The 72,089-nt window shown below is 47.5% G+C and overlaps 2 protein-coding genes across 4 annotated transcripts; both read right to left on the bottom strand.

Annotated features, from left to right (window-relative positions):
- Positions 1–20,883: 20,883 nt before the first annotated feature.
- Positions 20,884–22,781, bottom strand: LOC123138407 (protein PHR1-LIKE 3). Of its 3 annotated transcripts, none has more exons than XM_044558386.1 (8): positions 22,641–22,781; positions 22,012–22,181; positions 21,811–21,896; positions 21,627–21,712; positions 21,435–21,495; positions 21,317–21,349; positions 21,191–21,226; positions 20,884–21,081 (listed from the first exon to the last, which is right to left on the bottom strand). In XM_044558386.1, the coding sequence occupies exons 2-8, from the start codon at positions 22,178–22,180 to the stop codon at positions 21,043–21,045; spliced, it is 510 nt and encodes a 169-aa protein (XP_044414321.1). In that variant the 5' UTR covers position 22,181; positions 22,641–22,781; the 3' UTR covers positions 20,884–21,042. The 3 variants fall into 3 exon arrangements, with proteins under 3 accessions (XP_044414321.1, XP_044414320.1, XP_044414319.1); XM_044558385.1 differs by having other exon boundaries at positions 22,596–22,652; XM_044558384.1 differs by having other exon boundaries at positions 22,012–22,773.
- A 544-nt stretch (positions 22,782–23,325) lies between these two features.
- Positions 23,326–27,851, bottom strand: LOC123138406 (chlorophyll(ide) b reductase NOL, chloroplastic). Its single transcript, XM_044558383.1, has 13 exons — positions 27,447–27,851; positions 27,139–27,207; positions 26,746–26,807; positions 26,529–26,615; positions 26,146–26,213; positions 25,994–26,042; positions 25,821–25,906; positions 25,421–25,478; positions 24,824–24,874; positions 24,533–24,583; positions 24,391–24,432; positions 23,674–23,784; positions 23,326–23,569 (listed from the first exon to the last, which is right to left on the bottom strand). The coding sequence occupies exons 1-13, from the start codon at positions 27,697–27,699 to the stop codon at positions 23,522–23,524; spliced, it is 1,035 nt and encodes a 344-aa protein (XP_044414318.1). The 5' UTR covers positions 27,700–27,851; the 3' UTR covers positions 23,326–23,521.
- Positions 27,852–72,089: the final 44,238 nt, after the last annotated feature.

Below are 72,089 nucleotides of genomic sequence, written 5' to 3' on the forward strand. Positions count from 1 at the left end.
AGCCGGGCTATTTATTCTCTGACTACTCTTCTCTTCTCTTCTGACAGGCGGCGCAAGGGCTGCCTGACCGTCTTTGCGTCAGGTTGGACGTGTAGCTTGTGCTCGGTGAAATCTGTCGGGACACCTGGCATGTCTTTGGGAGACCAGGCAAAGACGTCCCGATTCTCACGAAGGAAATCGACAAGCTCGCCTTCCTATTTGTTGTCAAGGCCTGTGCCTATGACAGCATGCCTCTCTGGGTGCTCCGGGTCCAGGGGTATCTTCTTCGTCTCCTTGGCCGGCTGGAAAGAATCTTGAGCTTCACATTCTTTGGGGTCAGGAGACAGGGCCGGCTGCTTGCCAGCCAAGGCCACAACTCGATTCAGCATCTTCTTCTCTTCGGCGATCACGAGGGACTCGGCCAGCCGACTGCTGGCTGCCGCACACTCAGAAGACTTCTTATAGTCTCCGGCTATGGTGATAATGCCCTTGGAACTCGGCATCTTCATCTTGAGGTAGACATAGTGGGGCCCAGCCATAAACTTGGCCAACGCTGGTCGGCCAAGCAATGCGTGGTACGGGCTCTCTAAATCCACTACCTTGAACCATATTGCCTCTCAACGGAAATGATCCTTGCCCCCAAAGAGGACATCCATCTTGATCTTGCCGATTGGTGAGCAGGGCAGGCCGGGTACGATGCCGTGGAACACAGTCCGGCTTGGCATGAGTTGCTTCGGCTTGATGTTGAGCTTCTCCATTGTATCTTGGTACAGTATGTTGATACTGCTCCCGCCATCTATCAGCATGCGGAGAAACGGGCGGCACGCCTTTCTGTCGCCAGGATGGCATCCAAAACCAAGGCATAGGAGCCAGCAGACGGCATCACCTCTGGGTGGTCGTCCCGGCTCCAGCTGATGGGCTTCTCCGACCAGTGCATAAACTCAGGGTTACTGGAGGCGACCGCGTTGACTTCTTGCTGCTATCGGCGCCGGCTGCGTCGATCTTCTGTCTGGCTGGTGAACACGACGTAGGCGGCCTGCTCGTCGGGGAACTCGTCTTGGATAGCTCCGACCGCAGGCCGAGCGGTCGGCTGCTGCGGGGCAGGAGGCGGCTGGCCTGCAGGCGGAGGCGGCAACAGCCCCTCGCCCTTGGAGATTCGGGTGAGCCAATGGCACTTCTGAGTTGTGTGGTTGGACGGCTTCGCGCCGCTGTGGAACTTGCAGGGGGCGTCGAGAGTTTGCTTGTAGGAGAAAGTCGGCTGCCAAGCCGGCCTGCCGCCCTTCTGTTTCTTGGGAGCCGACCGTCCCTCGGGCTTCTCTTCTTCAATCGTAGCCACCTGCCGGCTAGTGGAAGGCGGCATAGGGGCCTTGCGCTTGTGGTCGCTTTGATACGGGCGCCGGCTTGATTCTCCAACCGGCGTCTTGGGAGCCGGCGCCAGCACTTTTCCGGAGGCGTCTACCCAGAGCTCAGTCTTCATTGAAGAGTCGGCCGTGGCATACTTGTCCGCGATGATCTATAGCTCGTCAAGGGTTGCCGGCTCGTCGCAGAGTTGTCGGTGCTTGAGGAGAGTGCCCTCGCGGCACCCGACGGTGAAGTACTCTATGGCCTGAACCTCGTGCACCCCTTCGCAGGAGTTGCGGAGCTCGGCCCAACGCGTGAGGTAGTCACGGGTTGATTCATTGGGCCCTTGTATGCACAAGGAGAGCTGTCGGGGCTTGGGAGCCTGTTTGTAGGTGCTGGTGAAGTTGTGTATGAAGGCTTCGGTGAAGTCCAGCCAGCTGTTGACGCTGTAAGGCTTGAGGATGTTGAGCCAGGTGCGCGCCGTGCCTTGGAGCATCAGGGGGGACATATTTCACGGCAACGCATCGGTTGCTGTTTTCTATGCGAATCGCGGTGGAGTAGTCGATCAACCAGTCTTCTGGCTTCAGGGAGCCGTTGTACTTGGGCGTGTCTCTTGGGAGCGAGAACCCTTTGGGAAAGGGCTCGTCGCGGATGCGGGGGCCGAAACAAGGCGGGCCGACATCATCTTCTTCTTCCAGGGCCAGGGATCGCGTAAGGCGGTCGATCCGATGGCGGGCGTCATTCTTGCCGACTCCTTCGCGGTGACCAAGTCGGATGCTCGACAGGCGGTGGGGTGGGATATCTTTCCCCGCGAGGTGGAGGAGGAGGCGGGTCGCCTCGTCGTTCCAGACCTCGGGGACGGCCTTCTGTGTCGCGCTCGATGGTGATTCGAGTCCGGCTGCGGCTAGCAGCCGGCTCCTTCTCTTGTCTTGTACAGGCGCCACCCGCAGTCGGCGTACGCGACATCACGTCGTGCTCTCGATGAGGGGGGCTTCCAGCTCGGACGTCGGCTTCGTGCCGCTCTGCGGCCACGTCGATCAGCTGTTGGATGCGTCTGGTCATGTAGGGGAGCTCGTCGGCCCCCGGTCTGTTTAGCTCGTCTATGATCGACTGGGCGGCGCGTAGATTCTCGAGGGGCGTGGCGTAGATTAGGCGGTTCGCTCCCAGCATGCTGGCGATGGCCGCGCCACGTTTCTTGACAACGCTGACTCGGCTTGGCCCTTCTGGAGGCGGCGTGCCGAAGGCGGCGCGGTCGACTTCGCGCTGGTGGGCCTCCGTGAGGCGTCTCATGGTGGCTATCTTCTGGCCCTCCGCAAGGAGGGCAAGGTGGCGTGCCTCTAGCATCTCAGTGTCAGCGTCCACCGGGATGGGGGCGGACAGATCGTGCAACGCAGCCTGCAGGGCGTCGCGGGCGTTCTCGTCGGAGGCGACGCCGTGGCTGATGACTAGCACTTCGGTGATGGTGCTGCCGCCACTGTCAGCTCGAGGGAGAGGGTCATCAAAGATGATCACGTTGTTGGGGAAGGCGTCGAGCGACGCCGTGTCGGAGTCGACAAGCATCGGGAGCCAACCGACTCCAAGTCCGTGGTAGGCTCGCCGGAGACATGGAGTTGGTCGAGGAGGCTGACGAGGCGGCTCTCGGGGCAGCCTGTGCCCGCGTCGGATGCGGGCTCATCGAAGATGCGAGTCTCGCCAAGAAGATCGGCGAGGCAGCTCGCTATGCAGGTGTCGTCGACGCTTTGCAGCGCGTCGGGGCAAGCGCCATCAGGCGTGCCGGGCTGGCTACGCTCGCTGCGGAGGAAGAGGGTTCCCGTCCAAAGCAGGTCTCCGGACGACGGTGCACCTGGCCCCATGGTGGGTGCCAAATGTTGGGTGGTAGGTGCGACATATGCCAACGGATGGCTTATCATTGTGGGAGCCAGTAAGACATTGCCGGTGCCTAGAAATGGGATAAGGCGAAGACATGCACGCCGACGGATCTTACCCAGGTTGGGGGCTCTCCGTGGAGATAATACCCCTACTCCTGCTTTGCAGGGTCTCCGCATGATCACTAGATCGATAAGATGCTACAAGAGGCTCCTTGAGCTGTTCGGTGGGAGGAGGAAGAAGGGCAAGGCTAGCTCTCTTCTCTCCCTATGGTGGTGTCTAAAACTCTCTAAGATCAACCCTTTGCATGGGTGTCCCAGGGGGTTTATATAGGCCTACCCCCCAGGGGTACAATGGTAATTCGGCTAGGCGTGGGTCCTGGCCGTCAGTGTCTACGACCGCCGGCTTCTCCGCCGGCTTCTGGGGCCCGCCGAATGGTGGGTCCCGCCGGCTGCCGGCCCATTGGTTGACAGGCCGGCCCCACCGCCTAGGGGGGTCTTGTCGGGGGCTGGTTACTGTTGCCTCGCCTCTGGTGACGAGGGCTTTGTTGGGGTAAGCATGGCTACAGTGCCGCCGTCTTACGGGCTCTCATTGTAGCCTTACCTCGTCTTGTCTGCTTAATGGTGCGCGCGCCCCAAGGAGGGGAGCAAGCCGGCTATAGGAAGCCGGCCCGGCCTCAGGCCGGCTGGGGGAGGTCACGCCGCCTTCGGATGTCTCTCTAACCGAAGGGCCCCGCCGCCTACGGGCCGTACTGGCGACCCGTCGTGGCTGGCGTCATGATCCGCATGGCAACAGTGCCTCGCTGGACGGGAGATGGCCGCCCCGTACGGCGTACTGTAGCCATGCATGTTCCAGGATTCGGGGGTGGCAGGGTCCACTGTAGCCACGCCCTGTCCCGTCACCGTTGGGGGGGGGGGACTTTTAGGGTGCGGCCCACGGCCGCCTGCCAGGGGCCGGCTTCTTGGAGTCGGTCCTTCATGGGCCGGCTTCTTGGAGTCGGTCCTTCATGGGCCGGCTTCTTGGAGTCGGTCCTTCATGGGCCGGCTTCTTGGAGTCGGCCCTATCGTGGCGTCCTCCAAAGGTTGTTTATGGCCAGGCCGCCTTCCGCCAGCCGGCCTATGTGATAGCCGGCCGGAAGAAGGCGACCCCGTGTCTTGGGTGCATCAAGGCTTGGTCGGCCCATTGTTTTTTTCTGAGGGCCAAAGGGAGCCGGCTAGGCTACCCGTGGTCATTTACTCCGACAAATACCTATGCATTATTTGGCACAACCCAAACATTTTAGTTTCAATGTTTGAAAACTTTTTACCGTTTGACTTGATTTTGAATTTGAATTGATTTCGAACTAACGCGAGATTAGTAACAGTAACGGAGGTGACGTGCCATCATTAGCAGAGGTTACTGTGGCTTGATCATCCGGGCATCACAATTCTCCTCCACTACAAGAAATCTCGTCCCGAGATTTAAGATGTAGAGAAGGGGAAAGGTCTAGTTACGAAATTCTAACGGATCTTCTCGGTCTTGGATGCTCTTCCCAAAGTAGTTGATCCTTTTGGTTGATGTCTTTATTTCTCTCCTCCAGGTCATCATGATGAAGTTGACATCCTTTCTTCGGGATCTCCGTCGTACTTACGAAAAATAAGGGGGTATACCAGAAGAATGGAACTCTGCACGATTGCTTATCTGGTAGATAATCATTAGGGAAGGTGGTGAAAAGTAACTCTCGAATTGAAACTTAAGAAATTATCAAGAGCAAATCAAGAAGGTGCAAAGTAGAAGTTTCAAACGCATAGGAAATTGTTTGTTTCCTGATACGAAATGAGAAAGGGGTTCAGAGCAATGGGAATAAGTGTTGCATCTGATACCAGAATTGATGATATCTCGGAAGGTGGTTCATGAATTACATACAAGGCCACACGCGAGGAATAGCTTTGGAAATCGGGGGTGTACAGGAGAGTCAGGTTTCGATCATGTGTAACTGTGGGTTATGGGCCCACCATGTGGTTTAAAGTAGAAAGGGGGCTGACATCTCGCACGGTCACGATAACAAGGCATGTCAGAGAGTAGCATGTCAGTTATGTCGGCAACAACAGTGATACCAAGGGCGAGGGATGAAGAGAACCATTTTCCTGTTCTTTGAAACGAGGCAGACCAATAGGGAAAGTTCTCGTCCATCGGTGGTTACCGAAACATCATCAACAATAGTAACACGGTCTTACTGACAAAGTTGTACACCGAGGTGTTCACATAAGCAGTGAATTTTTACAGCTTAGATCATATAGATCACAAGAAAGGTTAAACCAAACAATGGAAAGGAAAAGGTGATCATGAGATTAAACAGAACAATGGAAAGGAAAATGTGTTTAAACACATATTTCAGGGGTATATCCTTCCCAAGGACAAGCATAGCACGATATCCATGATAGGATAGAAAGTAGAAAATCATTTAGGTAATGGGAGAGGAATTTCATGAAATTACCCATACAACGGTGTTCGGATAATTGATGAAGAGAATTTAGCATTGCGCTTCAAATGCTCTTGTTGATGAGCGGGGTATCATAGTCGTGCTTCGAGGTAGCAATGATATGGTGCTTCAATCAAGGCCCAGACTTTGGATACACAAAGGATCCATCAGCGCCGACTTATATAATAAGTCTTACAATTTCCTCATGGAAGACTGGATAACCTCGCAGAAAAGGAAACTATAACAATAGGTCCTCTGATAAGGCATGCTAGGCATGACATCATCTTACTGGGTCATATAAAGGCCAATGTTATATCTCATGGAAATATGTTCCGACTGTCATATCTGACCAAGATTCAGATTTGATTGGTGTCGGGATAACTCAGACTCAGGATTCTTGAGAAGAAAGGTGCAACACAGATTATCGAGATGAGATTGTAAGATTCTCGGGAATTGTACTATGGAAGCGAGCTCCGAAACAAGAGTTCATCATTAAATCAAGCACAGAATGAGGAGGTGGCTGACGGACTCAGCGACAATTCATCAAGATTTCCAACAAGATGGATTTCCACAATTATGTGAACAAGGAGATAACAATTGTCAGATCAAATGATATAATGATGTATGTTCGAGGAAAACATACACAGTTAAACATTGGTTGAAAGGTGCACCCGAAATATGGGCTTAAGTAGCATGATCAATGTTAGAATGGTGGTTCGATAACCAATGGTCTAAGAATGAAATATCGACCATTAACTTCAAAGCAATAGGGTTGCTAGAAGTTTAGGAGTCGCACATCATAGTTCGATTGTCGGTTTTCCAGTTAGAAATAACACGGGGACCAAGGAATGAACGGAGATGGCGAGACGTACTACTATATCAAGAATTCTTAGGAGGTGGAGCAATTCTCACAACATCCTTGATATAAAAGATGATAATAATCCAAGGTGGAACATAACATAAGCTGGATAGCAAGGAGCTCCATAACATGATCAAGTTTGTGTCGGAGGGAAGGCAATGATGTCGGTGATGATAATACAAATCATCGAGGGGCAAGGATGGTATTTCTCATCAAGAATTTGATTGATATCCTAGAAGAGCTCAGAATGTTGATATGATCACGACACATTTGTCGAGAGATTCCATGAAGATGTAATCGATGATCGATCAGCGACGGCATCAAGGAAATGGATGTTGAAGCAGAAGGTTAATGGAATGATAGATACAACACAAACTCGAAATCGAGCTTGTTGTTCAAGGCGAAACGCTAAGATGAGGAAGCTCAGTGTAATCTTAGCTCAACGTCGGAAATTGTGCTCCGGGAAGGACGAGGTAGCACAGTTAAAAATTAGCACAATAATGATATAGTCAATCGGTCTAGGAATGACGCGAGGGAGTATTAAGCTTCTCAACAACAAAGTACTAGAAGTACTGAATCACAGTGTTGATTTGATTCACAAATAGGTGTTCTCGGTTGACGACAACCCAGAACCCAGGAAAATTGGAATCAGAACAGTTGATGAAGAACCCATAAGAAGTTATGCAGTTCCATGATATTCTCGAGATACCAGAGTGTAATACTCGACGATGGAGCAGAGTAGATGGTGGACACATGAAATGATCTGCAGGAGACAAGTACTTAAACTTGCATGAGAAAAGGTATTTAAGGGAGAACATGGTCGTAACCACGCTTGCAAAGGCCAGATCCCAGATATAAGATGAACTTATACCCAGGGAGTAATTAATTTAAGAGAAGCTTCCATGATAAGATCTACATCGTGTCCAGGGGCATGAACACAAAGTTCAAGGTCGACTCCCACTTCTCCAAAGCATAACCTTACATTCACTTCTCGTTTCGATAATGGCATTAGTATTGAAAGTTTTACCGGGTGAAATACCAGATGAGTATGACCCGTGAAATATTTTGGGCTCACATAGATTAGGAAAAGGCATAGGTTCAACCCATCATGGTCTCTTAGGAACATATACCACAAACTTCAGGAGTAAATAACACAAGTTCGAAAGTAGATCATGGGTGACAAAACAAGAGGATACAATTTACCGAAGGCATTATGTATCAGGGAAAACACTTCTCGAGGTTTTGCATATGAAGGACACTGTCGGATGATATTTCAACAAAGGATCCGACGGTCCATAGCGAAGCTGATGTGAGTATTGGCACACAACCAGAGGAAGAAACCATGCGAAGGCATTGGATTATAGAAGCAACTAGCTAATTCAAAGCTCAATGCAAAGGGATTATGATTTCAAATTCAAGGGATCCAAAACAAACGCTCTGATTAAGGATGGATAAGTTGCATAGACTTAGGGGTACAATCGACGACAATTTAATTGGTTGAGAACCAACTCATGTTCAAACTGACATTGAGCCGGAAGGATGTATTCTAGGATTCGACAGAGGAATGCAAGCTTTCTCAACATATTGAATCAACAGACTTAAAATGATAAAGCTAAGGGATGCCAATAGGATTATGAGACTTATGGGATTAACCATAAAGCAAGCAAGAATTTCAAGAGCAATAGGCTGCTCAGGATTTTTGGAAGATCGAACGGTATTTCGAAGTCTTTTGCAAAACACTTGATCAGTGGGGTTGGGCGGATACTCGGTAAGTGTGAGGAATCATCCGTAGGGGGTATTCATGTGGCAAGAACTGCAAGGCAGTAGGCACAAGGTATTCTCAAAACAATAGAGAGAATTTCGAGGGTATCTTGTAATAATAAGATCAACGAGGGGATGATTGTATGAATGGCAAGCGTATGCAATTTTCATAGGGGTTGACGGTGGAAGGAAATCGCAAATGTGATGGCACAAAGACTCGAGAGAACATTGTAGAGTAACTTTGGAATCTTCTAGCGCAGCAGGCGATCATCTGAAATGAGGGGCTCTCCGGGAGAAAGTATTTTCGAGAACCTAGAGTCAGCGTTAGTAAAATCATTTAACCCGAATAAAGGAGAGGTCAGAGTCCCAGAGTAAAGGTCGAGGAGTAAAAGATCCTAATACCACCCAATGGCGACGTGGGCCCGTAAGCCACACAGCCAAGTTAGTAAAACAGTTTTCGGCTTCTAGGCTCAACTTCGGCCAAGAGTTGGAAAGGGGATTCATACAGGCAGTCGGCTCTGATACCAAATTGTGACGTCCCCGATTCAATCGTACACTAATCATGCACGCAAACGTGTACGATCAAGATCAGGGACTCACGGGAAGATATCACAACACAACTCTAAAAGTAAAATAAGTCATACAAGCATCATATTACAAGCCAAAGGCCTCGAGGGCTCGAATACAAGTGCTCGACATAAATGAGTCAGCGGAAGCAACAATATCTGAGTACAGACATAAGTTAAACAAGTTGCCATAAGATGGCTAGCACAAACTGGGATACAGATCGAAAGAGGCGTAGGCCTCCTGCCTGGGATCCTCCTAAACTACTCCTGGTCGTCGTCAGCGGCCTGCATGCAGTAGTAGGCACCTCCAGTGTAGTAGGGGTCGTCGTCGACAGTGGCGTCTGGCTCCTGGGCTCCGGCATCTGGTTGCGACAACCAGGTAGAAGGAAAAGGGGGAAAAGAGGGAGAAAAGCAACCATGAGTACTCATCCAAAGTACTCGCAAGCAAGGATCTACACTACATATGCATGGGTATATGTGTAAAAAGGCAATATCGATGGACTGAACTGTAGAATGCCAGAATAAGAGGGGGATAGCTAGTCCTATCAAAGACTACGCTTCTGGCAGCCTCCGTCTTGCAGCATGTAGAAGAGAGTAGATTGAAATCCTCCAAGTAGCATCGCATAGCATAATCCTACCCGACGATCCTCCCCTCGTCGCCCTGTGGAAAATCGATCACCAGGTTATCTGTGGAACTTGTCTGGGTGTGTTTTATTAAGTATCCGGTTCTAGTTGTCATAAGGTCAAGGTACAACTCTGGGTCGTCCTTTTATCGAGGGACACGGCTATTCGAATAGATAAACTTCCCTGCAGGGGTGCACCACATAACCCAACACGCTCGATCCCATTTGGCCGGACACACTTTCCTAGGTCATGCCCGGCCACGGAAGATCAACATGTAGCAGCCCCACCTAGGCACAGCAGAGAGGTCAGCACGCCGGTCTAAATCCTATGCGCGCAGGGGTCTGGGCCCATCGCCCATTGCACACATGCATGTTGCGTGGACAGCCGGAAGCAGACCTAGCCCCCTTAACACAAGAGCAGGCTTACGGTCCAATCCGGCGTGCGCCGCTCAGTCGCTGACGTCACGAAGGCTTCGGTTGATACCACGACGTCGAGTGCCCATATCTTTCCCGCGGAGTTGGTTAGTGCGTATAGGCCAGTGGCTAGACTCAGATTAAATACCAAGATCTCATTAAGCGTGTTATTTTGAAGTAACCGTGGACGCCGACCAGGGCCAGGACCACCTCTCGCCTAGGTGGTCTCAACCTGCCCTGTCACTCTGCCATAAAGTAACAGTCGGGGGCCGTCAGGAACCCAGGCCCACCTCTACCGAGATGGAGCCACCTGTCCTTCCAGCCCCCACATCAGAATCACTTGCGGGTACTCAACGAGCTGACCCGACTTTAGTCACCATCTGTATATTATATGTATGCATAATATATACCCGTGATCACCTCCCAAGTGATCACGGCCCGATAGTATAGCAAGGCAGACTAACGAGAATGTAGGGCCAATGATGATAAACTAGCATCCTATACTAAGCATTTAGGAATGCGCAATGACTGTAGCAACAATGACAGGCTATGCAACAGAATAGGAGTAACCGAACAGTAACATGCTACACTACTCTAATGCAAGCAGTAGAGAGAAGAATAGGCGATATCTATTGATCAAAGGGGGGGCTTGCCTGGTTGCTCTGGCAAGAAGGAGGGGTCGTCAACTCCGTAGTCGAACTAGGCAGCAGCAGCGTCGGTCTCGAGGTCTACCGGGGAAGGAGAGGGGGGAAGAAACAGTAAATACGGAGCAAACAAAGCATCACAAAGCGTAACAAGGCAATACGCGGTGTTCAGTGTGCCCTAACGCGGTAGTAGGTGGTACCGACGAAGGGGAAAACATCCGAGAAAGTATCCCCAGTGTTTCGCGTTTTTGGACAGATGAACCGGAGGTGAAATGATGCAGGTTCACTATGCTAGGGACTCGTGGCTGATGAACGGGCTGCGTATTCGGATTCGCCTCGTCGTTCTGAGCAACTTTCTTGTACAAAGCTTTTCCATCCGAGTTACAGATTATTTTATATTAATTTTTAAAGTTTTAATTCAATTTTGGAATTAACAGATTTTAATTAATTAGAAAAGGTAATTATTGGGTCAGTGTGACATCAGCATGATCTCAGCAGGTCTACAGTTGACTAGGTCAACCCTGGCACGTGGGGCCCGTTCGTCATAGTCTCAGGTTAATTAAACATGGTTAAATAGTTAACTAAATGATTATGTTAATCTAATACAGAATTAATTAAGTTAATTATTTAATTATTTAATTAATATTTTTAAACTCTTTTTTTATTTAAAACATTCTGGGGCATGGGCCCCTCGTGTCATGGGCCCAAGGCCTTAGCGGGCGCATGGGTGGTGGTTAACGGGGCGGCGCCCGAACGAGGGGGCGGACCGGGCTGCAGCGGGGGGGGGGGTACGGGCGCCATAGCGCGCCGTCGGCCACGGCGGGGCTCGTCGGCCGGCCATCTCCAGCGAAGGAAGCCGGCGCGGAGGGTGCAGTTGCGGGCGAACGGGCACAGGGCATGGGCGTCGCCCGAATGTAGGGGCGCGGCGGGGCGCCGATGTGCGGGCGGCCGACGTCGGCGACGGCCAGTGACGACGGCAGGAGGCGGAGCCGTGGGTGCACGAGGCAAGGTCGTGGCCTCGCGGGGGCGCCAGCGCGCGGTAGCAAAGGCCGGTGCAGTGCAGCCTGAGTGCGAGGCACCGCGGCGCGAGGCGGGGAGTAGCGGCAGCAACGGCGCGGGATGCCGGACGATGCCGGTGGGCACGTGCAGCGCGATGGCCAGGAGCGCGGGAGGGTGATGGCCGGTGCGAGGAGCACGGCGAGCGGCGGAGAGGGGAAGAAGAGGCCGAGGGCGTCACCGTGGATAGCAGAGGACGAGGCAACGGGGGTCGAGGAGGGGGTCGGGGACGAGGCGGCGAAGAGGAGGCAGGCCGGTGGGGAGGAGGAAGCAGGCCGGCGATGGCGTCCGGCGAGGTAGCTCCAGCGACGGTGGGTGCGGTCGATCCGGGCGGCGGGGTCGTTCTCCTTGCAACGACGGTTGGCGATGTGACGGCGAAGTGTCGCGGCAACGGGGTCTGGGAGCCGTTTCCCTCGATCCAGATCGGGGGCAGAGGAGGAGTGGGACGAGGGAGAGGGAGTGGGGGTGAGTGGGAGAGTGGGGGTGCGCTAGGGTTTGGGTTCGGTCGCCCAGGGGAGTTAAGGGAGTGGGGTGGGCCGGCTAGGTTAGTGGGCTGGCCGGCTGGGCCGTTTGGCCCAGTTGACCAAGGGGGTCTTCTCCTATTTTACTTTTCTGTTACTTTCCTTTTTATTTATTTCTTTTCTACTCTCACTTATCTCTTAAGCTTATTTAGTTTTAATAATTACTACAATAGATCCTAAATTGGTAGTTCTAATTATAACACAACCACATTAAATTGGGAACTTTAAATAAAATAGTTTTCATTTGTTTTAATATTTTCAAAGCGTTTAAATAATTGTTTTTGCTATTGTTTAAATCATTTTTAGAATATTCTAACATTTTATAAAAGTGTGATTTTCTCCACCATAAATACCTATGCATTATTTGGCACAACCCAAACATTTTAGTTTTAATGTTTGAAAACTTTTTACCATTTGACTTGATTTTGAATTTGAATCAATTTCGAACTAACACGAGATTAGTAACAGTAACGGAGGTGACGTGGCATCATTAGCAGAGGTTACTGTAGCTTGATTATTCGGGCGTCACACTGGACCCTGAATCTGACAGGACCAAGGCCGCCTCGAGTGGGCGGCCACCAGGGCAGGCCACCGTTCGCCTGCCACCTTGGCTCAGGTCATGGCAATCCGGCTCAAACATGGCGACCTCGACCTCGTCAGCAAGCATCTGTTTTCGGCCAATGGCACCCCTCTCACGGCTGAGGATGTCCGAGCAATCCACCGTGTGCTGCACATGACCATGACCCCGATGTGTGTCGCCAACATTAGCAACACCAAAGATGGGCTGGTCATCCATGTCCGTCACAACCTCGACTACGGCGCTATCTCGTCCGAGACAAAGCCCCTTGTCGTCTCTAGTAGTGCAACAGCTGGCGCCAGGATCACCTCCATCGCCTTCCACCTGGACGGGACCGCCATCTCGTCTCTGCAGTCCGGACTGCCTAGCAAGCTGCAAGCTTGCCTCACGATAGCAGATTTTCAGAAACACTTTCTCAAGGCCTCGTGCGGTGGCGACAACTGTGATTACCTGCGGTCTCTCAAGATGTACCTCCATGGCATGATCCACCACCTGTACGTCCAGGCCTTCAAGATGTTGCACGCACCCTCAGGCTCGCTCATAAGCAGCATCCTCATGGCCGGCCACTGCTATGGCCCCTGTGACCCTCTCTCCAACATCATCATTAACTCAGTCTGGCATGAGACCTGTGGCTCCGTTCTCCCGGCTTCTGACCACATGATGTTGAAAGAGTACAATGACGTCATGGACCCCCTATCTCTGCTCCGCCTAGTTGTCCGTTCCCTCGAGGGGCTTGCAAACCTTGCCTTGTTCGCCGACCCCCAATCCTCAATTGCTTGTGCTCTAGAGAAACTCTGCAGTGCAAAATGCAACCTTGTTGACATGTTATCATCTGCAACAAAGAGGTCTGATAAGAACCCCTTCCATGAGGCGGCCATGGCTGCTAGACACCTGCTGCCCCTTCAGCTCGGTGAATTTCACCGGATGCTGTTGCTCGTGCCCAGTGGCCGAAGCAAGCTGGTCTCACATATAACCAATGCGCGAACTAGTGGTGGTGTGTTGTGCGTTGATGACATCAGATTTCTTATGTCGGACTTGTGGTCCAAGTTCAAAGAAACATCCAGGCCTCAAACTAGTGGCACCATGCAAGCTCGTGCTCCTGAACTTAGTGTAGAGGCCTTGAGGCGGGTATCAAGCCAGAGATCACAGTACGAGGATTGGAGGAGCTGGCTGCGTTCAAAGATTGAACAGGTGCTCAAGGATTACACGGACCAACATTTTTGCGTAGGCATTGGACTTCCTCTGTTTTCAATCATTAGCTGCTACTTACGTACGGACATTAGCTTTAACTTGATTTGACCAACAAACACTCTTGCTTCTTAATTTCTTGCTTGCTGTAGGGACCAAGGTATGAACTTGATTTATATTTAGTATGGAGCAAAGCAACCATGGCAGTATGGCACTTACCCCCGCACTTTACGTGCTTCCACATGAACTTCATGGCAACTTCAGATGAGAATGTTTCAAGGACCCTATTTTACGCCGAGTTGTGGTCCGTAACACGCAAGCCAAGGACAACACCATTCTGCTGCCCTCTGCCCTATGCATATGCGGGTAAGTCCTCTACTTTTCTGCCGTGGCTAGCACGGCTGATTAGCAAGTGATAGCGGCATTTGATTATTCTCACGATTCTTGAATGCACTATTCATCATAAATCTGAATTGGCTTATTATCATCTTACTGATCCGGGTTTTATTCTGTTAATAGGACGTTGCTACTATGACATGATTCGCGCAAGGAAGATGGTGTATCCAGATGACGCCAAGTACATCGGTGACAATATCACCCGTAAGGGAACTGGCAGCGTGGATGGCATGCTAGAGATGGACCTCGTGCACTTCAGTTCCGAGTTGGACGTGGAGCTCGCATGGAATTTGAACATGTCAGATTCACAGGATGAGCCGTATGAACCTGTTAGACTATGTATAGCTTCTGTATTTGTGTACGTATATTTGTACCTATTGTAACACACCCATTATATATATGAGATAAGCCACCCCTAGAGGGTTGAGCTGGTTCCCCCAAATCATTGTCTTACATGGTAACAGACCTAATTACGATCCACGCTTCCACAAAACCCTAACCCCGCCGCCGCCCCCTCCATCGCGCCGCCGCCGCCACCAGATCGCGCCGCCGCCGCCATGACGGGTGCCGCCGCCTCCAGCTCCTCCTCTGCCGGGTTTCTCCCGGCCTCGCTCGCCGCCCTCCTCTCGCTCCCGCTTGAGTTGGCCACGATGCGGCCGCCGCAGCTCGGGACCAGGAGCGTTGGCTCGTTTTTCTCCAACAACTCTCCGGCTCCTCCATCGCCGGGGCTTGCGCTGACGGTCCATCCGTCGAGCGCCTCTTCATCCGCCTCGTCGTCCGGTGTCATCGCGCCTCTGGCTTTCGCGCCCGAGGCCACCTCGTCGGCTGTCACGGCGGGCCTCATGCCATCCGCGCCCCAGGCGGGATTCACCCCGTCAGCACCGGTTGCCTTCCTCTACGGGCCATACTCGCCGCCGCCGCCGCCCGCGGGTTCCAATCCCGCGGTCCCGCCCGCGCCGCCTGCCCCTGCCCCCATGGCGTCCGCGCCTCCGGCAGGTGCCTCCACGGGATCGTTGCCTCCACCGTTCCACTTCGGCAACCTCATCACCGTCAAGCTCTCATCCGACAATTATATCTTCTGGCGTGCGCAGGTTCTTTCGCTCCTTGGGAGCCACTACTTGCTTGGCTACGTCGACGACACTTTTCCTTGCCCTCCTACGCTGGTGGACAGCGTGAACGGCCCGGTTTACAACCCGGCACACCGTGTCTGGACGGGGCAGGACCAGGCGAACCTCTCCTCCATCCAGGGTTTGCTCACTCCGGCAGTTGCTGGACTCGTCGTCTTCGCGAAGACCTCCCATGAGGCTTGGACCATCCTGGAGCGCTCCTTTGCGTCCCAGTCGCAAGCCCGGATCAGTGCTCTCCGTCGCGAGCTTGGTGCCTGTGAGAAGCTTAATTCCACGGCAACGAAGTTCTACAACAAGGTCAAGGCTCTTGCTGACACATTGGCATCCATTGGACAACCGCTTAATGATTCTGAGTTCAACTCCTTCATTGTCAACGGCCTCGACAAAGAGTATGATGGCTTAGTTGAGATCGTCAATGAGCGCGGCAACACGACCCCCATGATGGCGCACGAGCTCTACTCTCGGCTTCTTCTTACTGAGCAGCGCGTTGAGGCGCGCCGTGCCAACCGCAGTCGCGGCTCCTCCTCTGCCAACGCGGCCTACCGAGGTGGTCGCCCCTCCGGTGGCGCCCCGTCCTTCGCCTCGGGCAAGGGGCCCGCGCCGCTTCCTCCGGCCTCGTCCACCCCCACTCTGACGCTACCAGGTGATGGGGATCGGCGGGTCTGTCAGCTCTGTGGTCTTGACGGACATTGGGCCTCCAAGTGTCATCGTCGTTTTCAGAAGTGTTTACTTGGTCTCGGCAATGACGGCAAGGATACGCGCAACACTGCGTGTCAGGTGGCTATGGCTGATCGCCGGACACCGCAGAAGCCTCAGGGCCATACTTAGTCCTACTCCGTTGATCCACACTGGTACATGGACTCTGGTGCGACAGAGCATCTGACGAATGAGATGGGGAAGCTTCATCCTCGCGAGCCCTATCATGGTTCCGATAAGATCCACACCGCCAACAGAGCAGGTATGCACATCTCCCATATTGGTCAAGCATCTCTTCTCACTAGTCATGCCACTAGGAGGCTTCAGCTTCGTGATGTTCTTAGAGTACCATCTGTGACGCGTAATCTCCTTTCCGTTCCTAAACTCACTTATGACAATAATGTGTTTTGTGAATTTCACCCGTTTGATCTTTTTATTAAGGATCGGGACACGAGGGCCGTTCTGCTTAGTGGGCGTCTCTACCAGGGCCTTTACCGTCTGGAGCATCCTGGAGTCTCTCGGGTTTTCAGTGGAGTTCGTGTCTCGTCGTCACAGTGGCATGCTCGTCTTGGTCATCCTGCCACACCTATCGTTCGTCATGTTTTGCGTCGTCATGAGCTTCCTAGTGTCTCTAGCAATAATGATGTAGCAGTGTGTGATGCTTGTCAGCAGGGGAAGAGTCATCAACTTCCTTTTTCGGAGTCTAGCCGTGAGGTGAAACATCCTTTAGAACTTGCTTTTTCGGATGTATGGGGCCCTGCCCAAACTTCTGTCAGTGGTCATAACTATTATATTAGTTTTGTGGATGCTTACAGTCGTTTTACTTGGCTCTATCTTATTAAGCGTAAATCTGATGCATTTGATATTGTCGTTCAGTTTCAAAAACATGTTGAACGTCTTCTCAAGCATAAAATTGTTCATGTTCAGTCGGACTGGGGTGGCGAGTATCGCAACCTCAACTCCTTCTTCCAGTCGCTTGGGATCGCTCATCGTTTAGCATGTCCACATACTCATCAGCAGAACGATTCCGTCGAGCGTAAGCATCGTCATATTGTTGAGACTGGTCTCACTCTTTTGGCCCATGCATCGGTTCCTTTTCGGTTTTGGAGTGATGCTTTTACCACTGCTTGTTTTCTTATCAACCGTACTCCCACACGTGTTCTCAACATGAAGACTCCCCTTGAACTTCTCCTTAATGAACAACCCGATTATACTTTCTTTAAAGTTTTTGGGTGTGCTTGCTGGCCGCACCTTCGCCCTTATAATAAACGCAAGCTGGAATTTAGGTCCAAAAAGTGTGTCTTTCTTGGCTATAGTTCCCTTCATAAAGGTTACAAATGTCTTCATGTTCCCACTAATCGTTTTTACATCTCTCGGGATGTGGTGTTTGATGAGCATGTCTTTCCGTTTGCCAATCTACCTCTGTCCACAGATGCTCCTCCGTCCATGCATTCATCCTCTCTTGCCTCTGATGAATTTGATGATGTTGCATACTCTCCTGTGTTATTGCCTAACCATGGTGCAGGAACCGGACGTGGGGCTCGTTTGGAGCTTTTGGAGGACTCCCCATCATCATCGCCGCCGCCCTCTGCTGTGCACGTCGATCACGCAGCGACGTTGCATGGCCTCGATCCGTGTGCCCATGCACGCTCGGTGGATGCATCTGAGGCCTCGGCCTCATCCTTTGATCGGCCTCGGGCGCCTGCGTCTTCCGCGGCTCGGCCCGCTACGCCGGCCTCGCCCGTGTCTCTAGCGGATCAGCCCGCTCCGCCGGCCTCGCCCGCGTCTCCAGCGGATCGGCCCGCTACGCCGGCCTCGCCTGCAGCTCGGCCCACTACGCCGGACTCGCCCATGGCTCGGTCTGCTCCACCGGCCTCGCCTGTGACTCTGCTGGGTAGTCCACTGGCGGGTTCTGGATCCACTGAGCCGGCTGTCACGACGGAGGACCTGGTTCCATCGTCTGCCTCTTCGTCGCCCAGCTCTTCGCCGGCTGCTTCTTCGACCTTGACGGCTCCTGTGTTACGTCCACATACACGCAGTCGCAGTGGCATTTTTCGACCAAAGGAGCGTACAGATGGTACTGTTGCTTGGTTGGCAGCATGTCTGGCTGCTGCTGTTGCGGATCCGTCTTCTGAGCCCCGCTCGTATCAGGCCGCCATGCGTGTTCCTCATTGGCGAGAGGCTATGGAGGAGGAGTATCATGCTCTTCTTCGCAACGAGACATGGACTCTTGTTCCTCCCCCACCACGGGTTAATGTTATTGACTGCAAGTGGGTGTTCAAAGTTAAGAAGCATTCGGATGGATCTATTGAGCATTATAAAGCGCGCCTTGTCGCCAGAGGATTTCGGCAGCGCTATGGTCTTGATTACGAGGACACCTTCAGTCCCGTTGTCAAGCCTACCACCATTCGGCTTCTTCTTTCTCTTGCTGTCACTCACGGTTGGTCTCTTCGTCAACTTGATGTGCAGAATGCCTTTCTTCATGGGTTCTTGGAGGAAGAGGTTTATATGCGACAGCCGCCTGGTTTCTCTGATCCTAATCGTCCTGATCACATCTGCCGTCTCACCAAAGCGCTCTATGGCCTGAAGCAAGCTCCTCGTGCCTGGCATGCTCGTCTTGCCTCAGCTCTTCGTGCTCATGGGTTTGTGTTGTCCAATGCTGACTCCTCATTATTTCTTCTACAGAAGCCAGAGGTCACTATGTATCTTTTGGTCTATGTGGATGATATTATTCTTGTCAGTTCCTCTCGGTATGCTGCTGATGCTCTTGTTCGCTCTCTTGGTGCTGCTTTTGCTGTCAAAGATCTTGGGAAGCTTCACTACTTTCTTGGGGTTGAGGTTACCTCTCGTGCTGATGGTCTTGTTATGACACAAAAGAAGTACTCATTGGATTTGTTGCAGCGAGCTGGGATGCTTAAGTGCAAACCGACTACCACACCCATGTCATCTACCGAGAAGCTCACTGCTGTTGATGGTGCGCTTCTGTCTTCTGCAGATGCTACAGAGTACAGGAGTATTGTTGGTGGGCTTCAGTACTTGACGATTACGCGGCCAGATATTTCTTATGCTGTCAACAGGGTTTGTCAGTATCTTCAGGCTCCCCGTGACACTCATTGGGCGGCTGTTAAGCGCATCCTGCGTTATGTCCAATTCACAGTGTCTTTTGGGATGCATATTCGGCCGTCTTCCTCTCGGGTTCTTTCGGCCTACTCTGATGCGGACTGGGCTGGCAGCCCGGATGACAGGCGATTCACGGGGGGCTATGTTGTGTTCTTTGGCTCCAACTTGATCCCCTGGAGTGCTCGGAAACAGGCTACTGTATCACGTAGTAGTACTGAAGTTGAGTATAAGGTTGTGGCTAATGCTACTGCAGAGATTATTTGGGTGCAGTCTTTGCTTCAGGAGTTGGGTATGTCTCAACCGCAGCCTCCTATCCTTTGGTGTGACAACATCGGTGCTACATACCTTTCTGCTAATCCGATATTTCATGCCCGAACGAAACACATTGAAGTGGACTATCACTTTGTACGGGAACGTGTGTCACAGAAGCAACTTCAGATCAAGTTCATCTCTTCAAAAGATCAACTTGCAGACATCTTCACTAAGCCTTTGCCTTTACCACAGTTCGAGGCTTGTAGGCGCAATCTTACCCTTCTCAGTTCTTTAGAAAGTGGCTAAGATTGAGGGAGGGTGTTAGACTATGTATAGCTTCTGTATTTGTGTACGTATATTTGTACCTATTGTAACACACCCATTATATATATGAGATAAGCCACCCCTAGAGGGTTGAGCCGGTTCCCCCAAATCATTGTCTTACAGAACCCAGTTCAGATTCATGGGGGGCGTATGAGTGCAGTCCAGATTCATATTATAAGCCCAGTTCAGATTCAGAGGATGAGTCTGTCTCTGGATCAGTGAGTCTTCTCTCCTACGTGGCCACGGCTAGATAGGAGTGTGTGATGCTATCAGCTGTGAAGTGAGACCATATATATATATATATATATATATATATATATATATATATATATATATATATATATATATATATATATATATATATATATATATATATATATATATATGATGCTTCCTGCTGTGTGTGTTATCATGTCCTAATTAATTAGCGAGCATTCTGCCATGAAGCACGTTTGGTTTCCATAAACTAGCTTAGCTGCTACTACTTCCATAAACTAGCTTAGCTGCTACTACTGCTATGTGTCGGTCGCTGCCTTAATTTGTTCAGTGCTTGGCCTTGTTAAATGCGCTATTCTTCGGTCGTTGGATTCACATTTCCCCCTTCTGTTGACATATATCCTTGTTTGGCATTGTGTTGCTGGGATTGTGTTGGGATGGGGCCTGGGGGCTTTTTAGAGTGGGCGGCCAGCTGCAGCGCCGCGTCCGGGATCAGGTGGCCGTGGTGCATCAGCAGGACCAACACGAAGGGCGCCGTCGTGGTGGCCTTGGCGGCGGAGCTTGCTCCCCGGCACGCCATCCTACTCCTAGAGCGCGACGGCGAGGCAACGACGGTGTGCCGTCGTGCTAAAAGATGGCCGGGTCTGGGGTTGGGTTGCCATAGATGCAGATACCTGCAGAGACTGCAGGCGGCAGCCATACTATGATCCTAACCTTCCTGGCATGGCATGGCAAGTGTGTTCCCTCTACTGTTATATGGCCCTGAAATGTACTTACTACTATAAGACTGACGAGGTCTTGCCTTCGGATGATAGTATATTCTTGTCCACTGTCCAGGCCAGGCTGTCAGCGATGGTGTATCAAGGCCAGATCTACAACAGGCATGGCTAAACATAGTCCGACCGCGAAGCAGTTCTTATCAGTTTAATATTTGATATGTGGGACATGTGCACACAACGACGTTAAATTTATTTTTCACAGTGGCCGGCGCACCCCATCTTACAAGGAGCAAACATGGTAACTAGGTTTTCCGAGAACAATGCTGCACAATTCATTCATGCCTGGATTGCATTCATCAATTCCTTCTCCATCATCTGTATCAAAAATTAATTTTCGGTTTAATTTACATAAAACAAGAGCGAGTGTAGTAGTGCATTAGCACATAAATAAATCTTAGGTAATATGCCTATGCTTTCAATGTACCTGCAACTCATCGGCAGAAAATGCGGTATCCACCATCTGCGAGAGGCAACACAGATAGCTAAGTAGGTCGTTATCACACCTTCACATAGATCAAGTGCATTTCCAGGCATGTGAAGAAAACTGTACCTCCGTGTCATCCATAAGCAAATAGGTCGCCATCTAAATCACAGGTAAGATAGACTCAATTAGGAACAGGTGATGCAGGATTTCCAAAACTTCAGTTGAATAAAAAGAGAATTTATACCTCCATTCCAGTCAGATTCATTGCTGCATCACTGTCCACCACCGTCTCGGCCTCAGATGTCCTGCACATCAGAACAAGTTACAGAACTTATGAACAAGCACAGTAATCAGTCAGTCAGTCAGTTATAAAAAACAAAATAGAGAACACAAAGGCATGCAGATCCAACAATCTCAATACATCAAAGAACCATACACATTATCTCCTGCCTTGCTTGGTGATGCAGTGCCTAGGACATCCCGAGGAGGTTCGGCTCCTAAATTGCACTTCTCCCTGTATCTCTGGCACGGAAGAGCAAAGCCAAGTGTTGAGATCCTGCACGGCGGAACGAAAACCCTCAAAATTAACTGATGAAGAGCTGCAAGAGGGCAGGAGGTACTTGGAAGTGGCTTTTTATGTTCCAGATTGTCAGGCCTGTGACTCCCATAGCTTCCATTCTCTGCTTCACCGCAGTTGGCTTCGCCTCTAAGGAATTGGGACAGTTGAACAGCACAGCATCAGTTTCATCGAGAAATTTCCGATCCAAGGAACAGAGAATGAATTGTTTGACATTGTCTGCTCAAAGTTCAAGAAACCAAACCATAGGGGCCTCCTTGATACTCTACAGCTTCCACGAAGATCTTATGGAGATCGTCGGTCCAGCGAAGTAAACTCCTTGTCGGCTGCATTGCCCTGAGTAGGCAGCTGGCCAGTATGCCTGACATGTAAGAAGAATCACTGTTTTCTGTCGGCTTGCCGTTGGACATCATTCTGCAAATCAAGCTCACCACGTGTCAGTAAAGATCAAGGAAATCAGAAAAGATTATATTGTGCAACTCTCTTTAGAAGCAAGGCATTGCAAACTGGCAAAAGGACAATACAGGATGGCTGTGTGCATCAGGATGATGCAGAAGCCGGGGTTATCCCCTTTCCGAAAAAAGAAGGATGCGTGCATTATGATGATGCAGTATGGCTGTGTGTTGAGATTCTGTAACTAAAAAGACAGAATCAATCGTAAATTTGTATATTTCGTTAACGTGGGCATGTGCCCATATAGATACAGAAAATATTTCCAAATACAAAGTGGAGATCAAGCAGAACATCAATTCTCTGGCATCCTATATTAGAAAAAAGAATGCACTAAAATACCATAAGAGAAACTAAAACAAATTGTGATGCTCATACCAGTATGTGCGAGGAAGCAAAAGGAACCGGGAATGTATGTCATACCATTAGCGAGAAGAGTGAGTGATAGTGTCCTTCTCTATAAAGCCAGTCACCCTTTTATACAGTTCTCGTAAGAGACTAACATAACTCATCACAATTCACAGTTGCTTTGTATGGATGGAAAGGTTGGCAGAGAAGTAAAGCTTTCTCAAAAGGGTTGGTAAGGAAGCAACAAGGATGATTATCTAATATGAGCATACGCTGCCAAATCCACGAATGGTGCACATCACATTAACTTATCAGGAATGTGATAGAGAAGTAAATAACCAGAATGATAATTTAGGTGCAGTAGTAAGTTTTGAGGTTGACTTATCAGGCAATCTGGATGTGTGACATGTGATCAAAGTCCTATCCTATTACGCCAAACACCTAGCAGCAAGGTAGCAGCATGCCAGCATGAGTGCATGACCATGTCCTGTCGTTGCAATGCCATCCTACATGCCTTTCAATGAAAAAAATGTTGTACAAACATAATAAATTGATCATAGGTGCTTAATTGCACGACGAACTCGCCCCAACAGATAAGTTAGGCAAGACTACACAAGTTATAGGAAGTACCGAAGTAGCAAGGAAAAATGGCTTCAGCCTTAATGTGTAGGTGCATAGATGTATCATGGGCTCCTCTTGCATTGAAAATGCAACATGCAACTAGATCACAAGGTCCATAAATAATCCAGTGAACTGTGAATGATTCAATCAATGACAATAAATTTGATGAGGTTTAATCAAATTACATGTATTGTATATATGAGGAGTACATTGTTGTGCTCTCAAGATGCCCTCAGTGATACATCCTATTTTTACAGGAAAAGAATGGACTTCTAAAATATGATAACAAGAATATCCCTAGGTTTCTTCTGGGTTGGAAGATGGCAGTAAGAAAACTAATCCTCGGCAACATACTTGTTCCTACGAGCACCAAAAGCAATTCTCTGCAAATAAAATCAGGAAGAATGATTATCACAGTAAATTTGACATTGGTTGGGGATGTCCAAGATTAATAAAAGACCCTCCCCAGGTTTCAGATAGTTCTTACTGAAAATATTCTGGAGTAGGCTTTCAAGCCTGTGAGAAAGCGAATGTAAGTCGGCTTCATGGATTGCTTGGTAGGGATTTCTCTGATGTTTGGAACAAGGTAATCCGCAACCTATTTTAATAGTCAACATGATTATTATATTACCATATTACCAAACAGATCATATGATAAAAAAGTGTAAAATAACATTAAAGGCAGGTAAGCTGAATCATTAACAGATATCCATCGCAAATGAACCTAGAGGATACCGCTCATTTGCTGTACAAAGAAAACATGTCTGTCATGGACAGACTAAGATTTTTAAGCTAAGTTATAAGCTTCGTAAGCTAATTTTGACAATTTATATTAGATTAACTTTCTTTTTCAGAACTTCAGATCGACACATTTGATAACACATGTCTGCCTTGCAACATCATATGAAGAACTTGAAGTTACCACTTTTTAACTTTGTTAAAGCAAGCACAAAAGGTTAACAGCCCTTCAACAACGACCAAATCACAAATTTCAGGAATGTATAAACAAGTCTGGAGACCACGTTCAAGCTAAGTGGTCGGACTCTTCTACACATCAAATGGACACAGGCCTAAAGCAGCTAAAAATGATTACTACTGCAGCCGAACATAAGCTTTAGAGTTTAGAAGAAGAGTCAACATTGTTCTGGAGGAAAAGGACCAATGGCCCTGTAAAAAAAAACAGGAACAATGGCATAGCTCTCACCACATCAGGAGTTTCAGCTAATATATTGATGAAAAACTTTGCCTGCCATCAGTAAAATTCACAATTTAGTAACCATGAATTATCTTATCAACAATGGCAAAAAGAAAAAGAATGTCAGAAAGAAATTGTGTCTATCCCTTACTTGCTTTGTGGTAGCACCAGACATAAGAAGATCAGTCGTAACCATGCCAGGCTGCAAAAATTAGTTATGTACTTACTGTTAGTGTGTGACTATCCTTTTCAGAGTTATACACAGAACTTAGAAACAAAAGGCGGTCATTTACTTATACGGATATTCCATTGACCAATACTTACAAACTTACACAAACTAGTTAGTTAAACCACACCCAACTTCTAATTATCTTTATGCGAGAGAATAGTTAGGAACTCTAGAATAGTAAAAGATAACTAAAGAAAGGGTGGAGCCATATACCGATAAATTATGCACCACGACATTATTCACTTCATTCATCTGCAACTCAGCCTGCAAAAAGAATCATGTTATCTTCTCCACACAGTTTCTAATAATGCTGCAAAGCTGTGACCTGCACCAGTATACTGCCTTGATTTATTTTGCTTGCTTGTACTTTATGTCTTCTCTTTTGGGTTCTCACAGTTTTTGTGGAGTTTCATCCCTAGGCTACCCCAATTTGCTTGGGACAAAAGGCTTTGTTGTTGTTGTGGAAATAAATGTAAACTTAATAAAAATTCATGCCACTGAGCCAAGTTCGAGCACACAGCAATAAATTGCCTATTATTTTCTCTATGGATGATTACAGCTTTACGATGTCCCAGATATGAGTTTGTGGCAGTGATTAATGAGCAACTACTTGGGAATTTAACATGGCTCTAAATATTGATAAAACAGTAGTTATCTCATTGTACTGCTGAATGGTTGTGCTTCGAGGCTATCGACAATTTCATGAGGTTACAATACAGCAAATAGTTCATTATTTCAAAATGCTTCATTGGAACTGCTCAAACAGAAACTAATCATTTCAGGTTAAATCGTCACACATGTTATCTTTACCTGTAGAGACTTTGTAAGGTGCACCACACTTCTCTTCGTTGCACCATAAGCGGCAAACCTGGTGATTATAATAATAATTACTTAAAATTCAAGACTACTAGTTCACCAAAAGATGATTGAGTCTGTCTTCTTAGTATTTCGTTTTGTCACAACTTTCATTTAATACAAATAACTGATACTGCCATATGGCCATGCAAATTCAGTATGTCAAGTACAATACACACATGTGGAGAAGAACAAATGGATATACTTATATCAGCGTCAAAAGAACAGGATATATAACACTATGTTCAATTCCACAGGTTCAAACTATATGAGCAGTTAAACGAAATCATGTGACAGCACACTCAGCTGAGTATCCAGAATTTACAACATATGAGAGAACAAACGGAAATGGTACCTTGGGGTTGGCCTTCCATCAGAGCCAGCACCATCAATGTTAAATATGTGACCACCTCGAGGTTGGTTCCACATCATATTTATTGCCTAAGATGGCAAGACGATGAGTGTTGGAATTCTTCAGCAGTCACCATGCTATACGACAAATATCTAATATTGAGTGGAAAGTAATACCTCGCGACAACATAGCATCAATCCAAGAGTGTTAGTGGTGATCACCTCACTGTTAAATCAAAGAAAAGGGTCAATGAATTATTGGCACTCGAGGTGCAACTGAATGAAGGTGTGCTTGTTCAAGCCTTGTCAATATAGAGATAGAGAATTACATTAGAGCCTCATCAGAGGTTTCCACCAAAGGTTTGTAACTATATGCATTTGATCCGGCATTGTTGATCTGCATCAATAGAAATAATTCATAAGAAATTCCAAAAAAAATTATGACATAACAGAGCCCGTCAATTTAACGCATGAACATTAAACAGTTAAGGAAAGCTGAGTATCAATTTCCAAGCACAACAATGTGGATTGCACACCACAATTCCTACAACAAGCACCGAACTATCAAATATTTCAAATAAGGGAAACTATGCAGTGAGCATCAGTGTCATTTCATAGCAAGTGGTTGTCATAGTTGTACCAAAAAAGAACGAACACGAATAAAAGTGCATGTGCAATGCAAGTGTTTGGTGAGGGAGGGGTAACTATGTACCCAAATATCAATATACTCCAGCTTGTCACGCGCAAAATCCACAAGCGCCTTCACATCCTTTCCTTCTCTAACATCACAGACAGTCCCCTATCATAGCACAAAAAAAGGAGACAATAGAGACTATGGAGTTAAACGTGTTGCACTGTACTATTTTGACGATTTTTATGAACAAAACTTGAATGAAAATATAGGGACCAAGTAGGTCAGCAGTAGGTACCAACACATGTTGCTCTCCAAATTCTTTTTTCAAGTCATTTGTTACAGATTCTACCCTTTCAGCTGTAGAGGATAAAGTAGACTGCATGTCAAGAAAAGACTAAGCTGGTATAAATTGGAACTTGCACGTGTCCATTTCATTCTTTATGGAAGTTGTCTCAATAATATCAAAACATTTAATTTGTTTGTCATTTAGAACAATCATTAAAAGCCTCTTTGAACAGATCAATGATCTAAAAGAGTTGGAACCTACCTAAACGCGGATCGTATATTATTACAATATAAGTGCGGGAACTGCTAAAGCAGATCGATTTGACATGCATCTTAAACATCAATTTGTTTTATGAAACACCTAAAGAAAAGTAACAATTAAAAGCAGGTGTTTATTTCTAACCTGATCTTGAGCATATTACAACATTATCACCAGCCTTGAGGAACTTCCTTGCCAGCGCGTATCCTATACCTGTTGAAGAACGTGCATCCAGAGGTCACTGAGCAAGCAAGACCTTACAAATGTTAACTGAAGCCAATACAATTTCCACATGTGATGTATGCCTCTATCATCCTCTACAATCTACGCCACGATTGGATATCAAATCAATCCTGTCCCCAGTTTCAAGCTCAGCCATCCGTCCATTGATTGATTCAGCACAACTCTTGTTCAGAGAAACAAAATCGCTGTGAAACGAACAAAGGCAGCACCTTTGGTGGAACCGGTGATGAGGACATTGTAAGGAGGCGCCATGGGCTCCCTCCGCGGCGGTCCGCCGGCACCACCGGGAAGAGCCTCCGCCCGGAACCACCCCACCGATCCCCAGGGCCGGCCCCTCGCCGCCAGCCCGCGCTGCCACGGGCGGCCGGGGAAGAAGGCTGCGTCGGAGGGTGGTGCGCGGGACGGTGCCGGGCCCGCGCGGGCGGCCGCCCGGAGCGGGAGCGAGGCGGCGACGGTGGCCATCCGGGATTCCGGAGGAGACGGAGGAGGCGCGAGCGAGCGAGCGGGCGTGCGACGCGTGCTCGCCGAGATAACGAACCGGGGAGAGAGTGGCGTGCCCGACGGCGCGATGGCCCGCACGTCAGCGTCGGCGAGCGGTCCGGCGTCCGCAAACTCTCGGGTTCAGTTGTCGTCTTCCTCGTCTCCTTTTTCATTCCCCGACGAACAAGTTTTCATTTTTCTTTTTGATATATATAAACGCCGATTACACCATGCCTTCTGAAAAATCGGATTAAATTTGTAGAGTTTTAAGAAAGAAAAAATTGAGCCGGAGAGTTTTAAGATTGATGAAACCATCACAGACGCTTCGTTGTCGATAAAAATGTCGCTTCTCACTGAAATAATAATCCACACCAATGGAACGCCACATTGTCAATTCAGTCATTTGGACATCTGCATAATCATCCAACCACAGGCTAATCATCAGTTTTAAAATATTAAAGATTATCATTGGTTTGCATTGAAGGAGTATGTAGAACTTTTGCTCAAATGAAAGTCTATAAGAACAGAAAAAGCTAAATTCTGAATCTATTTTTGCATTTAGCCTGGGTCGACATCACAAGACCAGTGAAGGAGTCTTGCACGAAAGGTTTGGTTTTATGGACCGTAGTATAGTGTGGTGTGCATTCGTCGCATTCCGAGTACCGGGTCAGGTAGGTGATCCATGGGTTTGAGCAAAATAGCTCGATCGATCACGGCCACAAAAATTCAATGTAACAAGAAGGTAGGCAGTCAAAAGGACTAGAGAGAGCTTGTACCCCTTCGCTCGCACGCAAGGGCACCGGCTGCTAGGGTCTCCCGTGGCTTTCGTTCACTCCGACGCTATTCTGCCTTGTGTCTCCCGTGTCCTTAAGGTCGTGAAGGTGTGGTGGATCCCGGGCCTTGCCGGCAGAAGAGTTCTGTATTTTTTTATTAGGGCTTGGGTCCTCCTCATAGAGGTGTAGCGGTGGTGGCTCTTTGAAGATGGAATAAGGTTCTCCCCACCTAGATCCTATTTCGGCGGTGCTTGTAGCGTCGCCGAAGGGTTTGGGAAGGTTTGTGACCGATGGTTCTCGTGGAATTCGGTCGGCGTTTGTTTTCGGTGGATCCATGTGGATTGATCTTCGTTTGTCTATGTTTGTGTGTCTACGGGTTGGATCATTGTGATCTACGCTTCTCTTCATCGGTTGCAGTTGTTGTTCTCGTGCGCTGGTCCTATAGGGTAATAACACGACGACCTCCTGACTATCTACTGCAACGAGATATGTCCAGCTTGAATGAGGGAGGGGTGATGATGGTGACACGCTTTCGGTTCACTCCAATGCTTGTAGTCATCGTTGGGTGGTATACGAATCTGAATGTATTTTTACTTCTGGTATTCTTTATACTACCTTGATATTGATAAATAGATGTGAAGTTTTTCCAAAAAAAAGGGATTAGAGAGAAGTATGTTTTTGTCCCTCGAGTGAAAGTCCTTTGTATTGAACTCATCTTTGATTCCTTTGTCGTTCTTGGTCTTAGGTTGCTCCAAAACACCTGCAGACACAAGAAAACAAATAAAGCTAGTGAAAACCAAATAAGATCACAAATGTCCAATGCTCACAATGAAAAAGCAAAAATCAATAATTATTATATAGACACATTTTTAGTTTAAATGGGACATAACATATGAAGAGAACATGAAGATGAGCTCTAAAAATGCTTAAAATATAGAGCCATCATCTAAGCCTCCGCGCGCTCGAGCCCGAGCCTCCTCCGGCATCGTCGAAACACGTTGCTCGACGCTCGCATCAATGCCGATCGCGAGTCGTCTACGTGGACCAGCCTGTGATGCTTAGGGAGACCACTCACGGGGAGACAGCGCCATTGGGTGAGGGCCTTCCCCGGCCGCGGAGAAGTCGCCTTGGCACCAGCCTCGGGGTGGAAAGGGTGCACGTCACTGTCTGCGACCGCCACCATAGCCGGTCGCTGCCACCGCGACCGCATGGAGATCGAGATGCAGTGAGGAGGAGCGCCTAGCCGATATGGAATCTGATGGTGTTTGCTACCTATTGAGCTTGTGTTGGTTTTTTCCCTTGAAGAGGAAAGAGTGATGCAACAAAGTAGAGTAAGTATTTCCCTTAGCTTTTGAGAACTAAGGTATCAATCCAGTGGGAGACAACGCGCAAGCCACCGGTGGCCTGCACAAACAAACACCAACTTGCACCCGACGCGGCAAAGGGGTTACCAATCCCTTCACGGTTATTTGCAAAGTGAGATCTGATAGAGATGGATAACGGTAAAGTAATATTTTTGTATTTTTGGTTTATGAAACGAAAAGTAAAAGATTGAAAAGAAAGTAAATAGGAAACTAAAATTATAGATTGGGAACTTATATGATGGAAAGTAGACCCGGGGGCCATAGGTTTCACTAGAGGCTTCTCTCAAGATAGAAAATATTACGGTGGGTGAACAAATTACTACCGAGCAATTGATAAAAAAACGCAAAGTTATGATGATATCTAAGGCAATGATCATGAATGTAGGCATCATGTCCATGTCAAGTAGACTGAAACGATTCTGCATCTACTACTATTACTCCACACATCGACCGACTCCTGCCTGTATCTAGAGTATTAAGTTCATGAAGAACAGAGTAACGCATTAAGTAAGATGACATGATGTAGCGGGATAAACTCAAGCAATATGACGAAAACCCCATCTTGTTATCCTCGATGGCAACAATACAATACGTGCCTTGCTGCCCTTACTATCACTGGGAAAGGACACCGCAAGATTGAACCCAAAGCTAAGCACTTGTCCCATTGCAAGAAAAACCAATCTAGTTGGCCAAACCAAATCGATAGTTCGAAGAGATTTGCAAAGATATCAAATCATGCATGTAAGAATTCAGAGGAGATTCAAATAATATTCATAGATAAGTTGATCATAAATCCACAATTCATCGGATCTCGGCAAACACACCGCAAAAGAGTATTACATCGAATAGATCTCCAAAAACATCGAGGAGAACATGGTATTGAGAGTCAAAGAGAAAGAAGAAGACATCTAGCTACTATCTATGGACCCGTAGGTCTATGGTAAACTACTCACGCTTCATCGGAGAGGCAATGGTGTTGATATAGAAGCCCTCCCACTACAAAAAAATACACTTCCGTGATGATATGTGTTTGTCACAGTAGGTCACGTTTTCTGTCATGCATGTACATCCATGACGATTTTATGACAGAATCAAGATAGTCATACCTGTGCTATCGTAGCAGTGTTCCATGACATTACCAAAATTATCATCACGGAAGTGTCCACTTCCATGACGATAAATCACGCTTCATAGAAGTACTTTCGTCAAGGGTGACCGACACGTGGCATCCACCATAACAGGTCGCCGTTAAGCTATCGGATTCCAGTTTGGATCCGATAACCTGTCAATAGCACGGACCAATGGGGATTATCCACGTGTAAAATTCTCATTGGCGGGCAGATCCATGTGTTGGCCCGGCATTCGGACAGTTGTCATCCAACGAATGGATGAAACGCGCCTATGATACATCGACACGTGTCTCGGCCCAACAGTGTCCCACTTAGGTTAAAAGGCTGGGCCTGTCAACACAAGCGGGCCGGCCCATTAGCGGCCTACTTGAGTCAGGCCCATTTACAAGCACGGCCCATATAAGTTACACAGAATCGGCCCATCAAAGGCTCACTCTGGATTTGACAATTTCCAGCCCATCATCAGTTTAAGCCCGTTAATGGCCCGCTACGTCTTTGGGCCCAATTACGGCCCGAGCTTCTTTCGGACTGTTAGCAGCCCATCGTCAGTTCCAGCCCGTTAATGGCTCGGAACGTCTTTCGGCCTTTTCCCGGCACATTCTACAGTTGGGCCAATTCTAGCCCGCTGTGACTTAGGCCTGCCCTCGGCCTATTTTGTAAATGGGCCAACTCCTAGCCCATTTTGTCTCTTGGCCTGTTAATGGCCCGCACAACAGTTGGGCCTTTGACTTGTCCATTAGGGGCCCACGTTCCATAGGGCATCATTTCAGCCCAACACGACATTCGGCTTGTTAAAAGCCTAGTTTGCAAATTGGGCCTCCTCTGGCCCATACCACTTTCGGCCTCTTATTGGCCCGTAAAGTAAAAAGGCCGAGACAAAATTGACATGTATTTCGGCCTGCTAGAGGCCCGCGAGCCATTTCCATTTATATGACCCTATCGAGCTTTTGGCCTGTTAACGGCCTGCTAAGAGCGTTGTTACGGTGGGCCACATCATTTGGGATCCACTAAATATTATTTTGACTAGCCCAATTAAGGCCCGCTTTGACTACACATGTTTGCTCGTCCAAGAAATGTTTGGGCGTGTTGGCCCCTGTTTCAACGATGTAGCATATTCAAGAATTATCCTACTCTATGTTCTTGCGATGTTCCATAAAATTGCCACATACATCTTGTACTTTTTCGTTGTGTAACCCTATCTGCAAGTTGACATGGCTAATTTCAGACATCTCTACATGATAATACATTGCATATCCCTTGCGCATATTTAAACCACCAATTAATGATTGTGTGTGTAGCATAAACTAGCCATGACTTTGTGTGCTGGACTAGCAGGCACTCTAAGGGAGCCTAATGTAGTGCACTCGAATTCCTACATGCCACCTACGATCTTGTGTAATGTACTACCTTTGTTCCTAAATATATGTCTTTGTAGAGATTCCAGTATGAACCACATACAGATGTATATAGATGCATTTTTGAGTGTAGATTCACTCATTTTTTTCTGCATGTAGCCTATAGTGGAATCTATAGAAAGACTTATATTTAGGAACGGAGGTACGAGGTAGTATCATGTATGACATCTACATATCTAATTTAGCAACCAGTAGTAGAAATTATTGTCTGCACAAAGGGATTACTGGTCGAAAATCCTAGCAAAGCACACTGGCAGGCACACAACAATACAAGAGAGAGAGACACACTTACAAGATCATAGCAATGCCTCAGTCTAGGATCTTGGTTGGCCAAGCTGTTAGATCCAGAAGAAACATCGTCCTTGTAGTTTTTGCCAGCTGCATAACATGCAACAGTGACCTGTTAGTATATTTGAAGTACATCGGGCAGGTGATGCTGGACGGGTTTAAAGGTGACAAGTACCTACGCCGTGGTGGGTGCTTGGCATCTTGCCAGATGGTGGGAATCAGGTTAGAAACATCAAGGGTGATGATGCTACGCTGGCTGTCGGGGTCCGGTAAGGAGATCTAGAACCGTCGAGTAGGGTGTTTGTGGAGAGGCTCCTGTAGGGTGGACTACGGTGTGGGCGAAGCAGATCTGTGGCCGTGGACGAGGGCGTCAGTGAAGCTGCTCCGGTGGTTGGGTTCAGGATGGTGTCGACGATGCGGATCTGCGGCCGTGGACGGGGCGTCAGAAGCTGCTCCGGTAGGTTGGATGAGGGTGCGACGAAGCGGATCTAAGGACGTGGACTTGTGAGTTGGCAAAGCGGCCCTGGTAGGGTTGAGAATGGTATAGGCAAAGCTACTCCGGTAGGGTTGACGATGGTGTCGGCGAAGCGGCTCCGGTAGGGTTGAGGAAGGTGTCGGGGAAGAGGATCAGAGGCCGTCGACGGGGGCGTCGGTGGGGCGGCTCCGAGGGGTGTATGGACGAAGCGCCTCTAGTGGGGAGTACGAAGGAGCCGCTGCAGATGCACTGCGGTTGACGAGAGTACCGACGAAGTAGATCCGGCGCCGTGGATAAGGCTGACATTGACTGGGCTGTGGTATAGTGGTGGATGAGCAGTCTACTTGTTTCTAGGGGAGGTGGGAGGGGTAGATGCGGCCGCAGAAGCAGATCCGCGAGGCGGACGCCGCTGGCAGTGAATGGGCTCTGGTACACCGGTGGATGAGCAGTCTAGGGTTTCGAGAGGGGAGGGGTAGAAAGGCTGATGAAGTACGGACGACGTGATGTAAGATGCTCTGGTGCTGTGGAGTTAGTCGTTTTTGCGGGAGGGGGAGAGGAAATGGGGGTGCCGTGTGGTGGGGGGAACCGGAAGTTACCAAAGCAACCCCGACTTATTATGTAGGTGAGGGAGGTATTGTAAATGTTGTTCTCCATGCATCAAGGACAAAAGGGGAATTTCGCATGCTAAAGACTAGGTGGCGGAAATTTTAGAAGGAGGCGGGAGATTTTGCCACCCGCGGGATCATTTGTATCCAGTTTCAACTAATTTTGGACCGTGCTAGCAGGAAGGTCATGCAAGACTGTGTACACGGGGCACGCGTCAACAGTTAATAACTCGTGTGAAGTCCACCCCAGAAAAAAAAACAATAACTTGGAATGATGCACCGATAACTTGGACGTTCACACGGGCGCGACCAATCGTACGGGTGTAGAGGCGCGTTGACCAAAAAGGATCAAATGCTCAGCCTACGTATTTCTCATGTAAATAGATAATTTAGTGCCATTGGTTATTTACTTTAAACATAATGCATTGACGTGTTAGTGTAGAGGCGCACAAAAAGAAATGGATATTATAGTCCCACAAAAGAAATGGATATTGTAGTCCGCTACTTAAAATTGTTACCTCATATGATTACATAGCCTCCATTTCATAAATTGTGTACCCGTTGAATTCATATATGAATATTACATATATTACTTCATAATAGAACCTTAAATCATCCAAGACTAATGAATTTGAATGCAAGACTAACAATGGTGCATGTACGTGACAGCTACATTGGTTGTTTGAAAAAATATCACTATAACTTTGGCATGCACAATTGAAAAGGTCTATTTAGATAGAAAAAATGTGATACGTGAGTGTCCGATCTTTATAGCGTTAAATCGATATTGTAACTTTGGCCACGATACGAAGTAGATATTGATTTATGTTCAAGTGATGCACGTCCACGATCCCTAGATAGTGATACATGAATGAATTGTGCAATCTCTCTCACACACATACATATCTCATTTCCCCATGGGCATCGGAATCACACACGTGCACTTCGTGTATTTCTCTCCCTCCGTCAAGGTTATAATTCATCTTTCTACCCCGTCCTACAAGTCTCTCACACAGAAACACACACGCTCTCTCTGTCGAACACGCCCACCCCTTTAATTCCTCCCACCCACAACCATTAATGTCTCAAAGTATAATTATGTCTCTCACACATATGCCTAAGGTTAACTTGAGTTCTGGAAACATATGAATCCATACAATGGGATTCCAGCAGAGCACCTCTTGTTTGGATCTCTCTCTCTCTCTCTCTCTCACACACACACACACACTCATACACACACACACACACAAACAAAAACACGCGCGCGCGTAGACATTGTTTCTCGCTTCATTTTTTCTGGTACTTGCATGCACACTATTTGTTTATCTCTGTGATGCTTTAAGTATGCCTCGCACACATGCTATCTACCTATCCCTTAATATAGATATGTGTCACACAAACTCCTTCTCCCTACTAGCAAGATGCCCATGCGTTGCACGGAACATCAAGATGCATTTGTATGAGTAGTTTATCTTGTGGGAGAAAAGGATGAATGAGGGAAGGCCTTATTTGCAAATGTGGAGAGGGGTGTGGGTATCTTTTTGCAAAATTGCCATAGTTTCCTTCCTATCCGTCAGATATAAATTAGATGCCCTATATTGTAGGATGGCAGGCACACCATCATCACCAACTCTGTTTTTTATAAGAGTAGAGATATGTAAGTGTCACTGCCCCCCACACCCACACACACACACTTCCCGACACCGAAGGAGTAGGGTGACACCTCGATCTTGATACTGATCTATCGACTGGCTTCTATCTCAAACACACGCACACACACACACACACACACACACACACACTACCCGACACCGAAGGATTAGGGTGGCACTTCAATCTTGATAGCAATCTATCTACTGCTTCTCTCTCAAACACACACAAATGCACACACACTGCTAGTTGTGCCTCTGTGCCTACCGTGCACACTCTCGATACATCTTTCTCTCCCTTCCCCCTCCCCACCCCCACCCCAACAATGAAAGTAGAAGGGTGACAACTCAATCTGATCTTAATCTATAAATTGGTTTCTCTCTCAAACATTGTGTCTCTGTGCCACGCTCAGACACACTCGATACATCTTTCTTTCCGTAGCCCCCTCGATATGTAGACTTCTCGCGCGCGCACAGCTGTAGTGACGATGACGTTGAACCCAGTGTGCCTTGTGTTTACCGGCCTCATGTAATAGTTTTCACCCTATTTTCTGTTAATTAACAAGGCAACCTTTTCTTTGTTACTACTAGTGAATCTGAAATCAATCGGGGCAGACATAAAATATATCACTTCAACCCAATTATCGCAGTAACCATTTTAAAAGAAACTAGCTAGATGACTGTGTGTTGCACGGAACATCAATATGCATTTGTATGAGTAGTTTATCTTGTGAGAGAAAAGGATGAACGAGGGAAGGCCTTATTTGCAAACGTGGAGAGGGGTGTGGGTATCGTTTTGCAAAATTGCCATAGTTTCCTTCCTATCCTTTAGATATAAATCCGACAGCCTATATTGCAGGATGGCATGCACACCATCATCCCCAACTCTGTTTTCTACTACCTCCGTTCCTTAATATCTGTCTTTTTAGAGATTTCAACAAGTGACTACATACGGAGCAAAATGAGTGAATCTATACTCTAAAATATGTCTACATACACATCCGTATGTGGTAGTCCATTTGAAATATGAAAATGACAAATATTCAGGAACGAAGGGAGTATAAGAGTAGACATGGAGATATATCTCCAGCATGGTCCACAACAAAAATGTGCTGGACTGGTTAGCGTCGGATGCTCGCACGCGATGACCTAAGTTCGAATTCTGCCTTTAGCTTTAGATTTTTATATTATATATTACTTATTTAATATATACTTATTTCGCTACTGTACTGATAGTGGAACCCACAGAGTACTTAGAATACAAGATTAAGGATGGACTTGTTTCTTTTTAACTTTCTGTACGAAGCTGTAGGCACACTCTACATGCAATTAAATTTTTATAGAGGGGGAATCATACACACAATAAACTCAAATGGATTGGATGTATTATTTCCAGCATAAGAGCATCTCCAACACCAGCCGGCAAATTTCCTCCCACTTCCTTTTGCGGAGGACGACATCAAACGCCAGCGGCATACATTTTCACAACTCTAACCAAGAAGATGAAATTCGTGCAAACACGGACTGATTTCATATAAGCATGAATAATTTCATATAAAAAATCCGGATCTTCATATAAACATGATGGGTTTCATTACATTTACATGAACTAAACAGTGCTAATCCGGCTCTCTTGGTATAATTAATACTCCCTCCGTCCGGAAATACTTGTCCTAGAAATGGATGTATCTAGACTTATTTTAGTTACAGATACATCCAATTTATCCACTCTTAGAACAAATATTTCCCGCCAGCCGAAAAGGGAGTACCTAATCTAAATGGCCGCCCGCGGATCCCTTTGTCTTCCTCATGTCCGACAGACACTTGCGGGGTCGACGAAAGTCCTCGGAAGAGACGAAGCAGCAAAGAAACCACCTGAATGCACAGTCGTCGCCTCGGAGGTGGCCTTCATAGGACCCAAGTGGCGGCGGCCTCATGTGTTCTACTTCTCCTCGATGATGGTGACGGACATGGAGAAGCTGGCCTCCGACTCGTCTCTCTCCACACGCACAGATTATGTCTGTGCCTGGATGGCGCTGCCGCAGGCACAGGAGGCGCGTTCACAGACACGGGAGGCGCGTCCACCGTAGACACTAGTGGCGCGGTACAACGCGGCAGCGATGACGCCCGTACCGGTGTGCTCATCGTCGTGCCGGCGTGGAGCAACTCGCCACTCCTCATCGAGCTGAATTGGAGCAGCGAGTTGCTGAACCATGCGTCGGCTTGGGGCAGCAACTAGCTCTATCGGGCCAAGCAAGGTTGGTGAAGCACCGAGCGGCCTCGCCCGTATTCGGAGGGCTCGGCGGGCCACCCAGCCGGGTAGTATGCCGGAGAACGGCTCCTCGGAAGCCATCGGAAGAGTGGAGAAAATGGTGAAGGAGGAGATGTGGGAGCGGCGGAGGGGTGTGATTCTTGCCCGCTGTTTGTCTAGCCTTGTTTAAATAGAGGGCGGACGGTAGGAGCTTGGCCGGTGTCTGGCCTCGTTTAAATTGAGGGCGGACGGGAGGAGCTCGGTCAGTGTTATGTTTAATTCCGGCCCGCTCATGAATGGAGTGTTGCCGGAGTAGGTTTCTAGATTTGCATGCGGGTTTAACGGAGGGGTTTGATGGAAGCGAGGAGGCATGTTCAGCCGGGCGTGCAGCGGGCAGCGCAGTACTATTCGATTTGAAAGCGGGCGGTGCAGTTCCTGATACGGCTTTAATTCAGACGACGGAGGGGGTAGCGGTTCCTGAAATGTTGAACGGCCAATGATGCATCCTCCTTCAATTAGCATCGTGAATGCATGAGGGAAGTAATGGGAGGAGGACCGGGAAAAGAGGCTGCACGATGTCAATGCAACGCAGTTTGCACTCATATAAAGGCGCCCCTCCATTCCAATGCATCTACCACATCGTACGCACCTAAGAATTTGCCTAAGCACCTACACTAAGCGCAAAAGGGCTCACTCCAGACCCATGGCGGCGATGCGCGCGAGCAGCCAGCGGCTGTGCTAGATGGTCCACGACGCCGGCCTGCGGCATGGCGCCGAGGATCGTCTCCAGACGGTGTTGGCGACCGACTAGTGGATGGCCACCGTCGACGCCAACTACGACTCTCAGTGTGACCAGATGATCATTGCCACCACCAACAAGTTCACCGTCCTCAAGAAACTCGTGACGACATCGTCGTACTCCTCCAGCCCGCGTGCCCGGGCTCCTCATTGCCTGCCACCCTAATCGGCCTCCAAGGCCGGAACCTCTTTCAAGCACTGGTGGCTCTGCGACTGCCCGCCGATGCCACGAAGAATGTCCACCTGGAGGTCGCGCTCGCCACGAGGTGCCTCGCCCTGCAAGAATTCGTCGACCTACACATCCACGTGTATGAGAAAATCATGTACATAGGTATCTACAAGGCCAGTGAGGACGCTACGATGTTGGCCTTCCTCAACCGGCTGGAAGCCTTGGATGCCTTTGCTGAGAAGCACCTTGACCTTGCCACAAAAGCTGCCGCTCCTTAGCCAGTGGTCAGTGGCTTGGCGTACTAAGTTGAGGAGGAGGAGGTCGTACATTGATGGATGCATCTTTCTTCTTGCCTCCTGTAACCACCACTGCAATCGCATCATCGTGGCCTTAATTCTTATTGTGCTATTGCATTCTCGTTCCAGTCAATACCGACATGTGCGATCCCTTTGCTTAATTATATGCATCACTGTAACTAGTACTCCATCCGTCAATTTATAAGTCGTGCTTACCTTTTCCATCAACTTCGTGCAACGCACGGGCATCTTGCTAGAAACACTAGAACATGTCGGACCGCATGTGACCAAACCGACGATGCACCAACCTAGCTACTACGTACCCTGCTTATCTAGCGGAAATAGCCCCGCCCTGCCATTTCCAATCATTATTTCTATCTATCGATCATGCCAGGGAGCAGAACCAAATGTTACAATTTACTAGCAAGATGCCCGTGCATTGCAAGGAACATCAAGATCTTGTGGGAGAAAAGGATGAATGAGGGAAGGCCTTATCTGCAAATGTGGAGAGGAGTGTGGGTACATTGTCATAGTTTCCTTCCTATCCGTTAGATATAGATTAGACGGACTATATTGCAGGATGGCAGGCACACCATCATCACCAACTCTGCTTTTTTATAAGAGTAGATAGATAGATAGATAGATAGATACATGTTCTCTACTCCTGCTCCTATAAAAGACTCAGTTGGTGATTGTGGTGTGTCTGCCATCCGTCGTTTCTGACCATTAGATCTGCATCTAACGGCTATGAGGTAAGTTGTGCAACAATAACCCACTTCTCTGCTCCAATTTGCAGAAAACCCCTTATTATCTTGAAAGCAACCACATCCCTCCCTTAGCTCATCAAAACAGCCTGAGAAATATATTTTGAGTGAAAAGTAATATATTTTTAGTGGTATGTATCTCTACTCTTATAAAAAATAGAGTTGGTGATGATGGTGTGCATGCCATCCTACAATACAGGCCATCTTATTTATATCCAGCGGATAGGAAGGAAACTATGACAATTTTGCAAAAAGATACCCACACCCCTCTCCACATTTGCAAATAAGGCCTTCCCTCGTTCATCCTTTTCTCCCACAAGATAAACTACTCATACAAATGCATCTTGATGTTCCGTGCAACGCATGGGTATCTTGCTAGTGTATATCAAAACAAGAGTGATTTCCTTCAAGTTTCTGAACAAGTACTATTCTACTACTTTGGATCTGTCGCAATGCACGGGCACATTGCTAGTAAAAGGAAAAGGCATTCCACGTTCGCATCGCACCCCCACACGCCCGGGAATCGGGAGTACTCCACGGCTCGTCCTGCACGCCACATAGCTAGGGAAGGTGTGTTGCCTAGCATTTTCACTTTCATGTGGAACCGCCGTTGAGAAAACCGACTATTGGCAAACCGCACCCCGCCCACCGCTGGGTTGGAAAACAGAAACGAGGGGAAGATCTAGCTGTAGCACGGAAGCAAAGAAATTTGGTGTCAGATGGGGCTCGTTGATAGAGTACGAGCATTCCATACTACTACTCCTACTAGTACAAAGTTTGTACTAGAACTAGTACTACCACTATATAACTAGATATGTGCACGGCACATCATCGTAGGAATAAAAACCGAGAAGATCTTGTTTTGGGTGATTTATCTTTTTTTCAGTCAACGTAGTATGAATAATATGATGTGGGGGGCACCCATGAAGCTTATGTGGCTTGGTTGCATGGCTACGAAAGGTTAGAGAAAAATAAATACGTAATGTGTTTAGAGTGGACTCCACTAAATAGATATACATTGGATCCATTGCAACGCACGGGCCAACACATTGGTAGTAGTAAGAAAAAAATTACGGGCACTACAAAAAAATACACTTTCGTGATGATACGTGTTTGTCACAGTAGGTCGCGTTTTCTGTCATGTATGTACATCCATGACAAATTTATGACAGAACCAAGATAGTCATACCTGTGCTGTTGTAGAAGTGTTCCATGACATTACCAAAATTATCATCATGGAAGTCTCCACTTCCATGACGATAAATCGCACGTCACAGAAGTGCTTTCGTCAAGGGTAACCGACACGTGGCATCCACCGTAACAGAACACCATTATCGTGTCGGGTTTTGGATTCGATAACTCGTTAACAGCCCCGACCAATGGGGATTTTCCACGTGTAAAATCATCATTGGCTGGAGGAAACACGTGTCGGCTCATCATTGGGACAGATGTCATCCACTCATTGGACAGAAGGTGCCTATGATACATCGACACATGGCACGACCCAACAGAGGCCCATTCCTGTGAAAAGGCTGGCCCGTTTGACTTGGTCAAAAGATGGCAGGCCGGCCCATGTAAAGCCTGTTAACGGCCTGTTCGCATATAGCCCATTTACAGCCCGCTAACCCAAGGCCCATTACGCCCTATTCGAATTAGGCCCAGTAGCGTCATCTGGGCCATCGAATATGATTCCAGGCCGTTTTCACTTCTGGCCCATGTATGGCCCATGACGTCTTTCGGCCCATATGAGGCCCTATGTAACTCTTGGCCTATTAACAGCCCGTGGTGAAACTGGCCTGTAATGAATAGTGTATCACTTTACACCCATTAACTGCCCATGGTGAAATTGGCCCGTAATGAACAGTGTATCACTTTATACCCATTAACGGCCCATTATTCTGTTGGGCCGTTTCCAGCCCATGTTATCTTTCGGCCTTCTCACAGCCCATTTATTCTTGGGCTCATTTCCATCATTCGCATACTTACGGCCCGTTACTGTCGTTTTCTGCCTGTGGGCCAAATTCAGCCCGTGGTTACAGTCGGCCCGTTTGTGGTTCGTTAATACGTTGGGCCGTTTTCATAGCGTCATCAAATATGGCCTATTAATGATGACCCGTATGGTCGGCCCATGAACGGACGATTCCAACTCTAGCCCGTTTACGGTGATAATGCGACCTGTTATTGGCCCATGTTTGGCCAATCGATCCTACGGCCCGTATAAGGCCCATTGATGATACGGCTCGCAGAAGGCCTACTGTTTCTACGGCCCCTAGAAGGCCCATTATTTCTATGGCCCATAGAAGGCCCATTGTTTCTACGGCCCATAGAAGGCCTACTGTTTCTACGGCCTATAGAAGGCCCACTGTTTCTACGGCCCGTAGGAGGCCTAGTGTCACTACAGTAAATATTAGCCCATGGTTATTTGTGACCTAGTTTTAAAAAATAGGTTATTGCAGCCACTAGGAAACCGTGGAAAAAGAACTGCACTGACTACAAGCAAACAAATAAACAAGACAACAAGGAAATAAATAAGCAAGCAACTTATGCTAGGCTATCACGGCTATTACACATATTACATCCACTGGGCATCAAAGTTCGCCACCAGTGCAAATATAGGGAACAAAGCAGCATATAAACGCCGCAGCAAAACAAGTCCAGAACTGAAACCACTTTAGAAGAGTTCAAGAAACAATATCCTGGGTACCCATAATGCTGGCAAGATGCTTAGCAAGCTTATTAACTTTCTCTTGTTTGGCGCTTAAATCCTCTAGCACTTGCTGTTGCACAAGAAAGTACGCATCTGAATTCAGCAGGGACTTCCTCAGTCCTTCGGCTTCTTGCCGCAACACAGCTGACTGATGCCTTCCAGCTTGTAGCTAAGACTGAAGAAGCCGAAGTGATTCAGGCAGCGAGTTCAAAGAGCTTGTGCCAGCGGTACTGGCCAGTAACTCGAACACTACATCAACCCAGGACTGTGGGGTTTTCTCACTGTCTACAAGATCGTTTTTATCACCTTTCTTGGAGACCAACAGGGTTGTCTCACTATCTTGAACCTTATATGCATTACTTTCTCTACCATTGCATAGTGGGGGGCTCTTCTCCAATATTCTGTTTGCATACTACAAGAGAAACAAGCAGACACATCACAGGTTTAGCTTGTAGTATACGAAACTCATTTTGGTAAACCGGTTCAGTAGTAAGGTGGACAGGATAACAACATGAAACAAACATATATCTATGTACTATGGTCACTGTATTGTCCATATCATTCTAGTTTATGTTCCCTAATCAAGATAGAGACACAGCTCAACTCATATATTTTTAAGACACAGCAGCATAGACAGAATATAAGTGTGAGAAACTACACATCATTGGCAGCACTTGTAATGTGCATCACATGAGAACATAACTGTTTATAGAACTTAAACTGAAATCAACATAGAGCAAGAAGTTAGAATAGCAATCCAGTTAAAGAAATAGGTTTAAAACATACATGTTGCGCCATTGGAGTTTCAATTGGATCCTTCAAATTCGAAAGTAGTTGGTATGAGTAAATACAGTGATGCAACAACAAAAGAGTATGGACCATAGCTACGGAATCTGACCTGTGAACAGTTGCTCTTCTACTTTAAACGTGAAGTTTGGGTTAGCTGTGGTGGTCTTCGTGCTTTGGGCACTGCAGTAGCTTTACAAGCTGCTCCTGTGGGGGTACTCTGTGGTGGACATGGTGCTTTGTCAACTATAAGTGGGTTACTATCCGTTGGGGTTGCGGTTAGATGGGTTGTAGCTGGTTGTCTGCCCAACGGTGTAAGTGTGCAATCTTGAAGAGTCTCGATTATGTGTGGTGGGGCTAGTTTGTGGGCCAGTACAACCATGGTTCTATCTGCATCGACGGGTAGCACTGTCTTTTGTGAAGAACGGGTTTTTCCTCCCTTAGATATTGCCATCACCCCCTCCAATTCAAATGGCTGATAAATAAGAAAAGAAATTGAACGTACAGACATTGTATGATAGACAGATGTGGTAACTCACATATATGTTGTCTAACGAAACATGACAGCATGACACAATTTCACATATATGATGCCTAACTAAATAGGATAGCATGACACAGTTTTAGATATATGATGGATAACTTAACATGATATAATGGCATAATTCAACATATGATGAGTACCTAAACAGGATGGCATGACAAAACTATATGATGTCTTTCTAAAATAGGATGGCATGATATAATTGACATAATTGATTCATATACTAAGCAGCTGGCACTCGCATGTATGATCTCTAAACTAAGCAGATAGAATTCAATATTGTGCATATGATGTCTAAACTAAGCAATGCAAGACACCATATGCATCATATGAGAAATATAAACATTGCAACTTACAGCATACACCTCAGGTGGGATATAGGACTGGTCATCTGTCTCTGAATCCTCCTCTGAGGAGCTCCTTGTAACCATCGAGATATATGCTTCAACAGGTACCATTGCCTGCTCTTAAGACCTTGGTTTCACTCCAGATTTTTCCATAACCGGCTCAAATGGTTGATACACATGAAGAGTAGTTCAATATACACAGATTGTCGACAAATGGAATACGTAATGAAAAAAAATATGGCATGAGATAATTCACATATATGATGCCTGGCTCCATGGCGGTGCATAATTCACATATATGATAACTGGCTGAAAAACATGGCATTGCATAATTCACATATCTGATATAGAAAGCAAATAGGAGGCATTCACACAAAGCATGTCTAATCTAAACAGATGGCATGGCAATGCAAGACACCATATGCATGATATGAGCAATATAACCCAGCCAAGTTAGAGCATGCACCTCGGGGGGGGGGGATACGACTGGTCATCTCTCTCTGAATCCTCCTCTGAGGAGCTATCTGTAACCAGCAAGAAATCTGCATCGACAGGTAGCACTGACTGCTCAGAAGACCTTGTTTTCACTCCAGATTTTCCCATGACCGACTCAAATGGCTGATGCACAGGAAGAGTAGATGAATGTATAAACATTGTTGACAAATGGAATACATTATGGAAAAAAATATGGCACGATACAATTCACATATACGATGACTGGCTAAACAGGATGGCATTGCATGATTCACGTATATGATGCCTGGCTAAAGAAGATGGCATTGCATAATTCCCATATACTCCCTCCGTTCCTAAATATTTGTCTTTTTAGAGATTTCAAATGGACTACCACATACGGATGTATATAGACATATTTTAGAGTGTAGATTCACTCATTTTGTTCCGTATGTAGTCACTTGTTGAAATCTCTAAAAAGACAAATATTTAGGAATGGTGGGAGTATGATATAGAAACCAAACAGGTGGCATTCACACAAAGCAAATCTAAACTAAGCTGATGACATATAAGATGTATAATGTAAGCAATGCAAGGCGCCATATGCATGATATGACCAACATCAGCATGCCAGGTTAGAGCAAACACCTCAGGTGGTAAACAGGCGTGGTCGGCTCCTTCTGAATCTCCATCTGAACAGTTATCTTCCTCTGGAATACAATCTGGAAATGCAGGAGGGGGGGCACTTTCCCCACCATGGAGCGGCGTCTGCATGACATTATATTCGCACGCAACGGTCTTCTCTTTTTCTCTACATGTTCGGTACGATTGTGTACAATATCTGACATGCATAATAAAAAATAGTTAGATTTTGTAAGGCCTAAGGGGTGCATGCAAAAATCAAGACTGATGGTAGCAAACGAGTGGATGGATCCAAAACTAATGATAGCAGGTAGATTATAGCTTCAGTTTAAAAAGATAGACAATGGATCATCTATTGTTTGTTGCCCACCCAACATGAACCACATAGAAGACCCCAGATGAACCAGATAGTGGACAGATACTATTCGTTGCTGGCTCGATATGAGACCCATGGGCAATTCAAAACTCAAGATTGAACGATAAAGTAGCAGGTAATAATAACCGATGTATAACGTAAGCAAACACGAAAGACTGCGACCTCTCTTCCGGAACTGTGTAGTCCTCAGGTTCATCTGCTCAGTCGATGATGGTAATGCAGTTGGCGTGGCTGCCGGCAACGGGGAAGATGATCTGAGGCGGCGAAAGAAAGTCTGCAGGGGGGATCTCTGCTGCAGTGAACGCTTCTGTCGATGGTGCACCTCAGGTGGGGTGGATGACGGCACGGCAGGAGCAGGACATAACACACAGAGTTTTCTTTGACGCCTATCTGAAAATTGAAGTAAATCTGTAAGGGCTCCTTAGAATTGGAGGATTCTATAAACGCAGGGACAGGAAAAACACAGGAATAGGATAGGAATGCACGTGCAAAACAGAGCATTTGGAAACATAGGATTTCAGTCAACCTGGGTGTTTGGCTCACATGAATTGGAAGAACAGAGGAATGGAGAAACAAAGTGATGCGACGAGTGTACAACCTCTTTGGCATAGCCTTGTGGACCTCAGCATCATTGGGTTGGACATGGAGGATGGTGATGATGCTGGTGTGACTGTCGGAGGCGGGGAAGAAGATCCGAGGCCTCTGGAAACCGCGCCGAGGGTACTGCTCCGCTGTGATGGACGGTTCCGTTGTTGGAGTAGCTCCACTAAGGTGTACGGCGACGAGGCTGAAGCATGACAAGACATACAACGTTAATATGAAGTGGGACCCTAATATCATCTGCAATAGATGATGTAAAATACATCACCAAAAAGTGCTAGATGTAAAACGCATCAGCCACGCCACGGCCGCTCCGACAGATGCTGTAAGTACTGTTCACTCTGAACTTAACTGAAGAAAATGAACTTAACAGTCGAAACTGAATTTTACTGTCGAAACTGATTGAACTAGTAACAGAGCATTGTAATAGATGTTTAGGGCGTTCGAGCACTAGTAGCAGAGAAGCAGTGATCTAAATCAGCAGACGCTAGAGTAGGGAACCCACTAGCAGAGAGCAAGTCATGCAGTAGCACCGCGAGCGAGTGCTAAAGCATAAACTCCTATAGCTGCCGGAGGTCGTGCAGCAGCAACAATAGCACAAGCGAGAGCAAGAGCAGAGCAGCAGCACGAACGAAAGCAGGAGCAGTGCAGCAGCACGACCGACAGCAAGAACAGAGCCGCAGCGCGAGCGAGAACCGGAGTAGCTGCAGCTAGTGCCATTATGGAAGTCGCTGCCGAGGAAGCAACGCCATGAGGGAGAGACGCCGTGGATGATGTGGCCGGCAACGGCGCCGTCGATGTAGACCCGCCATGTCTTCTCGATATCGAGCACCGGTAGCCCCGTGAGATTGAATAAAAGATAAAATGCAGCGGTGAGTGCAGAACCTCCTTGGTGGCGCCGAGTTGGCCTCGGCTTCATCGGAGGAATTGGTGAGGGTGCTGCGGTTCCGGTGGGGCAGGTCAAGACGGCGCTGTGGGGATTGAGGTGGCGCGATAGACGAGGCGAACATCGGGGCAGCTCCTTGGAGGTGGAGGATGGGGCAGCTGATCCGGTGGGACGATGAGATCGACAACGGATCCTCACCCGGTGCGGTGGATGAGGGACGACGAGCTGTTGCAGTGGACGACGTAGTCAGGGAAGAGTCTCCGGCTGGGCGGCGGTCGGGAGGCCGACGGAGGAGCGTGGGGTTTCACGGGTTTTGACGGCCTTGGTGTACGAATGGGGGAGGGGGGGCGAAGAGGGAGGGGGAGCCAAGCTTAGGGACGTGCTTGTCCAAAATGTAGGGTGAGTTACCAGCGTACCCCCACCGGTTTTGACACCGCGACGTGGAGCTTCATTTCCGGCTGAGGGGTAGAAGGGGGATTTCACGTGTTTGGGCTGCGGGAGCGATTTCGGATGAGGAGGGAGTTCTCGCGCGCGTCCAAATTTTGGGATAACAAGGCGCGACGCGGGTTGAAGAAGCGGGAGTTTCAAAGCTGGTGAGACAAAAGATACTCGAGCTTGAAAATTTCAGGATAACAAGGTGTGGATTCCTTGTTCGGCAGAACAAACTTAACGTGTAAAAAAAACAATTCATACAAGACGCAAGAGAGTCATGTCCCCTTTTACTATATTGCTATAGATGCCATTGAAAAAACTACAAGAAAAATGTAAAAAAATCGGGAGAACAAGATTACCCTGCACAGTACCAAATCGATTCGCACTTCGCTCAACAACAACAAAAAACAAATCAATTCCCACCAAAGAAAGAGTAATGTCCCTTTTTATATGATTACAGATGCCATGATCTCGAATTTCAATTTTTGAATCCACGTTATGTTGAATTCGAATATATCGTTAGGTGACCTTGCGGTTTATAATTGATGTAGTCGTACATTTTGATCTTCCATCATATATGAACATTTTACTCCACCATGTGAACATATATATTGTCGTCTACCATATGGACTAAATTTGAATCAATTTTCCTTATTTGAATACGATTGTTGTCAAGTTATACAATAATTTAAATATTATCTTGATAACAAAAAACATGCATATAGCAGTAATCATATTTCACTATGAACTACATGTACCATACGCTCTCCAATTCAAATATTTGTATCCATTTTATGTTGAATTCAAATCATAGTACATTATTGGTCAAGGTAGTGAGATGTTCGGGATAATCTAAACCCTGTTTTCATATGTATAATTTTTGGCTGAATTGGGACAAGTTTTGGTGTAAGCTTCTTGCAAAACCGGAGATTCTCTCAACAAGCCTCGTGGTTCCGAGAGGGAACGTGTCACCTTTTTGTGCGAAACAATATACGCCCTATTAAATTTTGGAATTATTTCGGGTTCGTTTGGCCTTTTTATACATTAATTGAGTTTTTGGACTTTCAAAGTGCATAATCTAAATATGAACTACATGCACATGCTCCGGTGCACCAAAGTTGGTTGGAAAATCACATGTGTGTCCTTGGTTGAATTGCTAGGTCCCCTGGAAGAAATGAGAATGAAATTCAAACATCTGGGTGCCGTGACTCGGCCGAGAACATCAAGAAACTTAGATTTTAAATTCATGTAAATCCAAAACTCGTCTGGAAATCAAGAAACTTGGCATGGTGTCATGTCATAGCACTAACATGTTGTGGTAAAAAATGGGCCGATTTGGAAGCTCGTGGTTCTAAGAGGGAACGTGCCACCTTTGAGTGTGAAACGATATACGCTGCCCCCCACCCTTGAGTTTCTTAACAAAGGCAACATAGAACTACATGAGTGCCCTGTTAAAATTTGGAATTATTCCGGGTTCGTTTGTCGTTTTTTATACATTAATTGAGTTTCTGGTCATTTAATGTGCATAAGTCAAATTTGAACTACAAGCACATGCTCTCGTGCACCAAAGTTGGTTGAAAAATCACATTTGTGTCCTCGGGTGAATTTCTAGGTCCCATGCAAGAAATGAGAATAAAATTCAAACATCTGGGCATCGTGGCTCGGCCGAGAACATTGAGAAACTTGGTTTTTAAATTCTTGTAAATCCAAAACACGTCTGAAAATCATGAAACTTGGCATGGGTGTCATGTCATGGTACTACCATGCTGTGGTAAAAGAATTGGCCGAATAGGAACAGATTTTGGTATAAGCTTCTTGCAAACCGAAGCTTCTCTCAAGAAGGCTCGTGGTTCTGAGAGGGAACGTGCCACCTTTGAGTGCGAAACGATATACGTTGTCCCCCTTGAGTTTATTTACAAAGGCAACATAGAACTACATGAGTGCCCTGTTAAATTTTGGAAATCATTCCAGCTTCGTTTGGCCTTTTTTACACATTAATTGAGTTTTTGGTCATTTAATGTGCATAATTCAAATTTGAACTACAAGCACATGCTCCCGTGCACCAAAGTTGGTTGAAAAATCACATTTGTGTCCTCGGGTGAATTTCTAGGTCCCATGCAAAAAATGAGAATAAAATTCAAACATCTGGGCATCGTGGCTCGGTCGAGAACATTGAGAAACTTGGTTTTAAAATCATGATACTTGGCATGGTGTCATGTCATGGTAGTACCATGCGGTGGTAAAAAAAATTGGCCGAATAGGAACAAATTTGGGTATAAGCTTCTTGCAAATCGGAGCTTCTCTCAAGAAGGCTCGTGGTTCTGAGAGGGAACGTGTCACCTTTGTGTGCATAATTCAAATTTGAAATACAAGCACATGTTCCAGTGCACCAGAGTTGGTTGAAAAATCACATGTGTGTCCTCGGGTAAATTTCTAGATTCCATGCAAGAAATGGGAATGAAATTCAAAATTCTGGGCGTCGTGGCTGGGCTGGAAACATTGAGAAACTTAGTTTTTTAATTCCTGTAAATCCAAAACATGCATGAAAATAATGAAACTTGGCTTGGTGCCATGTCCGATTTGCGAAGGCGCACACATTAACAATCAACAAAGTCATTTTGGAACAAGTGATGTCACGTTACAATCGGAAACACAAGTATTATTGAAACCATGGGCGTTCTATTTACTACCATTTACGTGCTGCCATGCGTCCCCATTTTTTATTTGCTAGGAGGCGCCGTGCAGGGTGGCTATTTGAGTACGAGAGGCGTGCGATCAGACCCCTGCACGTGCTTATCGGGAGGAGAGCCCTTTGACCTCCATCTACCGTCTACCTATCTCCCAAGGTCTCCATTAATGGTGCCCGAGCCTCTGTTTAATGGCATGGCTATGTCTCACTCGACTGAGATTTAAGAGAGAAAAAAGAAAATCTGAAAGCACGGATCTTGATGTAAGATCCGACGGACCTATATGGCATCTACTGCGACTTATAGTAAGACTGATGAATATATAAGGACGATTAATTGTCTTACATAATTAGAAAGATAATTAAAAAAGCCACATGCTGCTACGCCCGAAATACACAAGGGCAAAAGAAGAAGGAAGACAAGGATCTGGCTTGCTGATCTCTACTTTCTTGATGCGTTGCTGCAGGCTGCGGGAACTAGTCTCCGTGGCGAGCAGCGATGAGCTCTTTTGTGTCCTCAAGACGCTGCTTGAGAACATCCACGGATTCCTCCACCAACCTTTGGCGCTCGATGCGGAGCATGTCATTCTCGTCCATAAGTTTCTTGACGATGATGCCGGTCCTCTTCAACAAGGCACTGGTCTCCTCCTGCTGGTCTGCACTTCGGACGATCTTCGCCCTCAGCAGGTCGCGCTCGGCCCAGAGCCTCTCATTGCCCTCCCTTAGTTGCCGGATGACGCTGGTAGCCTGTTCAAACGAGGCTTTCATGTCATCCTGCAACCTCGCCCAACCGGAGATCTGATCCATCTGGCTATGGACGATCGCATGCATGCGCCTGTAACAGTCGTCGCCTGCCCGCGAGAAATTTTCCCAGGCCGCCGCGGTGCGGCGGGACATCTCTGCTGCATTCGTGATGCGGCGGGACATCTCTGCTGCTTCCGCGGAGCGGCTGGACCAGTCTGCTGCATCGATGGCACGGCGGGACCTCCGTGCTGCTTCAGCGGTGCGGCGAGAACTTTGTGCTGCTACTTCCGCGCGGCGGGACATGTCGGCTGCTTTTGCAGCGAGGCGGGACATCTCTCGTGCTTTCGCATCCATACCGCTTCTCCCTAGTGGCAATCTCTCGACCCAGAACTCATGTTGGCCATGGCAGACGCAAGGGAAGGATGCTGAATGACTTGTTTGTTTTTGTGGATGAGGAGTTGAGGAGGAATGTGCAGTCATCCTGGCATACTAGTATTTATAACCGAGTACTAATACACTCCTAAGTGGGAAACCGTTTAAGTTGTGATCGGTGTGATCAGGTTTGCAATTCAATATAGCATGGAGTAATTTGGAATGTGACGAGACGCAAGATCAATTTTTTTGACGGTTCTAGTTTCGAAGTGCGGCACTATTCCCGGATGGCGTTACATGGGCACGTATTCTTAGTCATGGTGTACTTTTTCTACTGTGTACGTGCAATAACTGGCACCGTCGTATACATATCTTACGGTTAATGGGGCGTATGACAGGAATAGCCGCATGGCGAGCTATAGGCTAGTCTTTTTTTAGACGCATTAAAGCTATCTCTCGGGACTTTGCATGCGCACCATCGGGCCACCCAAAAAAACTTGTACTCTGAGTTTAGTACGTTATATAGGAAGAGAAGAGGTGCACGCACGCACTCGTCCTCTCACACACGCGTCTATTTTTTCTCGAAAAGGAGGATGATGACCCCTGGCTTCTGCATCTGGGAATCACACACGCATCTGTAGCTACGAATTGTAGTGTTCTCAACCATCCGACTGGCTCTATCATGGATGTACCTATATACTAAAACATGTCTAGATATATCTATATTTTGACAAATGGAAGGCATGTATTGTGGAATGGAGGGAGTGCTTGTCATCAAAGTGGATAAAAAGGGACGTATCTAAAACTAAAATACGTCTACATACATCTCCTTTTATCTAGTACTTCTTACCCAAAGGAACTTTATATCCAACAGACACAAAATATCCGTTCACCTGTTGGAAATTACTGATCTATTGTCGAATAAATTGCTGCATCGCCACCGAAACCCACCATTTCTTAAGCTAAAGTAGACCGAGGTAATCCCTATATTAGCATATTACTAAGATAAACAGAAGGCACTGTAGAAACATTTAGAACGTGAGCTTGTCAATCTGAATGTGGAGGGACACTAGCTTAGCCCCGGCCAACAGCTTGGGCGGAATTGTGAAGAAGGTCAGCTCCTACACGTCGATGTCGCCGGGATCCTTGCTGCTTGTCACCTCCATTTCCAACTTGATGGCGTCGGTCGTGCCTTTGGACTCCCCCGGCGGGCCGTTCACCCACCGCTTGGCCACGTAGTGCGGTAGTGGGGACGCCCCCGCTCTGATGCAGACCACCAACATGGTGATAGGCGCGCTGATGTCGAGCACGTCACTGACCAAGAAAAACGCGCGGCCGTGCTCCTCCGCGAACAGCAAGAGCCGTGGCTCCGATAGTGGCACTTGCAGCTGGAGCACCTTGTCATACTAGATCCTGTGCACGGGCATGGGATGCGCGTTGCTGATGTGGTGGTAGACCGCCGATGGCAGGCCTTCGTAGCCGCAGACGGGCACGGGGCATTTGCAGGGTGCGAGCAGACACACGCTCTGGTGATCGACGAGCTTGTGGTAAGTGACGTAGAGCCCACAGCCTTCGTGCGGGCACTCCACCCTCAGCGACGAAACGACGACGTCCACCGCCGTGTTCCGCACGTCGAAGCCACCGCCACGCTCGCACTTCTGGCACTGCCGCTGGTTCTCGGGGCGCTTGACGCGGCAGTCTGCGCAGGCCAGGTGCCCTCCCTTGCACTGTAGAAATCAATCGAACAACACAATCAAGAAACCTGCACCTTGCTCAATCAGCCGAATGGACGAGGTGTATTTGAACCTCATACACTGGAGGCGTCAAGGGGTGGAGGCACAAGGGGCAGTGGAGCACGGTGAGGTCCATCGAGACCTTAGTGAGCTCCCTCGTCGGTTCCTGTTCTGTCTGCATGATCTCACCCTCCTCGTGCACAACCATCTCTCGCTTGGGCCGGGGCATTACAAAGCTTTACCATCACATATTTTATACTCTGTGCATAACTGTCCTTCTGCATACCAAGGAAGGCAGTATTTTGAGTTTTTTGGACAAATTTTCCCCTGCGCATGAGTAAGCTGCATAAATATCGACAGTAAATGCGCATGGAATGGTTGGCTGGTCCTCCTTCCTTTTTGCTTGAGTTGGATTCCCCAGGCGGTCAAGCCGCATCCGGTGCTGCACGCGTTTGCCTGTAGCCATTTTCTGCTTTGGAAACTGGCGCGATTAATGGGGGCCGAACTAATCGAGCGGGGGCACAGATGGAAACCAACGCGGACGTGCAGACTAATCTGAGAAAAACAAGAAAAAGTTATATGCAAAGTAAAAGGAATCGGAGGGAGTACTACTTCAAGGTGCATTAAATCAACACATGCAAGTATCAAAAGGAGAGTCATGGCATGCATGCATGCATTGTAATTAATGCATCGGTAACCCTAAATTATTGAAATATATCGAGTGCAGTGCTTTGATGTGTCGCGTCAACTCGTACATCAATGAGAAGTTTGATTATCCTCTCCCTCGCAGACTTAACGACACCTGCCTTTGGCTGTATGACAGGTTGGCCACCCATCTGTCGGGCCCACATGTCATACACGCAAAGGAAGGAGCGTCCCTCCCTCGCCCATGAGCGTGGTGGATGGCAAGACTAGGAGAAGCTTTCGCTACACGCTCTCCCTCCCGCACGCGGTGGACATGCAGCAGTTCTATCGGTGTCAGATAGCCAGAAGCGTACTGTAGTACTCCTCCAGTGCAGTAGTACTCCATCATTGTTCGACTTCCCGAAGAGGCGAAGAGCCAAGCGTAGCCCGGATGCTCGTGTGGCAGTTTCATGTGTAGAGTAGTCTAGGATAGCGTGTACCGTGCCTGTAAGCTTAAAATCGTTCGGGTCGGCTCCATGCTATGTGGCCGTCTTGAAGTTTTTAAAAAAAAATTAAAATAGTCTTCTGGCCCTACCTGTCACCCTGGTGATTGTAGTTTGCATGCTCATCTGGTCAAGACAGGAATATATATTTTAATTTGTTTTTTTTCGAAAAGGGGGGACTCCCTGGCCTCTGCATCAGAACGATGCATACGGCCACATATATTTTAATTTGTGGTGGGAAAATGTTAGAGGTTGCAGCAAATATATTGTACACTGCGGGTCTTTCAGCCAAGTTTAGAGGCAAGCATGTGGGGCCAGTGCTATGATGTGTCGCGTCAACTCGTACAACGAGGAGAAGCTTGATTTTACTACACACCTTCTCCCTCGCCCATGCGTGCGGTTGCTCGCAAACGAGGACAGGCTTTTGCTTAGTACTCCCTCTGTCCGGAAATACTTGTCATCAAAATGAATAAAGAGAGATGTATCTAGAACGTAAATATGTCTAGATACATCCCCTTTTATCTATTTTGATGACAACTATTTTCGGACGGAGGGAGTAGTATACTTCTACAACAAGCTATCCATCCCGCTCGCGGTGGACGGACATGCAGCAGTGGATTCGACACTGTAGAAGCAGTAGTAGTAACATCATTGTTTGTCTTCTCGAAGAGGCGAAGAGCCAAGCGCAAACCAAACGTTGCATGAGACAAAATTGCTATGTGAGCCCACTATTGTACTACAACTACTTGCTAGTATAGCCCTGTAAACCAGAAAGGAGTATTTGCCCTTCTAGAGGTTTCAACAAGTGACTAGACTACACCGAGACGGAGTACATATGGAGCAAAATGAGTGAATCTGCACCATAAATAAATATGTACTAGTTCTATCATTTTCCTCTCCGAGGTGCACAATATTAAGTATACTGACTAGTCTCTTTTTGACACACATTTACGTTTTTTTTGACACAGTACAGACGCAAGCGCTCATATACACGCGCATACACTCACCCCTATGAACGCACACACGCACGACACTATCATGTTGAAATTTACGAAGTCACCATAGGCACCTCGTCGTCGACGGGTCCATAGGTGCTTGAATGCCAAGGAGGGAGAGGGTAGCGGTTCTCGAGACGTTGAACGGTCAATGATGCATCCTCAATTACATACAGAGGGAATTAATTGGAGAAGCAGAATAGAGCCAGCACGATGTGAATGCAATAGAGTTTGGACTCTCATATAATAAAGGCGCCCCACCACTCCAATCCATCTACTCCCAAGTCTCTGCGCAACACTGCTCACTCCAATCCAAGACCAAGTGACCAGAAGCCACAAGCACCTATGGAGGCGATGGACGCAAGCGGCAGTCGGCTGTGCCAAATCATCCAAGGCGTCGGCCTGCCACTACAAAAAAGACACATCCATGACATTTTGGGATGAACAATTTTTTTCTGTCATACATATGACACTTCTATGACGATAATTGTGACAAAACCCGGTATCATCATAGATGTGGTGGGCTCCTACTTCTACGACAAAAAATCATGACAGAAAATGGGCTTTTCGTCCTGGGCGGGCCGGAGACGCAGCTGCATGACATTCTTTGGGCCGTCCATGACGGAAAAAACCGTGGTAGAAGAGAGGGGGAGGACAATTTCGGGGAGTTGCCGGTTACGGTGGGAGGTCGGGGGCCGAGCGATGCACGTTTCTCTCATGCACGTACGCGCGTGTGTGCGAGGCGCTGGCTCTAACTGAACCCGAGCGAGGCATTGGGCTCTAGCTGAACCCGAGCGATTGCACTGCAGGCTACGCGTTACTGAACCCGAGCGATCGGTCGATGGCTGTTAACTGAACCCGATGGAGCGATTCCTTCGCTACTGCTGCTAATTGAAGCCGATCGATTGATGAACAGTGAGCGTTGCGGGGGGGGGGGGGGGGGTGGATGAACAGTGAGCGGTGGCGTTGCCTCTGGATGAACAGGACCTCGTGGTGTGGAGGGATGGATGAACAGTAGACGGTGGAAGGGTGGCCGTGGAGGGGTGGTTGAACAGAACCCCGTGGTGTGGAGGGCTGGATGAATAGTAGACGGTGGAGGGCTGGATGAACAGTAGATGGTGGAGAGGTGGTTGAACAGTAGCCGGTGGAGTAGCACGCGGTGGAGGCTAGATGAACAGGAGCCCGTGGAGGCTGGAGGAGGTCGACGGTGGAGATGAACAGTATCCCGTGGAGTCCCGTTTTGCGGTACGCCACACCCCTCCTGATGAACAGGACCCCCGTTTTGACTGTAGCGCTCCAACACAAGTCCGTTTCGTCCGTTTTGCGGTACGCCACACCCCTCCCGATCAACAGGACCCCCGTTTCGACCGTAGGAGGTCTGTTTCCTCTGTTTTGCGGTATGCCACACCCCTCCCGATCAACAGGACCCTCGTTTCGACCGTAGAGGTCCGTTTCCTCCATTTTGCGGTACGCCAGACCCCTCCCGATCAATAGGACCCCGTTCCGAACGTAGGAGGTCCGTTTCCTCCGTTGTGCGGTATGCCAGGCCTCGTTTCCATCGCCTGTTCTGTCCAAGCCCTCCCGATGAACACGACCACACATTCCGTTTCGACCCAGCCGGTTGGTTCCCCATGAACACGACGACGACGCTGATTCTCCGTTCCGACCCAGCCATGTACGTTTGCGCGAGTAGGCGTTCAAGACCCTACCCGTATGTATGTACGTGGCCGTATTTTCTTTCTTGCACCCTCGCCGCTGTAGACACGTGTACATGCTACGTGTGCGCCTCTACTACGACACGTGCGCGCCTCATATCTGAAAGTACTCTCAAAATACACAACACAAAACACAATTCACAACCTGCAAATACTATCAACCCTAAGCTCCTCCTGACAATTCACAACCTGCCCGACTATTGGGCTGGGGGGGGGGGCAGTCCCCTCCTATTCCTCGGCGGCAGACAACCGCCCCGTGAGACGATGTGAATGGCGAGGGAGAGGATGGCGGGGAAGCGTCGTCGGGCCAACTGCTTTCCTCCTCTTGCAGTTGGGTTCGGTCGACGAAGACTCCACCGGCTTGCTCTGGCACGACACCCTCACAAACGGCACCCTATAGATGCTCGATACTTCAATCTCTAGTGGATGCTCCATCTGGGATCGATACTCCCACCACCTCTTCCTCATGATCGGATTCGGTGAATCTGTTTGCTCCATGGCCCAGAGGAGCATCTCTACGTACTCCTGCGCGACTCCCTTCAGGAGTATCGCCACCTTTTTGCTCTGTTGTAGATATTTGACCATGGATGTCGCCGTCGCCGCTAGTTGGTACTTGTTGTCAAACCAAGAATGTATCTCCAACATCCTAGCTAGCTTCACAGGGTCGCCGTCTGCGATCCTCATGTATCGGTTGTACTCCTCCATCGATCTACTTGTCCACAGCACCTTCACTCGCTGGCGGTGGTTTTTGAATGGAAGAGGAGAGGAGCAGCGCTGGTTTTGGATTAGAACGGGAGAGGAGCAACACTGGTTTTGGATTGGATCAGGAGAGGAGGGGCGGTGGTTTTGAAATGGAAGAGAGCAGCGGCGCTGGATTTAGATTGGAACAGGAGAGGAGCGGTGGTGGTTTAAGAGGAGAAGAGCGGAAGAGCGGCGCTGGTCTTGGAAGTATTTTTTGTTTTGCGTATTTTAGGTCAAAGTTTGACCACGTACTTTATTTGACAAGCAAAATGTGAATGCATGTCACCAAAAATTGTATCGTTTGGTTCATATCTGAATGTACTTTCAAATTATATTATTTTTGCAACGTATAACATATATTTTATTTGTGAAAATCATGGTCAATTATGACCCAGAATAAAAGGGAGACTAGTTAATGTGGGGTCGCTTTCTTAATTGAAGGGTAAATTGATTTTGATTTTGATCCACTCACAGTGCGTCGGCCCTCTCGTCCAATCCTAAATCGCTGTCGCATGCTACTCTCCCTCTTCTCCATTGCAAAACCACCTCCTCTCCTCTCCATCATCTCCATTCCAAAACCACCGTATCGCATCTCCCTCTTCTCCATTGCAAAACCACCTCCTCTCCTCTCCATCATCTCCATTCCAAAACCACCGTCTCGCCTCTCCCTCTTCTCTATTGCAAGACCACCGTCTCTCCTCCCATCTTCCAAAGCTAGCACTGGACCACTCAGAAGCACATCTATGGAGAGGATGCAGTAGCGAATCAGGCAGGTCGCCAGCGGCAACCAGGAAAAGTTAGCCAGGTTGAAGGAGATCCTTACTTGGTTTGACAATGAGTGGGAGATTTCGAGGACGATGAGGGCCATGTGGCAATGCATGCGAAAGAGCGAGACGGCGGTGATGAGGGCGGTGATGTACATGTACTCCTCGGCGGCAGTCACACTGCAGTCCTCCGAGTTCATTGAGTATCTCCTCTGGGCGATGGAGCAGACAGATTTGCCCGAGGCGACAGTCAGGAGGAGGTGGTGGGCGTACAGGTCGAAGGTCGAGCACCCAGAGGATACCGAATCGATCGAGTATGGTGTGCCGTTCGTGAGGGTGCAGAGCCAGCCGGAGCCAGAGGAGTATTCGTTTTCCCACCGCAAGAGGAGGCCGGATGGTGCAACATCGCTTCCTTGCTGTTCTCCAAGGTTCCCTCGATGCTTGCCTCGTTTCAACGGTGGCGGTTGGGTTTAAGGTAAGCTTCACACTAGCCTAATCTTCCACCCGCTCATACTTACAATCAGTGTGACAGCTAATGAAAATCATGCTTACAATCAGTCTCTGAGTACTACGCCAATCACCCTAAAATAGCTCTAGACGTTTGGGTCAAAGTTGTGACACAGTGTACAAATAAAGAAAAATAGATTGGTGCTTCTTTTAGAAAAGAGTACTCCCTAGAAAACTGCCAATATAAGCTACTAGTATTTGGTTAGAGGATTTGCTACCGAGAAAGATCCGTCCACATAGAGCGCCACACATCCCACTGGTGGTGGTGGATGCCAATGCGTGCATGGAGCATGGTTGGTGTCGGTAATTTTTACTTGGCACACCTCACACTCTGCATATATGCCGGTTCCATACGTACATTTGGTGCAGTTCCACCAAAATGCAGCTGAATAACCCTGTTTGCACAGATAATGAAAAAGTGTGATTACATTATAGTGGCACTAGTTGATGAAACACACAAAATAAATAGAAGAAAATATTGCAATAGTATCATAGTATGCCATGCCGCATGGGCGAGATGGGCCCTGCGACGCCTCATACTGGAAATCGTCCCAAGTCTCCCAGATACACCTTCTGCCAGTGAGGAACATCAGTGTACAGCAGTAGTACAAGGAGGCACCTTGAGACATTCAAGTCTCTATTTTTGTGCAGATCAACTAAAATGAAGCACCCTAGTTTGTAGAAATGCTTAAACATTAACAATGGGACTAGTTGATGAAACATACATTAACAAAGAGAAGCACTTTCTTTATCTACATTGGAAATGAAATGATAGAGAGGACACTCGCTCTATTTAACTTTATTATTACTTCATTTTATCAGTGACGCTAGGGTCGAGCAGGTGGCAAATGAGGTGTACCGTGCATCACAATGATGGAGGCCGGGGGTGCTTAGACTGGGATGCAGAAGCTGGCTCTTTCAGTCACCAACATGGATGATTCAATTCATGGGACCTTTTGGTGCAGTTCACCTAAAATCAAGCAATGTCCCGTGAGCTAGAAACTTCTTCTTCATTTTTTTTAAGAAAAGGGCTCCAGCCCCGGTTCCCTTTCCATCAGAAAACGAAACCCATAGAGCTTCTTCTTCATTAGTTGCAATAAAATTGAGCAACATCAAGGTTGGTTGTGAAGCTCCTGGAATGTTCAACTATAATTTGGATATCATTTGTGCAGTTCAACTGAGATCGAGCGTGAAATGTATATCTCTGTTTGCACAAAAAGGTGGAAAGGAGGGTGACTAACAAGTGATGAAACATGCATAAAATGAAAAGAAGCATGTTCCTTATCTGAATGGCAATCCTACAAGGACAGTAGCAATTTCTAAAGCAGCAACATTGCTAGATATTAGTGTGGGCATTAGGATTAACTATGACAACCGTTAAATACGACATTACTTTAATGGTGCCATTGCTTCATTTTACCAGCAACATTACATTAACGGCTGCTACAGAGTCGGTATTTGGGCACGGGAGAGTAGGTGGACCAGGACAGTTGCATTTCTAACAAAAAGAAGCAACTTATCTTAATGGGAAATTTAGCAGGACATGTAAAATAGTGCCATTGATTCATATTACTGGAGGCATTACATTGAAAAAAACATTGGTTTAACGTGTCCTTTCTTTTAATAGTGCGACTGCTACATTTTACCAGTGCATTACATAAGAGTGGCTCAGGGCAACAAACATCAGAACAGGATATCTGAGTTGGTCCCATTTTTGTTTGGTATAGCCACCTTATACTGTGTGAGGCTAGCTAATCTAGTGCTGGACTTACTCTGTTGACTTGTCCCCCAGTCCCCACTTTCTTTCCTTTTTCAACCAACAGATCAGGTTTATATTGAGTTTGTATTGCGTTTCCCTTTATCTCCCTATTAGACCTAGAGACTAGGTGGATAGCCAGTCTCTGCTACTATTCGCCCCCATTATTTCCTCTTTCGACCAAGTCCTAGATTCAGGTAACAAATCATCACCCACCCCCACCCCCTTTCTTCCTTGTTTGAACCAAGTAGTACTAGATTCGAGTGCATGAACTAGTTTTACCTCTTAACCGTAAAAATTTAGGTGGTTTTGGAACAGCCGATCAATCCTATCTACTAGGGGGCCTGAGAAATAGTAAAAGATACAAATGCAGCAACATCGGGAGCTCGGGAAGTAGAGCAAGGCCGGTTTTGAAGGAAGTTATACCTGAGGGTCATCGGGATGTCGCTAGGTGGGCAGCGGGAGGCCGGATCTGCCCACACTACGGCAGCAAGGAAGAAGGGGTCGCAGGCCCTCCCTCGCCAGTGGTGCTTGGTAGAGAACGGCAAGGCACGCTGATCGGGACGCACCGGCAGTGTGTAAGAGCTGTCGCCGAGGACGACCGCATGAACGTTGCACCTTCTCACCTTCCCCGGCGAAGAGGATCTGGCTGGATCTGTGACCAGCGGTGAGCAGAGAGAGAGTGTGGCCACCAATGTCCTGTTTAGATCTGGAGAGGACAAGACAGTGTGAAGAGAGCAACACTAGCAAGCAAGCGCGTAGGCTCCTGCCTATATAGTTGAGTACTAGTTTTCTTTTGTCTACTGAAGCGGGCTTGACCTCGTCAATGACTGTCGAGAAGTCTTCATGCCCGTGGCCCGAAGGCGCGGTCGTCGTCATTTTGATCTGAAGCACCGGATTATAACATATAACATGAAAAATGCCACATGACAAGAAATCATAACCTCACTACCCAAAGGAGACAACATGAATCCAAGCGGACAAACTAGACGAGGATCAAAGCTCAAATTAAAGATAAAATCATAGAAAAGGGGTCCGTTGGTAGATATCCTAATTAACATAGCCGGCTTGACCTAGATGGCAGCCGAGTAGTCTTCGTGCATGTGCCCCCAATGACTAGCCCAACTCAGTTGTCGCAGTTTAACCCTCGCAGTGATCCGAAGCACATGACACCTAATTGTGTGAGATGACATGATACCTTTTTTTAGATTTCTCACCAGAACTACAACCCTGTACAACACAGCCTGCATGATATGTAGATGATAGCCAATCCAGGTGTCTGCTGGAGTCTGGTCACATGCATGGACGAACTGATCTTCCGTGTCTTGCAGGGATAGTCCAGGCACCAACGTAGTACAACACTTCTCTAGTACTATCGCTCGTCTCTCTCCACCCGACTTGTGGGGCCAGGGAGTGTGCCTATGGTCGGTTCTCAATTGCGGTCCCACATGTGTGTGCAAACGCAATATGACACGCGTTCCATTCAAAGAGCAGCGTGCCAGACCAACCGACCGTCTGGGGTGCGACGCGAACGTGACGAGCATGCTGTATACTCGGTACATGTGTACCACCGTTTTCTTGAGGCTTTGCTCCATGGCGCAATCCATGGATACAAAATTAGTATACTGGCCCTGTTTGGATACATAGGTTAGAGTTAGTCTGGACTCAACTAACCCAAAAATATCCAAACAGGGAGGGTTAGTTTGGGTTAGATGCATCTAACCCGCCCAAAAGAACTAACCCATCCAAGAGGTGCTTATTTGGTTCAGTTTTTCTCGGAACCACTAAAACACATTTTCTCTCGCTCTTCCCGTAGCAGCCTCGCCCTAGCCCCCCGTTCCAACTCCATCGTCTCCCCGCGACCGTCCGCCCGCCAATAAGCAGTCGCGGCCCCTTGCGTGGCCCATCCCAGCGCGGCTCCTTGCGTAGGGGTGGCAGATTCAGCCGACGGGCTGCACGAGAGGCCAGCGTGGCTCCTTGCCGGGCGCGTCCTTGTCTGCCCCGGACAGCACAACTCTTGGCCAATTGATTGAGAAAGAGCATTTATTGTCAATCTAACCCTGCCATCCAAACACCTTTTCGGTTAGAGTTAGTTAAGGGTTAGAATCTAGCTCTAACCTCTAACTAAGTTAGAGTATCCAAACAGAGCCACTGTACTATTTAAAAGTTGAGGGCGCGGCTTTTCCTACGCGGTAGGCGGGGCAGTTCCACCTAGTCGGTTCGACAGAGACGCGAGAAGATGAGGGAGTAGGCTGCTGCAAACGTAGGGCTGTGTGATTTGACAACGAGTTCCTGCTGGAGAGGTGGGGCCCCGTGATTTGACTTGCCATTATAATTTTAACTGCGGCACTACGACCGGCGTGAGTCTCCCGATTCCCGACCACCTCCATACAGGTGCCTCTCCCAATGCTCCACCATGTAGAGGCTGGCTCTTGCATGAGAGCCAACTTCTCCACTTTTTCCATGCCTCTTTCCTCCACATATGCAAAAATGCCATGTAAAGCGGGCTTATAGCCCACTATTGTACTTACTTGCTCCTACAGGTGCTAAGCTTGCCACATAGGCATAAAGCCTAATATGGCAAGTTAATTAAGAAGAGAGAGACTAGTTTGGTGACCCAAGGAAGAAACGGTGCTAAGCGCGTGTACCTAGGTGAAAAGACAATTTTGAGTCTATAGCTAATTAAATGAAGCAAACTTAGCAACAAAAAACTAAGCACCTATGCATTGGGGACTTGATTGCTAAGCCATTTAATGCCCTTAGCACCTCATCTAAGCATCATTTTATTGGAAGAGGTCACTCCTTGGAAAATGCAATAAATACTACGAAGAAAGAGATAGAGAGAACTAAAAAAATACACTTATAGCCAACCTTATAGCTAACCTTGTTGTAGTATGAGTGACTAAGTGATGACTATGTATGACATGCCAACATCAGATAGCCTAACGCACCGTGTTAAATCTCCAAGGGCGCGACCGCATGAGCGACGCGACGGTCGTGGTAGGTGCGGCCATGATAGGGGCTGCTGGCAGCCCTTGGATCTGAGATCGAACGGTCGCATGCTAAGTTGCTAAAAATTTACAGAATAACCCTCCAGGATAGGATATTCACCCATAGGTCTAGAATCATGCCATGCAACCGTTAGATCTCAGATCTAAGGGCTCTCGGAAGCCCGTATCATGGGAGAATGGAAATCCACTACCCTGCCGTTCGCACGCTGGCAGTTCGCTCCTACTCGTCCCCGCACATCCTTTAATATTATGGCGGTTCCCTCCTAGTCATCCCGTCGTTTCACATTACGGCAGTTCCACTAATCCTAACCCTCCTCCCAAATCCATGGCATCCCAAATCTCCATGATCAGTGGTGAGTACAAGGTTAGAACTATCACCGGCGATGAGTTCGATGTCATCTACACCCGTTCTCCCGCGACGGTGAAAGGATGCCTTGCTCACTTCAGACGCATGTTCGAAAACTCAGATGATGAGTGTGTCGCTAAGCTAGATGTTGAGTACACCACAGTCCTAGACGAGAGAAGGATCTAAAGGAGGAAGAGAGAAAGAAGCCCGCCGTGATCCAGGTTTGCGTGGATGAATTATGCTTGGTCTACCACATATGCCATGCCGATGTTGAATGCCAGGATTTTAAGAACTTCCTCAAGAGCGACCTAGTCAAATTCGTTACTGTAGACTTTACGAACGAAGAAAGAGTCCTGGGTCGGATAGGCCTCGTTGTAGGCAACCCCTTCGACCTCCAGAAGAATCGGCTGCTGCCCTCCAGTGGCCAACCTTCAATGCTGACCCTGGCAGGAGCCATGGTTCATCCTTCGTACGGTAAACTGGAGAAACCTCATTACACGTTTCATCGTCATGCATGGCAGCGGAATGTACTAGATATAGACCACATCCACTATGCTGCAATGGATGGCTACCTTTGTTTCAATATCGAGCCAAGTGTGCGGTTCAAGCAAAGAAGTATCGACCAAGAGGAAGAGGGACAAGGATGAAGTCGAGGACGTGGACGAGGACTCCGAGTAAGGTGGCAGTGTCAATGCTCATGGTGGTTCTAATGCAGTGTCTACCGGATTAGTTGCATAGTTTAATTTCAGGCGTGCTTAGTTTAATTTGAGGGGTGTGTTGTGCTGAGCCCCCAGCAGAACTATGTTATGTTTCTTCTCGTTACTTTAACTCTTCAGTACATACATACTAGTATTTCTTACATTTCATCTTTTAGTTGGTATAGTACTACCACTCGTTTCTTCACATTATATACGTACAATATATATGGCGAACATCATATAGCCAGCAGTTTAGTTGTTAAAGAATTTCAGGGTGCTTAGTTTTGTCAAAGAATTACAGGGTGCTTAGTTTTATTTGAGGGGTGGGTTGTGCTGGACACCATTATTGTGACAATATTTTTTAATAGTACTATATGCATAATTTGGCGACGAGCGCTCTCTATGTGTACCACCTTTTTTTTAATTTCAAGTTTTGCTCCATGGCGCAATCCATCGATACTACTACTGTACAAAAGTATACATTTTTTAAAACGCTAGAGGGCAGGGCAGTCTAGCTTGGTCGGTTTCACGAGAGGCGAGGGCCTTTGTGATTTGATGGCTCATTACTGCTGGAAGGCAGGGACTTGTGATTTGACTGCTCGTATAAATGTGCCGGCGACCTGAGGAGGAGCAAAGAACCGTGCGGTCTACTCAAGTTTTCCACTAGACTAGTACTACGATGGAGGAGCACGAAACATGGCAGGCTAGTGCCATATGGCGATAAAAAATGATCTAATTTGCTATTCATCTCATTGTTAGCATTGTTCTATTCATGGCTCGCAGAGAACGTGACACGTGCGGCAAAACACCCGAAGCAAAAGATGAAACATAGGAGAAAAAGAAGAAGGAAGATTATCACCCCCAAATGATCTAATTTGCCGCAGAGTCGTAATTGCTTCTTCATCGCCTCCATGACCTCCATCTCCTTGCGCGTCTCCTCCACCATCTTCTTCATTCTGTCCATGAGGCAGGATTTCTTGACGGGAGCCTTCATCATCTGTTCCACGACCGCATTACGTACCTTGACAGCAGATGGGTGCTCGATGTGGAGCTTCGCCAACTCCTCCTTCTGTTCCATGATGAGGGCCCGCAACATCTTCATCGAGGAACTACTATTCTCATGCAGCTTCTTCCATCCGGCGTTCTTCTCCTTCAACAGGTCGAGCTCGTGGCAGAGCTTCTCCTTGTCCTCCTGAAGTTGCAGGATTTCGTTGGTCTCCTTCTTCTCCGAGGCAATGCTCTTCTTCAGCAGCATCACCAAGCCGGCGGTCAACTCCCCCTACTTATTGAGCTCAACGGGCATGTCGTCGAGGCTCTCCTTCAGCTGCTCCACCAAGCCGTGGATGAACTCCTTCTGCTTATTGAGGTGCTTATTGAGCTGATCGGGCATGCCATTGAGGGATAACGACTCCAGTGCCGCCGGCTCGGCATGTTCGCCTCCATGGCTAGGGTGCTCCTGGGAGCCAACGCCTGCCCATGAGAGATCTTTCAAGGTCTTTGCATGGCAGCGAGCCCTCTTTTTTTTCCGCAGCCTTGGTTGCCGCTCCCTTGTTACGAGTAGTTCTCGACCTAGAGCTCTGCTCACCGGCCATGGCAAGGACGGACGAACAAGAAGCACTTATGAGGAGGAAAGGTAGAGTAATGTTCAGTTAGGTAGTTCCCCTTTTTATAACCTAAGTACTAGCACTAGTACTAATACCTGCATAGTGGGAACACGTTCAGGTTTGGTATGTACTAGTAGGTGTGAGCAGGCTTTCGAATGTGATGGGAAAAAGGTAAAGATTAATTGATGGTTTTTGTTTCGAGGCCCGAAACGGCTCCCAATGAGTTTAGTGGAACATAAATTTCAAGTAGACTACACTGCTCAAATGCATAATTATGTTACTATCAAAAATTGGCACAAAATACGAAGGAGACCAATGGAAGTACTACTAGCAACCCATGATTTAACTACTCGCATTCGCGTAGTGGAGTAGTAATGTCTTTCTTCCACCCTCACGTCCACTCAATTTGCATGCGTTGTATTAATTGACCATTAATGAAGTGAACGACTTTACACACGTCAAATTATCACATGGGGTGGTTCTTGGTACAAAATTGTGTCTGCCCGTGTACCCGCGTGTGCGTGCGAGGGAATGAGTGCGTGTGTGCCGTGCGTGCACATCTTCTCTTCGTGCAGGTACCAATAGTATGGCTCAGGGAGGACAAGTACATTCTTCTGGAACCAGCAGCACGTCACTGTGATCAATCCACACAAGGAGGTCGCGACAGCGCCTACACATGTGCCACATGGCTTCATGAACTGTAAGAGAGACACTATGTAGCGTGCCATTGGAATTCTAATTTATGTGTTTTGCACATACTCGAAGTACTAGTAAGGTACACGTGCATTGCACGCATCAGATTTTGCAACCAAATTATGAATAAATACCACAATATAGCATGTAAGCTCTGAGTCATATATGCCTGATGTAGACCTTCATTTAATTCTTATAGTTCATCTCATTCAAAATCAATTTATTTTATAAAAAAGCTAGGGCCTCTTGGATTCATAGCATTTCCAAAACAAGGGAATAGGAAAAACATGGGATTATAGTGGAATGTCGTCTTGAATCCTACAGGATTGTACGAGTGTTTGATTGTGCATAGAAAAAATGCAGAATTCTTTCATAGATGTTTGAGTGGATGGGATGTTTCCTATGAAATCTAGTGCAAATGAATCATATGGAAAAATTCCTATTGTTTACAATCCTACGAATCAAACAACCAAGATAGGAAAAAATCCTAAGGATTAGAATCCTCCAAAATTCCTTTGAGAATCCTTTGAATCAAAGAAGCCCTTAATCTATTTTATGATTCATGGAATTGTGCATTGTAAAGCATAAAGTAAAAACAAATAATGGCAATTCAACTAGAAAAAAAGTTTGGGCAGTTATGATACAAAAGATTCTTGAACAAAGGAGAACCACTATTGTTTTGAGGTTTGTGCATTATGCTTAAGTTCAACCATGGAGTCTGCTAGATTGTACATGTGGAAAAATCTAGTGGGGGGCTAGAAGATGGTGCGAGGGGCCGAGTGGAGGGAGACTATGAAGGAGTGCACAAGTGCGAGATCGATATTTAGAGAGAGGGGGCAAGAACGTGCGCTATTGCACGCAGTGGCGGAGCCATGAAAAATAAATGAGATAGGGGGCCAAGCATTGCTAATTCTTTACGAGGAGGGCCAATTCATGAATTTAACCATTTTTACCAGCAATTGTCTAATGATCGCATTCATATTAGCCTCAATATATAGTGATGTTAGGGGGGGGCAGGGCCCTTGGTGCCCCTGTCTTCGCCATTGTTTGCGCATCTGAGAGATGAAGCGGAAGGCATGGATGATGAGAGGGGGACGTTGGATATATAATTAATGTGGGTGTATTAGCTATATATGTAGGGATTGTTTGGTTCTAGGCCTAGGACTGGCACACTTTGCCATACAATGTTGCCAAACTTGCCTAAGGTTAGCTCTTCAAAATGAGAGCCACAAGTTGGCAAGCCTAAGGGAATCTTGCAACACTTGTTGTGTGTATGTGATGTGGGACCATAGAGTGGCTTGCCTAAGATGTGGCTTGAACCAAACACACACCTAAGTTGGTCAAATTTGCCTAACCTTAGGTGTGGCAAGCTTTGGTAAACTTAGTCTCAAACCAAACAACCCTGTAATCCTATATAGAGAGGTATAGATTGATCGATGTGGATGTGGGAAAGAGGGTGAGACCTCACTAGATATATAGATTGATTGGTTTGTGTGGAAAACTATGAAAGACCTAGCTACACACACACACATACACACACACACATAGGAACATCGATCGTTGCGCATGCACGCATGAGAGATAAAGAATGCCTGATATGATGGAGAGGGGGATGTGTGTGGGTGTGTGCCTTCATGGGAGACCGACCTGAATAAAAAGATTGCATGTGTGCGATGGATAATGCCGACTGGTAGTGTGTGTGCATGCATGCATGAGAGAAAGTTAGTGCTACAATTATAAAGAGAAGACGACTGCGTGGGTGTAAAAGACTAGGTGAGGTCATAATCCATGTAAAGTTGAATTCAAATATTTGAATAAGAGATCATGATGTTTGAAACCCATGCATGCACGAATATAATGGAGATCTGCGCGGTATGGTTTGTAAACGAGCATGTTGTAATGTATACACATTGAACAAGGTCAGACTGATTTGAATTTGAGATACTGATGGCAGACATCATTTGGCCACATTGCATCCGTGCATGGACACACTATTCTAATTGGAGATGATGGGTGGCTTTCACATCACATATCTATATCTATACCCCTATATATATTATATTTTATACTTTTTATATTGTGTGCCGGTAACTTTAACTTTGAAAGATGGTCGTTGGATGAGGCGAATCTGATGGTGTAGAGATGGCAAATTTGAGCACTACTGGCTGTTGGATATCATCTAGATTCCACCAGATTTCGCCACATGTACAATCTAGAAGACTCCATGGTTGAACTTAAGCATAATGCACAAACCTCAAAACACAAGCACTTCTTCTTTGTTCTAGAATCTTCCGTATTAGAATTGTCCAAATGTTTTTCTACATGATTTGCCATTATTTGTTTTTACTTTATGTCTTACAACGCCCAATTCCATGAATCTTAAAATAGATTAGATTTCTTATAAAAACTAGATGATTTTGAGTGAAATGAGCTATAAGAATTAAACAAACATCTACATCATGCATATATGACTCAAAGCTTACATGCTATAATGTGGTCATTATTCATAATTTGCTTGCCAAATCTCATGCGTGCAATGCACGTGTACCTTACTAGTCTAAATGGTGTTTGTGCGTGTGTGTTGTGCGTGTTGAGGTGCAAATTGTCTTTTTTGGGTACATGTTAAGATTGTTCTCCCAAAATTTCAAGCCGCGCCTTGTTATGCCGAAATTTCAAGCTAGTGCCTCTGTCTATCGTGCTGCGAAACTCCCGCCTCTTCAACCCGCGCCTTGTTACCCCGAAATATTTAAGATATATGTTTGTCTTGTTGTGCTCTGACAACTCCATCCATCTCCCGCGCCTTGCTATTCCAAAATTACAACACGCACGAAAACTCGTACCTCCTGTGAAATCCCGACACGTGAAATGCCCGTGGTACCCCTGAACCGAAAGAACCTCCTCAAATCGGTGGGGGTACTTTCGTAACTTACCCCACATTTTGGACAAGCGCGTCCCTAAGCCATGGTTCCCCACTCCCATCCCATCCTTCCACCCATTCATACAACGAGGCCGCAAAACCCCTCAAAGCCCCACACCCTCCTTCGTCCGCCACCCAGCCGGAGGCTCTTCCCCGACAACGTCGTCCACAACAACACCTCGACGTCCCTCATCCACCGTACCAGATGAGGATCCGTCGTCGATCTCGTCATCCTACCGGTTCAGCCACCCCATCCTCCACCTCCAAGGAGCTGCCCCGATGTTCCCCTCGTCTTTCATGCCACCTCCATTCCCACACCGCCGTCTTCACCTGCACCACCGGAAGAGCATCATCATCATCATTTCCTCGGATGAAGCCGCGTCCTAATCGACGCAACCAAAGAGGTTGTACACTAATCGCCGCATTTTCTTCTTGATTCGATCTCATGGTGCTGCCGACGCTCGGTCCCGAGCCGACACGTTGCGGCTCCATCCACGGCGGCTTCGCCGGCCACTTCCTCCACGGCATTGCTCCCTCGGTGGCGACGTCCACATCAGTAGGAGCTGCTGCTGCTTTAGCTCTGGCTCGTGCTGCTTCTCTGCTCTTGCTCTCCGTCCCCCGCCTATTCTACTCTTGCTATTGCTCTTGCTCGCGCTACTGCTCTCACTCTTGCTATTGCTTGCGATGCTGCTCCGATTTAGCTACACTTCAGTCGACTAAATCGACTTTTGGGTCAGTAGATTTTCAGGGGGTAGGGGGGCTCGCCAGAGTTAAGGAAGAACCAGCCGCAGCAGGGAGGGGGGCTCGCCGGATAGGTACCCCACTATCTATCTTAGGGTTCAGGATGTGGATGATGGTCGCCGGCGGTGGTGGGGTGCTGGTGTGGGGATCGTCGGAGAAAAAGCTCGGCACTTGAGGGGGGGGGGGCTAGAGGGATGGCCGTGGTGGCGGCAGACCAGCTGTGGGGAGTGTTTTCAGGGCGGGCGGGGCGGCGCACCGCCGACTGCGGGCAGCAGGGGCGGCTGTTTGGCCAGTGGTGGCTGGCGGCTCAGGGGGGTGGAGGTTGAATATGAACTGCAGGCCCTTGATTTCGTATCCAATGGCTGCAAAATCGACTGACCAGAGATGAAAAAGTCAATCGATTGACGTGTAGCCTCACCTCTAGTGCGTTCAGTTTCGACAGTAAAATTCAGTTTCGGCAGCCAAATTCAGTTTCGATAGTTAAGTTCAGTTTCGACAGTTAAATCCAGTTTCGACAGTTAAGTTCAGAGATGAGCGGCTGATGTATTTTACATCTAGCACTTTGTGGTTATGTATCTTATGTCATCTATTGGAGATGCTATTAGAATTCCACTCAGGTTAACATTGTCTCTCTTGTCCTGCTTCAGCCTCGGCATCATACAACTCACCGGAGCTGCTCCAATGATGAAACCCTCGATCACAGCAGAGCAGTACCTCAGGCTCCATCTCTAGACGCCTAAGATCTTCTTCCCCTCCTCCGACAGCCAAGTCAGCTAGAGCATCCTTACCGGCCAACCCAATCACGCTGAGATCGACATGGCTTCGCCAAAGAGGTTGTACACTTGTTGTATTTCTTTTTTACTCTACATGTTATATATATTGTCCACTGAGCACACGTAGTAACGTGATATATGATTATTTTATCCTACTATATGACAAACAGCGAGGTAACAGGCAACTTAGCTATCCATGATGGACTCTCTTGAACGCCATCATTATTTATCTCTGTGCGTTTGAGCTATGCATTTGTCGATGGGCCTCGGAGTTTAGCTAGTAGGGCAGTGGCCTAGGTCCAAAGTAATAGAAGTAGCACAAAAACATTTTTTAGTGTAGGATTTTCCTTCCTCAAGCCTGCCTACTAGAATCGCCAGTGCTTGAAAGGAAAAGTGTATGAAAAACATAAGAATCGGAAAGTTTCCTATGGTACAACTTTTCATGAATTTGGTGCAAAGGAATGGAGCAAAGGAAAACTGTAGGATTTGTTCCTTTAGTGTCTCCTTGAAAGAAAAACCATAGGAATTCTAATTTCCACTTGTCCTCCTTTTCATATTCCTATTCATGAAGCACAAGACTAAGAGATAGTAGCATACTAGCATTATAACCATACCTTTTCTTGTGGTTTGACTTAATCTCACCATGCTTCTTTGCATCCTGTGATCTTCCAATTCTTGTGAATCAAACACCCAGATTGG

This window comes from Triticum aestivum, chromosome 6B (assembly GCF_018294505.1).
Source record: "Triticum aestivum cultivar Chinese Spring chromosome 6B, IWGSC CS RefSeq v2.1, whole genome shotgun sequence".
NCBI lineage: Eukaryota > Viridiplantae > Streptophyta > Magnoliopsida > Poales > Poaceae > Triticum > Triticum aestivum.

Bases quoted from the DNA above. Each gene is read 5' to 3' on its own strand.
- LOC123138407 (XM_044558386.1), bottom strand. From the start codon at position 22,180: ATGATGTCCAACGGCAAGCCGACAGAAAACAGTGATTCTTCTTACATG. The intron at 21,350-21,434 runs GTATAAATTCTC...CCTGTGATTTAG, and splicing joins TGAATCTGACTGGAATGGAG to ATGGCGACCTATTTGCTTAT. The intron at 21,082-21,190 runs GTACATTGAAAG...TTTTTGATACAG, and splicing joins TTTCTGCCGATGAGTTGCAG to ATGATGGAGAAGGAATTGAT.
- LOC123138406 (XM_044558383.1), bottom strand. From the start codon at position 27,699: ATGGCCACCGTCGCCGCCTCGCTCCCGCTCCGGGCGGCCGCCCGCGCG. The intron at 24,875-25,420 runs GTAAAGATAACA...TTCTTTTTGCAG, and splicing joins ACCTTACAAAGTCTCTACAG to GCTGAGTTGCAGATGAATGA. The intron at 23,570-23,673 runs GTAAGAACTATC...TTTTATTTGCAG, and splicing joins CCTACTCCAGAATATTTTCA to AGAATTGCTTTTGGTGCTCG.